Raw genomic sequence first — 67,593 nt, forward strand, 5'->3', positions numbered from 1 at the left:
TCGAGCGGGAGTATGTGTCTGACGCTCGAGCGGGGAGTTTGACGCTCGAGCGGGCATCATGTCCGTAAAAGTTCTGGGAGCGTGCATCCGCCGCTCGAGCGGGGTATTGGACGCTCGAGCGGGGATCTGTGAGTGACACTTGAGCGGGGATTTTGCCGCTCGAGCGGGGCGACTTTTATATAAAGCCGAGATCCGACCTTTTTGTTCACTTTTCAACATCTTTTCTCTCTCTTACTTTTCCAAAAAGGTATTTTGAGAGTTCCTCTCACTAAAACCCTAACTTCTCTCTTAGGATTGATCTAGTAGGAGTTGTTTTCTCACCTTGGGTCTTTACAAATGTTGTGTTGATCGTCGAGGGCTATCTTTTAATCTGAAAATTTCGGGATTTGGAGCATTTCTGTTTCTTCATCTTCTTCGTTGCGTCCCATCATTCGAGGTAGGGATAACCTACTCCATCTTATGAACTTTGTCTTTAAATTTTAGCATTTTGATATGTTGGGGGTTGTTGGGAAATTTTGAAAAAGTTTGGACCTTTGTGTAATTTTACAAGAGTTGGGGTTTTAAATATATAAACCTATATGCATGTTAGGCATAGAGAAATGAGATTAATGTTGGGACATTGATGGAAATGGAACCTTAGGGTTGTTTTGTGAATTATGGTAATTTTCCCTAATTGGTTTAATTAATTAATGCATATAATTAATTGAAGAAAGCGAGGAATTGAATTGAGAATGTTGAAATTGGGAATGTATGGGATTAAAGAGTGTAGACGAATCTTTTATTGCTCATCTAGTTGTAATGTTGATATATTATCCATTTGTGCATTTATTTCCTGCTTAGAAATAATTGCTTTGGGCTACCGGTGGAGGGTAGTGTTGATTGTTGTAGACAATGCATGTTGATTAGGCAAACTAAAACTAATCAATTGGTTGTGTCATAGAGTATGACGGTTGATAGAATACATTAACTTTATGTATTGAGTGATTGTGTATATGACCAATGTGTTTATATGCATTATGTGTAGACGGTTGATAGAATACATTAACTTTATGTATTGATCGATGTGTATATGATTCTGTGTTTATATGCATTGCTTGTGTAGAGGAGGAGATGGGGGATGTACTCCACGGTTTAGGGGAAGATAGGGGATGTACCTCTAAACCGGATAGGATTGGGAGGAGATGGGGGATGAACTCCGTAGATACAGCTCATATGCTTATCTAGAGAAGTGAAGATACAGCTCATATGCTTATCTTTGTGAAGTGTAGATACAGCTCATATGCTTGTCTAGTGAAGTGTGGATACAGCTAATATGCTTATCTGTTGATGTGTAATATGCTTATCTGTTGTGGTGTTGATATAGCTCATATGCTTATCTATTGGAATGTTGATATAGCTCATGTGCTTATCTGTTGTAGTATTGATGTAGCTTATATGCTTATCTGTCGTAGTAGTGATATAGCTCATATGCTTATCGATTGAAAAGTTTGTTTGATTTGATATAGCTCTAAAATGTATATCACCATCGTTTGTGAAGTATGGAAGTAGTTTATGTGTTATTAATACAACACCAAAATGTGTATCCACCGTGAATTTTGAAAATATTCTAGTGATGAACTATAATCTCATCAAAATGTTTTGGCCAGAGTACTGAACCCTGTTTTCAAACTCAAAGTTGAATGAGAAATGAAAAGTGAATTGTAACATAGGCTTGGTTGTCATGGAATTGAAATAAGATGTAAATGGAAGTGTAAGTATCGACCATCTATCAGTTGCTAATCTTTTAATCATTGTTCATAGTTGGTTTAGTATATCTCTGCTGGGCTGTGGCTCACCCTATATGGGAACATCATTTTCAGGTACAGGTAGCATGCCACCTCTGAGGACATAGCTTGGGAGGCTAGGGGAAAACATACTTTTGTTGCCTTATTTTCCTTTTGATGTATTACATGTAAAATTCAAGCCAAGTGCTTAATGTGTGACCGAGTCAATACTCTCTTTTGTAACCAAGTGTTAACTTGGAATGCTGTAAGCCCGTAGGGCATTTACTTTTGTTGTTAACGTGTAATACTTTTGTAATGAAGTACTCTGATGAATTGAGGAAATGTGGATCTTTTGTATATAAATGTATGTTTATATTGATGGGTTTAATGTTATTATTTTGAGGGCGTTACAGATGGTGTTCGACAATCTTCACTGTATTTAAAATAATTAAATTCTGTTGTGTACTAAGCAACAAGCAGAATATAAAGAAACAAAGGAAATTAGAGAATTTGTTTGATTACAAAAATCAAACTCGAAATAAAAATAAAAATAAATAAATAAAAACAGATTTTATTTTGTTACAAAAACAAAATTAAAATCTGATTTAAATAAATAATAAAAGACTGGAAATAAATTAAATAACTTACTTGATTTAATTTCTTCGAATTATAATCTGATCAAGTCCAGTGTTTGACACTGTGTCCTTAAAGACAGATTCGTCCTCTCCACGGTGCTTACAGAAATTGGACGTCTATCTCCCAGGATGAAATGATCTACTACAAACAATAGCAGCACTACAAATTGTTTGCCTTACGAACACACTAAGTGTTTACACTCTTTCTTTCAGAAAATAAATGCAGCAAAATGCATAGATTTATAGCAGAGGATGGAGGACGAAAATTGGAGTAAAATCCAAATGGGAGGCTAGTCTATTTATAGATGTAAAGGTGGCTATTGGTTTTGAATTGAACAGGTATGAAACCTGTTGGTTTTGAATTCAAACAGATTTGAATCTGTTGGGTTATATTTCAAACAGATAACAAAACGGGAAGGGCCCTGTTTGGGTGTGCAATAATACCAGACTGGTTTATTTCGGGAAGGGCCCTGTTTGGATGTACCGTAAAACCAAACCAGTTTAATTTTGAATAATGGATTTTATTTTACCAAAAAATAAAATTAAATTCAAATGTTTTTGGCCCAAAAAGATTAGTATTGGGCCAAACAAGCCCAACCTCACACCACTCACCCGCGCCCAGGCCCAGTTGGGCCCGCCCGACTGGCGACGGCGCGCGCGCGTATGTGGTGATTTTTGGGTCCAATGGGTCTAGCCCATTTTGCCCATAACCTCTCCCTCTAAAACACTTGGGTACCCCTTGGGGCACATCCCAAGTACCAAACCCAAGCCTTATAAACCCATTCAAAACCTCCCACCAAATCAATGTGGGACAAGCCATTTTACAACCTTAAGGAATTTCCACCAAAACTCCATTTCCATGGAGCACACTTTGGCTTCAATTTCCCATTTACTCGATAATGGTTTTGAGCAAGCAAATATACCACGTGAATCACAACGCGGCATAGACCGCGTTACCACTTTGACCCGTGAAAATCGACGCACGGGGCCCACCTAAAAAATAGACCGAACTTAGGAAAAAATTCTGGTTTTATCCAGAATTTTATAACCATTTCCAACAGATGGCAGATCCAACAATTCTAATTCCACATAACACTGTACCGGCCTCACCCGGAAGGAGGTGCTCCTCAGGTCATACTTTATCAGGCACGAACCGGAAGGGAATGAAGAACCAATCACAAGGCGCTACGCTTTGCCAGCTAAGATACGGCGGGAAATGGACCCCCTTTTCACACTTTACGGGGCACAAACCAGAAGGGACGATGAAACCTCTATCAAGGTGCCACGCTTTGCCGGCTCAACACGGCGAGAAACGTACCCTCAAACATCATCACAATAAAAGCATAATCACATTAACCAACATCAATAATACACAATGTAATATATACACCTAGTTCGATCATCACCATAACAATCACAATTAGTTAATTTCATTAACTCATTTCTTTTAAAATATACTCCGCGAACCACCGTTCCACATGGGTTTTCCTTTATTTCAAACATTCTCAAAGCACATCATGTGATACTAAACATCAAGAACATAACTATTCAACAATAGTCTCTCAACGGAAACAACACTTACAAACATTCCAATCACCTCTTTAACAACATAATTCATAACTCAACAATGGAATTGTCTATTCACAATGTCCGCTTCCAACCAACAACATATCATCTCATATCACACAGTCCATCCTACACTAGTACACATGGCATATATCTGTCAACAATCAATACCATCCTCTACCGATGGCCAAGGACAAACTCGAGCCGCTAATTACATAATCCGAAATAATAGATACACCCTTAGGTAATTCCATATCATAACCCCATTTCTTTTTAACATTAAACTTCTCTTTAATATCCCAAATCAATAAACAAAATACCAACCTTTTCCGATTTATATCCTAAACATGATTTATAACCCACAACCAATTATACACACAACCCACGAACTCACCAATCTAAACCCAAATCCACCCATATGCTTTTTAACAAAAACCAACAATAAACTATGTTTTTAAATGCCATAAAAATTATCACAAGTCAATCTATAGTGAGGTATTGAAAAGAAGCTCAAGAATCCCTATCTCTAGAAGCGAAGGGGAGAGAAGCCGAAAATCCACCGGCAACGAAAACATAATCCGCTCAGATCAAAAAGAAGCCCTCGCGAGCCTCTACATTTTGATATTTAAGACTAGGGGTGGAAAATGGGTGTAACTAGATGAAACCCATGCTTTTAGGTCCAAATAACCCTAAAATGGCAAAAAAGGGAGAGAGAGAGAAGAGAGAGAAAAGCAAAAAGTGACTTTTTTAGCGCACTACAATTTCATATCGACGCGCAGACCGCTCGAGCACAAGAAGTGACGCTCGAGCATCCAGACACAAAAAGTGTGACCGCTCGAGCACAGGAAGTGACACTTGAGTGTAAAATATAAACTCTCAGAAGTTTTACAAACAAGTGACCACCACTTGAGCACAAGAAGTACCGCTCAAGCGCAATAATGGCCGCTTGAGCAAAGAATGACAAATCCCAGTATCTCTGCAGACCTACAAAAGTGTTGAAAGTTCAAAATAACCGCTCGAGCGCAGAAGCAAAATTCTAGACAACAACAGTTTGAGAAACAAGTTACCAACTAGTTCCCAATGCAACCAAGACACTCCAATAACCAAACCCAATAAACAATGAGTAGAAGCAAGACATGAACAACTATATAAAAAAAAAAAAAAAGCAATGAAACCCGGATCCAAAACATCAACGGGTTGGATTCAAACCAGGGTCACTATATAGTCTTTCTTTTTGTTTAATAATTATATTTAGTTAATTTTAGATTAAAATCAAATATTCATCTGATTTGAATTAATTAATAATTGATTTTTTTAATTTGTAGACTTAGCCTTTTAGTCACTGTGGATCGATACCTGAACGAAACCACTATTCTATTGAATTAAGGTCGTAGTAAGGATTTATTTTTGGTGTACAAAATGACCTACCAATTGTTTATACAAAGGCCAGTTCGAGTTCGCGTCTTCAAGTTCTAGTTCTCTCTACCTCACTCTCTTTGTGTTTGTGTGCTTCTCTCTCTAACCTAGTAAAGAGATTGATTTGGGTGGGTAGGGATTTTTATAATCTAAATGGTTTGGAATTTTCAAAAAGGAATTGAAACCTTAATTTCATTCCACAATAGATAACCCCATCCACACGCAATTCTATACTGAGCCATCAAAGCCATCGTTGTGGCTACTTCCATTCAATATGCCCAGACCATTTCTCTCTCTCTCTCTCTCTCTCTCTCTCTCTCTCTCTCTAGGGTTCAAGCCAAAGCTCTTCTTCGTCGTCGCTATGCTTTGGCTATAATTAGACGATGTTCTAATTATACTATACTTGTCATCATGTCAACAAAAACACACTAATCATTACAAAATTTAGTGATGCTTAAGAGTGATGATTGACTAATAATTAAAGAAGATATAAGAGAGTTATTCTAATTGATTGTTGTATCATTAAGTTTATAAATTTAAATCTAACTTCTAATCTTGAATAGTAATGTTGTCATTCAAATATAGCAATAATTATTTATATAACTAGACAACCATTGAAGATATTCTAATTATACTATATTTGTCATCATGCTAACATATTATAAAGACTATGTACATTGTACTTTTACATTTCTTATTAATAGTGACAATTACAAAACTTAGTCAGTAAGAGCATCACCAACTCTTACTCTTTTCCTTGATCAAATTTGAGTAAAGATTTGGATTAAAAGTTTCATTTTATACCAAGCGTTCCAATACTAAATTTTAAATTTTCATCAAATAACCGGTCAACTGGGAGAACGACCGAGAGGATGTCTGGGCGGTCATCCGGCCTAGTGTAAATTTTTCCAAATTCGGTCATTCACCCGGTTGACCAGTCAGTCATCCATCCGGTACTTATAAGATAACCTCCATCTCTCTAATTACAAATTAAGTGTTTGGATCTTCAGTTATGAATAAGGATTTGAAATTTCAAATTCACCACAATGTAGAAACAGAAAGAAGTCTTAGAAAATTATAGAGAGTGAGTACATACAAAAATGTATAGTGAGTTTGTTGTATAGAGAGTTAGGCATCAAGGGCTTGAGTATATTTCTAGATGTACTAAATTTGAGGGTGTGAATGACAATTGAGTCTACTTATAAACTTATTTTCCCATGGTAAAATATTCTTACTGCATCGTTTATGGACGTAGGCTTTAAACCAAACTACGCAAGTCATTTGTCTAGATATTTTTCTTATTTTCTTTTCTTTTCTTTTCTTTTTTTTTTTTTTTTTTTTTGATATTCACATCACCACTGTTTCATAATAGCAAGGCAACACCCCATGCCTTCAAAATTTAGGAAAATTCTATACTATGCCCTTCCAACAAAAAAAAAAAATGACATAACATATGTCCAATTACTATTTCTTATGATCTTTGATTGTGACATATTATGATGTAGACTATAACTTTGTTATAATTTGTTGTGGTATTGGTTATAATTAATTATGACAAGGGTTGCAAATGAATAGAGTCGTTCTTGAGCAAGCTCAAGTTCGGCTCGATAAAGACTCATTCGAACTCAGTTCGTTAAATTTTTATTGCATCAGAGCTCGAACTCATTAAAATATTAATAAACAAGTCTAAACATACTAAAACTCAGCCAGTTAGTTGTTCATTTAACATTTATTTAAATAATAAAATAAATATATTGTTATATATTAAATAATATAAAAATATGTATAAAAAGTAAGATAAACAAATCAACCACTCAAACTCAACTCGTGTTCAACTTGTTAAAAACTGATTTAAAATAGCTCATTAAATAAACAAGTCAAATTTAAATATAATTTTAAAATCATTTAATTATCAAATCAAATTTGAACAACTTATTACTTAGTTTGATTCAACTCATTTTCTACCCAATGTCATAATAAGATATTTCTTATCTTTGCGGTGGATCTGTTTGGTTCTGGGAGAAAGTGAGCAGAAACGGAAGGATGGCAAGGAAAATGATACGGAAGAAAGAATCCAATTTGTGAAAATTTGGGGATTTCTTTTCTTTCAGGGAAATTTTGTACTATATGCATCTTGTTACATATTTTTGTGGTGAATGTTATATATTTTGTGATAAATGTTACGTAATTTTTTGAGAAAATTATTTTACTGTGAAAATTAAATTTGAGAAAACTATTTTTCAAGAATAAAATAGGAGAGACATACACACCACCAGCAAAACAAGAAAAACAATCATATCCTTCTAGCTAGAAACACATGTGCTAGGTAGTATAAAGACTATAAATAGACTGAAAATGCAGGGAAGGTAAATCACTCAAAAAGCACAGTAAAAGTTGCATTATATCTTCAATCTAATGTCTTGACATACTCTTTCTCCACATGCTGGATAGCATAATCACAAAATTTGCAATCCCAAATCTCCAATTAAGTAGATTTAGTGGTTCTTCTTCTACTTTCAGCCTTCGAAAATCCAATCGACACCTAACCCTGTGCTGCACATCGCAGAGGTAACGCACTACGGCTGTGTATCCCTCCATATCCCTTCCCTGCATCTCAAAATAGCCAAATTACACCATTACAAAGAGCATACGGTTTGAACAAAATCAAATATTATAACAAAAAGCAAAAATTCATCTATAAAAATAAAACTGCATGATATTTATGTCCTTATTGCCAATGCTCAAAATAGTTTTAAAGATTGTAGTGATCGCTTGCTACTGTCACATGATCAAACTTAATTCTTGCATGATCCATGAAAAGTTTATTTCGAAAGACTTTATACATTAAAAACTTTTAAGGGATGTCTTTTTTGTTAAAAAAAACTATGTTAAGGGACTTGTTTGACCTCATTTTTGTTATAAGAAAAAATAACCAAAGAACATTTACAAAAGGGAAACATTTTAAGATAACTATCATTGGAACAACTAGAAATTTAGAAGTAGACATTACTCTAATGAAATAAAAACTAGCACAACAGTTGAAATAAGCAGAGGTAACAAATTTATGTAATAGAAAATGACCAACAGCAACTGATGCATATATTTGGAGTGTCAGCTTTGTTCAGCTTTAACCATACAGCCCCCTATGCCCCCTATATAGTACCTCCCTTGACCAAATGAAAAATGTTATACATGAGACTTGATAACTCAATTCAGTACCTAAAAAAATTTAAGAATAATTACTAGCAGGTCTTATAAATCAAACTTATTTACACAAGTCCTGAGTGAATTTTTTTACATATTTACTTCTCATTTTGATAATGAAAACATTTTGAGACTTTTTAGATATATTTTTGTGTGTAGAATGAACATTTGGAGTAGAACTTAACCTGTAACTACCCCTAAAATTGAATGTATCAAGTGTAAATTAATTAAGTCCATTTAATAATTACAACTTGTATCACTTAAGTGACCCTCAAAATGTATAAAAGTTTACAAAATTGTAAGTAGCAAAATTTCTTCAGTTAATGTTGATTGAATTTATTATTGTTTATGCATAATCATCTCTGTGCAAGGTTATGTCCTCACCACCACTACTACAACACCACTCCCATTGGGAAAACTACTACTACCACCACCTCCACCACCATTTCCATCATCATCATTAAAACCACCTCCACCACCATTGCCATTGTCTCCATTAACAGCACCATCATTTCACTATCACCATGACAGTGGCCGCTGCCACTACCACCACTACCACCACCACTACCACTACCACTACCACTACCACTCCACCACCACTACCACAACCCTCCACCACCACCACCACCATCTCCATTGCTTCCATATCCATTACAATCATTCCAGGTCAATGAAAAAATTATGTTAATGAAGTTGAAAAGTTATACAAAAACAGAAAACAACATAGAACAACAAAGCAAACTATGGGAAAAAAACATCATTGCTATGCCAAAAATCCTGCTAGTTTTTGGCTTATATCCACTCTCAAATTAATTTAGCTTTAATATTTTATGTTTCTTATTGAGTGAGGATTTGTGGCAGGACTTATTTTGGTCAACTTAGATTTGATTTCGTATTTCCCAAAACTTTGTTTAGAAATGACTCTTCCACTATAAACATTGCTTGTTTCTCTCATATTTTGTATTGTGAATTACAACTTGAGCTTGGGGAAAATTTGAGAGAACTTATAATTGGATTTGGTGATTTTTGTTATTTGTGAGTTTTTGTTTTCTCACCGTTGTAGCTCTTCGGAGCATCCTTCTTTTTGACTTAGTAGAATTCATTTGTGAGATTTCCATGAACATAGCTTAGGCAAAACCACATAAATCTTGATTTCAGTGTGTTTTGTGATTGTCCCTCTTGCTCTTATTTACTTTGTGATAAACCAAACCAAACCAAGCCTTAAATCTTATCAAATGGGATCAGCTACATGAATCATTCTTCTCATATCGTTAATCAAATTAAGGAGATTCATATCTCTATTTACTACACTAGCCCACGTCAATCTAGGTCTGCCCCTTCCCCTAACACTTTCATCTACTGTCACTGTATCGCATCTCTTCACTACTGCCTCTATTGGTCTCCGTTGTGTATGACCAAACCATCTCAATCTATTCTCCCTCAACTTATCTTCTATCAGTACTACTCCTATCCATTCTTGAATATACTCATTCCTAACTCTGTCTTTTCTAGTCTTGCCATACATCCACCTAAGCATTTTTATCTTAGCAACCCTCATCTTATCTACATATTGTTTCTTAGTTGCCCAACATTTTGTCACATATAACATTGTTGGTCTAATAAACGTTCTATAGAACTTCCTTTTTAGTTTAGTGGGTACTCGTTTATCGCACAATACCCCAGATACACTCCTCCACTTAAGCCACCCTGCCTTAATTCTATGGATTACATCCGCTCCAATCTCCCCAACCATTGTTATAATCGATCCTAAATAATGAAAAGATTCACTCTTAGGTAGTGCTTGGTCCTCAATCTTCACTTCTCATCTGCTTCTATTGTTACTGTTACTAAAATTACACTCCATTTACTCTGTCTTAGTTCTGCTTATCCTAAATCTTTTAGATTCTAGTGCTTCTCTCCAAATCTCCAACTCAGTGTTAACTCATTTTCTAGTCTCATCCATTAACATGATATCATCTGAAAAAAAACATACACCATGGCACATCATCCTGAATATTTCTCATCAACTTATCCATAACTAAAGCAAAAATATAAGAACTTAAGATTAATCCTTAGTGTAACCCTACAGTAATTGGAAATTCACTTGTCTCTTCAACTGGCGATCTAATATTGGTCACCACACCTTCATACATATCGCTAATCACATCAATGTAATTTTTTGCCAACTCTTTTTTCTCTAACACCCACCATATTATATTTTGAGGCACTCTATCATATGCTTTCTTAAGATCGATAAAAATCATATGAATGTCTCTTTTCTTTTCTCTATACTTTTCTATTTCTCTCCTCAAAATATCGATCGTTTTTATTGTTGACCTACCAAACATAAACCCAAATTGATTCTCTGACACCTCTGTTATATCTCGCAATTGACGTTCCATAACTCTCTCCCACACTTTCACTATATGACACATTAGATTGATTCCTCTATAGTTGTTTCAGTTTTGAACATCTCCTTTATTCTTATAGATTAGCACTAGGATACTCTTTCTCCACCCTTCTAGCATTTTCCTAGTTAACGAAATTTTGCTAAATAACTTAGTCAACCAAGCCACCACCTTCTTACCCAAATATTTTCAAGTTTCAATAAGGATATCATCAGGTCCTAAAGCCTTATTCGATTTCATCTTCTTAAGTGCAATCTCCACTTCAAAGTTCCTAATCCTACGATAAAACCTGTAGTCTTGGTTTTTCTTATTACTACTTACTTCCTCCCATTATGACCTACCTCCATGTTCCTCATTTAACTTCTCAAAATATTTTTTTCACCTCTCCTTAATCTCTTCATCCTTCACCAACACCTTAGAGTCCTCACTCTTGATGCACTTAACCTGATTAAAGTCTCTTGTTTTCCTCTCCCTTATCTTAGCAAGTTTGTATATCATTTTCTCTCCCTCCTTACTATCTAGTCTAGTGTATAGGTCATCATAGGCTTTCAACTTAGTCTATCTCATTACCTTTTTGACCTCCTTATTAGCCAATCTGTAGCTCTTAAGGTTTTCCTCAGTTCTATCATTCTACCATTTTTTAAAAGCACTCTTTCTTTGACTACTGCTTGAACCTCCTCCCTTCACTGCCAAGTTTCCCTTAAGTTGGGTCCATTTCCTTTCAACTCTCCAAGAACTTCTCTTGTGATTCTCCTCATACAATTGGTCATCGAGTTTCACATAGTGTTAGCATCATCTTCCAAGTCCCAAGTACCTTCTTTATCCATTCTATTCTTAAATATTTCTAGCTTATCCCTTTTTAGGTCCTACTATTTCGTCCTATGACGCCCACTATCCTTCCTAACTTGATATTGCCCTTTAAGACATAACTCTGGTACCAAAATCCAATGTTGAGCTGTCAGGCTCTCTTCAAGAATCACATTACCGTCACTGCATGTTAGACGGTCCACTTTTCTTGCTAGAAAGTAATCTATTTGGCTCCTAATTGACTTACTCTTAAAAGTTATCAAATGTTCATCTCTCTTCTTATACATAGTATTAGCCACCACCAGGCAAGAAGCCAACACAAAATCTAAAATACCCTCTCCAGCCTCATTTCTATCACCAAAACCATACCCACCATGCACCCTCTCATATCTTGGTTTATCTATTCCTACTTGGCCATTAAAATCACCACCTATAACTAAGTTCTCTCCTACGGGCATCTCCTATAATACCTCATCCATTTGGTCCCAAAAATCTCTCTTAATCTGATCATCTAATTCTACTTGGGAAGCGTATGCACTAATAACATTCATTATATTCTCTCTAATAACTAGTTTAGCTAACATAATCATATCACCTTTCCTAAAGACCGCAACTACATTTTCTACAAGACCCGTGACAACTATTATTCCTACATCATTGCTATGTCTATCCTTGTCACTATAATATAGTTTAAAACCTGTATCTTCTATTTCCCTAGCTTTCTCACCTATCCACTTAGTTTCTTATTCTTCAATTGCCAAACCATCAATTATCTTGGTGTGGTTTACTTTTCCGGGGACTCTCCGCATAATAAACCCCAACTATGTTGTCACCCAAAGGAAAACCAATGATGTTGCTGCCATAAGAGAGCCAAAGGGTTGGCAAGATACCAAGACACCCAATAACACCAAAAAAAAAAAAAAAAAAAAAAAAAAAAAAAAAAAAAAGAAAGAAAGAAAGATGCCAGCCAAGAAATTAGCAGTCATAGATTAGTGCTTAATTGCATTGAGTCAATTCACCTTTTGGTCTAGTCTTCTCTAAAAGGATGGAGGGTACAAGATTTAGAAGAATGAAATTTGATAAAATGGCACAAATGTTGAGATATTTGATAGGGAGCAGAGCAACAAATTTTTTGAAAAATAACAAGATTTTAATTGGGTCACTTTTGATCCCATGGGAATCATCACTATAGCTTCTATTCATTTATCATATGATGGTCCTCATTAGTTTAAGGATAGGATGATGGAAGGATTTTATTAATTTGAATAACTGATACTATGAATCTCAAATCTGGCATCTATTGCAGCACCTACTTACAAAGAAAAGAGGAGAAGATAAAAAGAAGAAAGAAAATGATAACAAAATGAACATAGAAAGAAATGAACTAAAAAAAATACAATACATGTAAACAAAAAGCTTGATTTGATAGAGTTAATGCACTTACACGCACTCTCCATTGTTTGACTCAATAATCTGCTGCATTGGTTTCCCATGTTTTCTTGTTCTTCCTTAATTTCCCTTGCAGATTTGGCAATAGAAGGATTGCAACCATGTACCTCAATCATCTGTAGTGTGGGTATATTCCCAATTTCAGATGGGATCTTCTTGAGGCAATAACACTTAATCAACACTAATCCCTGAAGCTTAGGAAAATGATTACATGAAACTTTTCAATCCACAAATGGCACGGAATTTAATTTCAAGAATTTGAGTGGAAGGAATTCTCCATCACTTGTTTCACAATCTAGTTCTCTGTAGGCATCTTGAACTAATTTGAGACACTCAAGGTTGGGTAGTGACTTGCAAAGAATTGACATCTTATCCTAATTTAGACGGGTATTCTTCAAAGTCAGTTTTTTAAGATTCATGGGGAACTTAATTCTTCCAACAAGATTACCTAACCAATGCAATTGTTTGAAGCTTGTATTAAACAACTTCAACTCTTGGAGGTGGTTTAAAAAGTCTAAATGAGGAAACATCAAATATCCTTTATGTACCATATTTCTCTAGAATCCTAGATTCCTAAGATTCGGAGTAAAAAGTAAGAAATCCTAGAAAGACCATGGATTTACCAATGAGAGAGTCTCTATGCAATTCAACGGGAAGGGATAGCAAGCACGGGAACATCACTTTCTAATTTCATGCATCCCTTCTCCTGTAAAAAGGAGATGTCTCAACTTTATCACCTTCCTAATACATAAAGGTAATGTAAGATGTAAACATGCATGAAGAATAAGGGTTTCTAAATTACAGAGGCTGGATATTGATGTTGGAATGCTGGTTTCTGAGTACCGTGAAAAACAAAGTGCCAAGTACCTTAAAAGAACTAGTTGTTCTATCTCATAGGGGTACCTGAGAATCTTGATACAACTTATGTCCAACACCTTAAGAGTTTTGAAGAATAGAAAAACTAAATCACGATACTGTTGAGTGCATCCAGATTTAAAGCACAAGAAAGTTGATGTTTGGGGCTGAAGCAATTATAAAACTAACAGCACAAATAATTACTGTATCATTCATGGACAAACGACAATTACATGAAAAATGCTTCGATGAATAATAATAAGAAAGATGGAAATAACCCAAAATCTGCTGAAGAAAACACTTATCTTCTTTTTTAAGTCAAAAAACACGCAATGAATCATGGATTCACCGTCAAACTTTCTTTTGGAAATTAATATGAGATTTCTACCAATTAAATCCATCAAGTATTCCTTTGCAATATCCTCCAAGCTTTTTTCTCCCATCTTTGGAATAAATCTTTCAGTAATCCACAATCAAATCAACTTCCACACAAGAATTTGAAAGTCCTCTGGAAATGCTACAAAATAAAGAAAGAACGGTTTCAAGTGATGAGGTAAGTGGTTATAACTCAATGCTATGTTTTTGTAAATCAAAGTATAAAATGCAGTGGATAAAAAATTTCATAGTCATACCTTTTAGTAAAGCCTGAAGCGAAGAATCTCGTGGGTACATCACATGCTTCCAGGATGTGAACAACCAACCCAGCAGTGGAGTGATACTACAAATGAGTATCACCCACACAAGTCACGGTGCAGAAGCTGGATCGTTCTCATATGGGAGAGAGTTAGAGAGAGTCTGGGAAAAAAGGTTATGGGTAAAAATCACATAACGTATCTGATGTACGTATCTGATATATCAATATATTATCTAAAATATATAATCAGATATATAACCATATATATCAACCTATCCATATTAGTTGATATGATAGATATAGATATCATGAGTGGTTTCAAACTTACATGGATAAGGTTCAAAAGGTTCAGGCTCAAAAAGTTCAAAGGATCATGCCACATGGGCCCCCAATTTCTAACATCTCCCACTCGCACATGAGTTGGCATGACACTGCCACATCTCTATCTCAATCTCCCCAAAAATGAACAATCTCATACTAGCCAATTGTCAAGACCCAAACCCGCCCCTATAGGTTTAGCATCGTAATCGGCCAGTAATCCGTGATTACCAAAGGCCTGCTTAACAGTAATGACAATAGTACAGAGTAAGGGGATGGCAGAAGCCAAACAGTAATAACAAGGTATCCAATGAGCTGTGAAAACCTGAATGGGAAAAAGCTTTTATAAACTAAACACATATCAGATACATATAATATGCTAGTTAGGGATCCAATCCCTACACCATAACTGTACAACCAAGTCTTAAACATTCGATACATAACAGAGACAAAAGGGTGAATCTGAAACACCCCAAAAACAGCCTTGGCTCACGCAGACTCAGAACCTCGAAGTGAGGCACAACGGTTGGCTGGACAAAACATAAGCTTAACTCGACGCTTCTAGCTTTGGTCCGGTGCCTGGCCACCTACATACATATATAAACTGTGAGCTAAAGCCCAATGAATAACAAATGTGTAAAGGGATCAAGAATGAATGTCCTTTCAGTAATTAAAACAGTCAATTGCATCTGTAGATCAGTTATTCAATCAGTGACTAATAGTTCATGACATAACAGTCGTTCAGAAACCATAGTAGTCATATGTGGTACATCCAATAGCAGAACAGTACAGTAGGTCTTAATAGACCAAACAGTCAGTTGATGGCCATCAAAATAGTAAACAGTAGTAGTTTCAAACATTGGAACTGACAGAGATCTCTGTAACAGTAGCAGTAACAATAACAGTACAGTAATAGTAACAGTAACAATAAGTTGCTATGGATGCCACGAGTACAGTTCATAAAACAGGACAAACATTCATTCAGTAAACAATGTCACTTCAGAAAGCAGTACAGTCGATCGTTCAGAAAATAATTATAATTGAACATATCTTTACAACATTGTTACTCACAGATTACCGGGCTATAGGCAGGCTAATCAGCGTCCTCGGGAGCCAACCCTACATAGTTGCAGAATGAACACACACTAAATTATACACTTGGGATTAATAACTTAGCCCCTATCTTGACTTGGTGGGGTTCTATAACATTATCCTCATTAAAATGCCTTAAACATGGCCTAGGAATGCCTAGGATGGAATGAGAATGCAAAAATGTACTTAACAACATTTTTCAAAACTTGCTGAAAACAGAGGTCTTGCTTGAGCGTGCCTTTCTCCGCTCGAGCGTAGACTCCCTCACTCGAGCGATCTGCAAAAGTGTGAAAAGTACTGGTTGCTGAAATTCTCCACTCGATGCTCGCTCGAGTGTGAGACACAGTTCCTCGCTCGAGTGTAGATCTCGTCGCTCGAGCGTGTGTCTGCACACGCAAAGACCTGAGAGCTTGCAATTTACGCTCGAGCCAGCATTCCGTCGCTCGAGCGGAACTCTGAAAACAAAGGTGGTCGCTTAAGCGTGGAAGCCAAATTCTGGGTTTTCCAGATTTTCTCCCAAAGCTCAAACCAAGAATCAAACATTTCAAAACTCATCCTTTTAGGCCAATTTTCTGGAAAACACTTAGAAACTCATAATACAACATGTTTTGAAGATCATTTCATAAAATTAAAGCCCAAAAGTGTGCCAATTGAACACAATTCCAACCAAAACTTCATAAATAAAACAAGAACATTACATGCATGAGTTCTCATGAACTCTAAAACTCCAAAGCATGATCAAATGCAAGATTAAACTCAAAAACATAATAAATTTCTAGAGTACAACCATAATATGGGCATGCATGTGGAAATTCTCAATTCAACTCTTTAGGCTATTACTTGACTCTAATCTCCAATTTTTCCATGAACCATGCATGAAACAACTTAAATTCATAATTAAGGGATGAATTTCCTACCTTAAGTCTTGAATTCCAAGTGTGGTAGCTCAAATATGCAATTCTCCTTCAATCTCCCTTAAGTCTCAAGCAACTCTTGTTGAATTCAATTTCTTTCCTAATCTCCCTCTCTCTCACGTTTTTGTCAAGAAGATGGATGAAGAATGGTGTGTCAAATATATATGAAATGAGAATAAACAATGGCCTTGAAATAATCCACTTAATGGAAATTGTGTAATAAACTCAAGCTAATGTAATTTAACTTTATTTATTCTAATTTAATTATTCCAAATCGAATTTTAATTAAACTAAACATAAAATTCTATAAATCCTAATTAGCATATAACACAAATCAATTTTTAAATCGGTCGCCGATAAGGCCTTCAATTCGCAATTCGAAATTAAAACATGAACAGATCATTCTGTAACAAACAGATAGAAATGAAATTAAGCAACACACTCATGCAATCAGTTTAGGATTTCATCTTAATCATTTACTTATCATGCTTAATTACGAATTAACGCTAATCAAAGGTGGGGGTTGTCACACCAATGCACCGTGCGACTACTGAGAACACCTGCATGTGGGAGCTCTATACTAGAAACTCAAAATAAGCCAACATAGAGACATCAACCCAAAAAGAACAGAAATAGTGTCTCATATACCCTAGACCCATCTAATTACACCGGTCCAAAAATATATATATATATATATATATATATCTATTCCCTCAAAAAGAGCATGTTTGACCCTCTCAATTCTTGCAATATATTCACACTCAATCCGCCTCTCATACAGAGCGATGTGAGTTGCCGGCAATGAATATACAACAGTGGTGTAATACTAGATGATCTTCTCTTTGCCCTCATGCCATTTAGTTTAGGATTAACCGCTTTCCTAGTGATGTCCCTTAAGGCCGAATCATACATGACCGCAAGCAACATACCAAAGTAGTAGAACATCAGCCCCTTACCTTATGACATAGTCAAAAGTCACAAAAGGGTACATAAATGAAAGCAATATCAATAATGACACGTAAGACTCACACAGTGAGGAAACAGGGATCCAGTCTCACACCTCATTACTCGGTCGCCAAGCACATATAGTATGAATACATGTTACGGTGGAGTAACTCTTCCAAAAGAGTGGCGTCATACTCGATACACCATACAGATCTTAGTCTAGTCGCTTTCTAGTGCCTAACCCGAATTCTCTATTTGCTCGCCTTCCAGGCGCCAAATGAGATCTCGCATCTGGCTAATCATAACAGGCACAACATGGAAAGTGGGTACTAACATCCATGTTTGGTCCTTAACACGACCTCATCTTGGTTGTAACCAATGCGACATAAATAGTGGATAATTTAAGCCTCTCTTGGCTCCAAATAAAAATAAACCACTAGTCTCATCCTTGCTCACTCCCAAGCGCCAAGGGCGATTGCTCGTGTGAGTGAGCCAATCTTGCCTGCTGACATCATCATCTGCTAACCATTATGACACAAACCATAATAGTGTCAGCATCTCATCATCTCACAACAAATAAGTGATCGATTTTAAAAAAAAAAACATGACCACAACTTGCGCAATTCTAGATTCCATATATAAGCATTATCAGCACCTCTTGCGATAGGTATATACAACAGAATCTACCATGTGTGCCTCACATGAAGTGATTCAAGATCACTACCTTTTGCGCAATTACCTCTCTAAAGATATTTTGGTGACCAATTTGCGTTCATTCTGGATGCGCCCAACTAGCGCAGATGCGCCCAACTAGTGCATTGAATCTTACAAGGGGCAAATTTATATACTACTAGTAAAGCATTCTATCCACAGTCTAATGAGCAAGGTCAATGTTTAAACAACTCAGTTGACCATTTACCAAAGATAACACTTATCATGCCGAATACGCCCACATAGCGTACTTCAGGCTCCCACAACAAAAAAGATCAAGAAATATAGGTCATCTGTTTCTCCCAAAGACAATCCGAGAATTCACTCAATAGCTAAGGCTCTGGCTTTTACCGATAGGTAAGTCAATGGGTTCGCAATTTGTATCTAGAATCATTCTAGGATATTCCTTATGTAAGTCATCGAAGACAAACCGGGAATTCTCCCAAAACAATCCCTAAGGATCGTACATCCGAGCATATAAATTATATCACCCATGTCCATCATATCTAAAACAGAGGACTGTCCACCCTAGGTGGCGACAACCTTATAAATTCCTGGTTCGTAATGACTAAGTAAGGAAAAATTTCTTTTAGACCATTGATCATGCCTCAGTGGTCTTCGTCGATCATCATTGGCCTATCATGGCTTGACGAAATCTAAGAACCACTATTTGGATAATTGTTTTAGGCTGTAAATGATTTATTGGAACTAGCAACCTTTTTGCGCTCCTAACTTTTCCCCATAAAAACAGAAGCTAAATCCCTACGGATCTACTTATTCAATTCTCCAACGATAAGTTAGGTCACAACGTCCATAAATCAATGTTCCGAAATTATGTCAATCATAGCCTAAGTCGAAATAACTTCACTCCCTAGGAGGAAGTCTTCTCATGGTCTACACCTTCCTCAATGGTGCGACTTTTCGGTACCTAGCGAGCCTTATGCCTCAACAATGACTATCCAAATTACGCATAACTTTAGAACAGTTTCACGTCATAATGGAAAGTCAATCCAAATTATAGAAATGGTTAATCCTCAACGATTTTGTCTTCAACTGCGCAACATTGATCCACTTTCTAAAAAACAGGGGACTAGAGCCTTTGGCATTATCCTAGGCTCTTTATCATCTTGCGGAGCAATCATGAATGTTTCCCTCTCAATCACCTAGTGATGACGTAGAAAATTTTCACATTTGCTTCCACGCAGCTAAGAATGTAGAGTATCCTTCTCTAATGGATTAATCCATTAGTAGGCACATCGCTCCCACTGTCCCTAAGATATTGGAAATTTCTTTCCATTCTCAACTAGGCTACATAAAGCGCTATGCTCAGAAGTCTCTATCTTGTAGAGTTCCAAAACTCTATTCACGTCACATTTACTAAGAAAACTTTATGTGACTTAGTTACACTCCCACAAAGCTGCTTACCTATATACACATGACCAGGAGGGTTTACATGATAGCACACAATAATGCGTCACATAACCCCAAGTGTTTACAAGACAGCATACAATAATGCGTCATAGAACCCTAGGTCTTAACTTCACAACCTTATGAGAAGTAAAATAAGGATAAGCTGCTTTGATGGTTACAATTCGCCCACAAATGGCTCTCTGCTAACCCATTACTTAAATGGAGTGTAAAATCTGATATGGAGGGCACCTAGTTAGGGATATAGGCAACAAACTAGTGCAATTCCCAATTGGGAAACATTTTGCACCATTATCCACCTAACATTAACAATATTTAATTCCTTATCTCTACTACACCATTGTGTTGTTGAGTACTATGAATAATCAATTTTCTAAGCATCCATTTCTCTTCACAGAGCTTTCTAAAAAATAACTCAAATAGATACTCGCCACCTTGGTCAAAACCAAAAGCACAAAAGCTCTTATCTAATTGATCTCAACCTCATATGTGCAATGTCAAAAATAGGAGTGGGCGCGGGTCGGTTGCGGCCATGGAACCTTCAATCCGCTATCCGTCCGCCAGCTTGGCGGATTGGAGAAAATCAATCCGCATCCGTCCGCCAATCTGGCGGATGTGGATTAAGCGGATTGGCGGTTTGGCGGATGGATGCGAATCGGTTTGGCGGTTTAAATTTTATAAATTTTCAACATAATTCAACTTTTGCACTTCCTCAAAAAAAAAAAAAAAAGTATTACAGTTAATGACTTTAAAAAATATTACAATCATTGCATGCCTCATCCAAAGCAAGAAAGTTTAAAACTTTAGAATATCACAATCACTACATGCCTCATCCACATACTACAATCACAGCATGTCTCATCCATATTAAGTATTACAATCTGTGGTTCTTAAAATATAAAAACAATTCAGACCACCAAAGCCATGAACAGAGCAGTAGTAGAGATTGTATGTCTCTGTATTGTTGCATCTATATCTTTTTTTGAAAACAAAAACCAACCAACATATATCATATTTTCTATTTATTATTTTTAGAGATAGATTTAAAAACAAAAAAATATAGATAAATAATACGTTTATTTTTTTAATTCAAAAAAGATATTCAAGTTGAAAACTTTTTTTCAACAGAATATTTAAAAAAAAATTTAATTGAAAACACAAACAGAATATTTAAATAAACTGAAAACACAAAGTCTTATAAATTACTAGGGGTGTTTGCGGCTTGGCGATTCGGTTGTGGCCAAAGGAATCTCAAATCCGCCATCCGTCCACCAGATTGACGGATTGGAGAAAATCAATCCGCAACCGCCCGCTCGTCATCACACATCCGTCCAAAATGCGACGGATCGGTTCGGTTCGGTTCAGTTGGTTTTGGCGGATCGGTATATCCGCTGCTCACCCCTAGTCAAAAATCATCTCAAAACTTTTGACTTATGGGAGATCAAATAGTCTTGACTCAGATGCGTATCGTAATCTATAAATGTGCCGAGATTGAGGCTTAACTATCATACCCTTACACATATCTAGTCACAAATATCATTGTGGACTAAATGCGCCAATACAAATGACCTTCTACGGCTTTCCTACTTACTTGTGTGCAACCATTGCGAACAAAGTTATACATTCACATGAGAGCATGATGTCACAAGCGAGTGGGCCCGAGAGGGCCTACTCAAACCATCTTGTCATCATCTCATTAATGTGATTAAGTATAATAAGCCACCGGTTCATGACCAATGTCATAAACTAATTCCAATCATCTTAATGTGTGAGTTCTCAAAGACAAGTTTTAAAGGTTTAGGCCCAACTAGGTAATGACTCACGACTAATTCATATTCACCAGATCATAAAAGGATGTCATGGAGATATCAAGTGCTCCTAAGTCGCAAATTTAACTAGTAAGTGCTAATCCCCTGCACCTTCAAGTCAATTTTATTCTCCATACACTTTACTGCATCTAGTTGAAAGATGACGATACTGCTCTTGCCATCTCTGTTTCTCGCTTCATAGTTTCTTGCAATTAATTCTACTATCCACAAGAAGGAGAGAATAAGCTATCAATCTATGACAGCTTCTAAAGTAACTAAAGCGTGAATTAGGCTAAAGAGTCTAATTCAACACAATGATCTCACAAGCGATGCATCAAATTCCTAGAGTCATAACAACCTTGTCAGCCTGACCTTTTTCATTACTATGCTGCAACGTTTGCGCTTAGTGGTAAACGTTATTCAAAAAAACGTTAGCCTAGCTAAGGAATCATACAAAGAAGCACCTCAACATGTCTCGGACTCAAGTGTGGAAACAGTAAGTGTCCAGACTTAGACAAGTTGGCAATGTTAATAGATTTTGCAGCGACTTGGCGCTAATCTTTTCACTTAGTGTCAATAGATTTTGCTGCTACTAAGCGCTAATCTTTTAACTTCAAGTGATACTTTAATGCACACTATTATAGTGCGTGAAATTTTGCTCCATCCATTCCCAATAGTTGGATAGAGAGCAAAACACTACTCATACTGGCTACTCATCTTACACTTAATGACTAAGTCATTTAAGCTCGCATTTATTGGATGAAGTGACTCTGGAATGTTACTTCATCAAATGATACAACATCATTACAAGTCAAATTACAAAGTCAATCCGCGCAGCTCAATAGTCAAGATCATATACAGATCTATTGAGGGCTTACTAATTTCATAGCTTCAAAACTCGCCAACCAAAACTACATAGCGTGCCGCTAACCATAGTGCACACATTAGTTTTTATTGTGCCAAACAAGGCAACAAAATCACGGCGACTTTGAGTCATGTTTCCTTACTTTGGCTCAATTAAGGTCTGACCTAAAGTCTCCAAGACTTTTGCTCATATAAAGAATAAGATTACATTGTTCACATTTGAACATTTCTACTAAGTCTAGGTCAACCAATTAACTTCCATAAGCTAAGTCAATTTAGAGAGAAATTCGCATTGGGATTAATTTGATTAGCATAATATAATTTTGCCACAAAAATCTAAGTAAATAGTGACAATATTACACAAGTCGCAAGATCGAAAATCTGCTATGCTCGTAATCATCTCTTGCGCCACAGGTGACAATTATCCAAAATTTAATTTAACTTATGCGCAAAATATTGGTTTTCGGGAGTTAATCTACAAAGATTTCTCTCAACCGAATAACCTCCCACTGACTATGGCATGTCTAAAAGCATGATAAAAAATTCTAATTCCATATAATAGCATCATAATGTAGATTCACAACCAACTCATGCTATGTCACAATTAATAATGGAATTTAAACAAATAACAATTAATCATGTTATTCTAATTACAACATATTAGAAACTCTAGGAAAAAAACAACAATGTGCTATATTTAATATTCAAATTATGCCATAACAGAAAGTATATCACTTCTGAAATTTTCTAGAATTTTCTGGTATTTTCTGAAATTTTAAATAATTAATAAACACATAAAAAATCATAAATAAATATTCCAGAATCTAGGAAAATGCAACAATCATACCAGTAAATAGTAAATCATTACAGTGGTCTACAGTAAAAAATTCAGTTCCATACACTTAATCATGCAACACCAGATGCATTTTAAAGCAGAAATAATGAATTATTATTTCAAGAAAAATATTTTTTATTTTCATAAAATTTTAAAAATTTTACAGAAGATAGAAAATATAATTCTGAGTCTAACAGTACCAACCACACTTAAAACAAATCTATAATGAATTAGATATGACCATTTAACGCAATTCATAATTTAAAAAAAAAAAACAAACAGCGCCTTAGCACCAACAGCTAAGCCAGCCAAGCCGGCGGAGAAAAAACGGCACGGCTAAGTGCGCGGCTCAGCAGGCAGTTCAGCACGCAGCTCAGCACGCGGCACGCGTGCGTGGCACGGACGGCGCGCACGTGGACAGCGCCGCTGACGCGCGAGTGATGGCGCGTGGAGGCGTGTCGGAAGCGCGTCTAGCGTGTGGCAGCACGTGGAAGTCGTTCACGGCGTCAGGTGGCGCGTGCGGCTCACACGCCGCCTTCCAGGGTATTTTTTGGTCCAATTTCAGTACTGCCGGACTCCATTTTCCAAAATAAATACATTTATGGCATTAAAAATGACATTTAATGAACATAAAAATAAGGTATTTTATGCTCTTAATCTAATGAGAGTGGACATCTTCCTCCTTTATTAATATTCATGCATATATCATGTATATATATTTATATAAAAATATACACATATTTTAATGCATAAAAATAAACACGAAAATACCCATATTGGCTCTGATACCAATGTAAATCAAAGTATAAAACGCAGCGGATGAAAAATTTCATAGTCATACCTTTTAGTAGAGCCTAAAGCAAAGAATCTCGTGGATAAATCACATACTTCCAGGATTTGAACAACCAACCCAGCAGTGGAGTGATACTACAAAATGAGTATCACCCACACAAGTCACAGTGCAGAAGCTGGATCGTTCTCATATGGGAGAGAGTTAGAGAGAGAGTCTGGGAAAAAAGGTTATAGGTAAAAATCACATAACGTATCTGATATATGTATCTAATATATCAATATATTATCTAAAATATATAATCAGATATATAACCATATATATCAATCTATCCATATCAGTTGATATGATAGATATAGATATCATGAGTGGTTATCCAAATAAGTTTTGAATTCAAATTCAAACTTACATGAATAAGGTTCAAAAGGTTCAGGTTCAAAAGGTTCAAAGGGTCATGCCACATGGGCACCCAATTTCTAACAGTTTTCATCCATAGTTGTGGATCGCCAACCATTGGTGAATTTATGCTTTCCTCAACTTGATGCACCGATCTTGCCTCTTCTCTTCATCTGCAAGCATTCTAGCTACCACAACAATCGATAGTGGTAGCAGCTATTTTCTTTCCAATCTCCTCAAGCTCTCTAGAGCACATTTCTCTTCGAAATACCTTTAGTCGAAACAAATCCCAACTTCCATTATTCGTTAACAAACATAGAGAAAAAGGAGGGCTACTAGGTTTTGCTTGCAAAGTCACATTTTCGTGCCAACTAGTGAATAATACTCTACTTCCATTGTTATCATTAGGAAAATAAATTTTCAAATCAACCCATACCTTACTATCCCAAATATCATCCATCACAACAGGATATCGCTTACCCTTTAAGCATTTGTACAACAATTCACTAAACTTTCCATCACTCAATTCATGAATATCATTTCTATGTTTAATAGAGCTTAAAAGGCCAAGGTATACATTTTGGGTTTGGTAATTTTGTGAAACACAAATCCACATATGAATATAGAAATGATATGTGATAAGAGGATCATTATACACTTTTCTAGCGAGATAATATTGAGGTGTTTATGTCCTCCTGTGAGTTGTTCTTTCATTTCCATCGCCTTGTCTTCAAAACCCACCATTATTTCATCCTCAAAACCCATCATTATTCAATACAGCGGTGACTACAAGCAATTCAATCCTTGAAGAGATGAAATTTGGTTCTTCTCATTTTGATTGAAATAACTTCTTCTTTTTTTTTTGGATAAATTTTTATTGAAATAACTGTTACAGATCATTATGAGAAAATCCAGTGTTGCTTCAGTCATCTCACTCTAATGAAACTAACACCACAAACGCACGGAGAGGGGAAAGAGAGAGAGAGAGAGAGAGAGAGAGAGAGTAAAGAAGAGGACAAACTGAAATGAGTAAATAGGGGTGTTCGTGGTTCGAATTTGGACAGTTTGTGGATCGGTTTGGACCCGCCCGCATCAATGCAGTTTGGGGAAAAGACAACCTGTAACCGCCCACAGTGCGGTTTGTGGTTTGTGCGGATAGGGTTCGCGAATGTGCGGGCGGTTTGCGGATTGGACTTTATTTGGCTGTGGGACTTCATTCAAGCACACGCCCACAGAGGATAAAAACAACATTCGGGCCACTCTCGAGCCACGCTCTTTCGAGCTACGAATCGTTGTTGTAAGATAAAATAAATAAATAAATAAATAAAAATGCGGGCGGTTTCTTGCGGGTGCGGGTTAAACCTGCAACCCGCCCTCAATTCGCAAACATGTCATATTTCAAACCGCATCCGTTTACATTGTATTTGCGAAACCGCCCATTTGTATACGGGTTGGGCGGTTTTTACAGATCGGATAAATCGTTGCCCACCCCTAATAGAAAGAGATACAGAGGAGTTTTAGAGAGTCATGGAAAGAAAGAAAATATATATAATAATATATAAAGAGTTTAGGCCATGTTTTGGGGTGCACCTAACTAAAGATTAGTTAATTAGATATATGAGTGATAGATTAGTTATTTCCTTTAGAATAGTACTTCCAGAGACAGGAGTGATGGATTAATTATTTCCTTAGACTACTAATTTTAATATTGATAGAACTAACATGGGGTGTCGTAATAAAAATTGAGTGTGGGAATTAACTTTGAAAGACTATTATACTTCTTATCTTGCATCAAATAAAAAGATATTGGGATTGTTTGTTGCAGTTTTTTAGGGTGATTATAACTTATTTTGATTTAGGAGTCTATGTCAGATTGTTTGGTGCAGTTTTTGTTTATAACTTATTAGACAGAAATAGCTTAAATAAGCTAAAAAAAATGTTTGAAAGTTGGGGTAAAGGTGCTTTTAACTTCTACTTTCTGATTATCAACTTTTAACTTAAAAAAAATTCACCAAAGAAGGCCATTATTAGAATTTCATATAGTTTTTTTTTATTTTTTTTATTTTTTTTCAAAAGTTGCATTGGTTAATTTATTAAATAAGATGGATTAAAATATTTTTAATATTATTTTTTTTTTCCAAATAATTTGTTTGTGAAAGAGATATTTAAAAATTTTAATAAATACCAAGAAATGTGATTTTTTTTTTATATTTAGTGAATTTTTAAATAATTTTTACTCAAAATTCATATTTTTTAAGTGTCTCTAAATTAAGTGAATTTAAAAAATATAAAAAAAATTATATTATTAAAAAATACTAAAAATTAAAAAAAAAAATATGTGTTTGGTTTCAGTTTTTAAATTCAGTTTTCTGAAAATTGAGTTTTTTATTTTACGTATTTTTTTTTCTTTTTAGTGAATATTTTTTAAATTTAAGTAATTTTTTATTTTTTTTTATATGCACCTTACTTAGTTGTATCTAAATAGTAAAATATTTGTGAAAAAATATTTTAAAAAATTAATAAATACACAAAAATAGGGAAAATGTACTTAATTTTCATTTTTTTTTTGTATTTTTTGGTATTTAGTGTATTTTTTAAAGATTTTTTTCACAAATATTATACTTTTTAAGTGTATTTATGTTAAGTGTGCCTAAAAATTAAAAAAAAATACTTAAAATATTTAAAAAATTCATTAAAAACATTACAATATGAAAAATAAAAAAATAGATTTTTTTAAAAACTAAAACCAAACAAGCTGATTAATATTTTTTAATACTATCTTTAATATTATTAATCCGGTAACGTACAAATAAATATTATTTATCTTATATCTCTAATCTAATACTACTACACTAATAATTTTTTTATTTAATCTTTTCATTTTCTTACTCCCCTCCATGCTATGCGCCCAAATAAACGGGAACAGGGAGCTTTTGATGGCCCTTCCATGAAAGGACGGTGAAAAAAACAAAATAAAAAATAAATAAAATGATACAAACGCGTCCATCTTGTCGGAGTTAGGGATGCTTCTACGCAGCGGCAACTGTTGTGCAATAAAATAGATCTATTTTGAGTTTTATTTTGATAATTTAAATTATTCATATTTTAAAATATATTAAGTAGAATATGCCTTCAAAAAATCAAGTTAATCAGATATAGTTTACTCATTAATCCACTACATTTATATTCATTTTAATACTTTAAATCACAATTGTTTTTTATTTTTGTAGATACAAATGCGAGTGGATGAATAGGTAAACGATATTCGATTAACTTGATTTTTTGTAAGCATGATCTATTTAATGTATTCTAAAATATGAACGGTTTAGATTATCAAAATAGACCTCAAAATAGGTCCATTTTGCTGCACAACAGTTGCTGCTGCACAGCCCGCGCAGCAGCGTTTCTAATTCCGTTTCCGTCCTCTTTTTATCATTTAGATTTTTTTTTTTAACACAGAATTTTTTACATGAATTTTATAGAAATGAGAATAGTTTTGTTTTTTGAACAAATAGAAACGAGAGTATGACATTAGGTTTAGGCTTCGCTTGGAAAGTGGGTTAGTTTTTTGGCTTTTTGACTTTTTTGATTATTTTAGCCTGGGCTAAAAAGTTTGGTTTGGGAAGGATTTTTTGGCTTTTTTGACTTTTTTTTGTGAGAGAAGAGTGTAATGATTATGGATTTGATGTGATGTTTTGTTTGTTGTGCCTAAAATAGCCTATTTTGTCTTTTGTGACTATTTTAGCCAAAAAAGTCCAAAAAACCTCTTCCCAAATAGAGGCTTAATAATTTATTTTTTTATGGTAACCCATGATATTTTAGTGAGAAAGATACATTATTATTTTAAGGGTAAACTATCAATAGGTCTTAATAGTTAGACTTAATTCCCATCAAGTTCTATTGAAAATAAGTCTTGGTAAAATTGTTGCTAAAAATAATTTTTTTGTAACAATTTTTTATGTATGTCGCTAAAAATTGACAATTAGTGACTTTTTTTGTCATGATTTTTATAAATTGTCGCTAAAACTTACAATTAGTGACTTTTTTTATGAATTTTTTTTTTTATAGGACTTATTAGACAATAAGTCCACTTATTAGGACCTACGTGTAAGTATCCCTTATTTTAAAAGAATTTTTTTTATTTTTACCCCACTGTAGCCAAATTGTTGTCAACCAGTCGTCACAAAAGTCATTGGAGGTGCCTGGCGATAGCGATCGGTGATGGTGGTGATATGAAGAGATAGGCAAATTAAGTGGATAATTGCACATGGACAAATAAAGGGATGACAAGTAAACAAATAGATGACACGTGGACAAATAAATAATGTGAATAATGAATAACTAGACAAATAGATAGTTAGAAATAATATGATCTTCCAAATTATTTTATTTTTGTAACCTAAAAGAATAAAGTTTTGAGTTGTTTTTTCAAAAATAAATTAAATTAAATTAAACTAAACTAACCTTATGACCCAATTGCCCAAATTTATATTGGTCAAATTAATGTGATAATCCTATTGATGGATGGGGTAAAGAAAATGTCAAAAATAGTAATGTATGATTTCTAATGTAATTTTCACATTTTTAAAATATTTTATATATTTTTAATACATTTTAGGAGAAATTTATGGTTTTGCAGCTTTAAAAAATTGATACTTTATAATTTGTTGTAGTGAAAGTTACTAACCAATTATGGTACTTTGTGGTAAAAATTATAAATGATGAATTTATGGTGTATATTGTTAAAGTGAAAGTTATGTACGGTAGTTATGGTATGATCATTATAGTTATGTTATAAATGATATAATGTAAATATTATGAATTATTTGCGATAAAAAAAATGTTACAAATTATTTTGATAAAAATAATTAGTTGTTGCAGTGTTTATTATTAAATATTGTAATTATGTTACATATATCACTACAAGAAAACACATTTTTGCCGACTATTTTTGGCTACCAAAACAAATTTAGTCGCCAAAAGTGTGGGAATTGGCTACCAAAATTAATTTTAGTCGGCAAAAGTCAACCTTTTAGCTACTAATTTTTTTTAGTAAGGGAATGTTGATTATTGGCGACTAAAAAAAATTTAGTAGCTAAAAAAAATACAATTGGAGACTAAAAAATTTTTTAGTAGCTAAACATATCACAATTGGCGACTAAAAGAAATTTTAGTCGCCAAAGACCTACTTTTGGCTACTAAATAGTTTGGTAGCCGAATGAAAATAAAAAAATTATAAAATACCTTTAGCGACCAAAATTTTGGTCTCCAAAAACAGGGGATTCACCGACTAAATTACATTTTAGTCGCCAAAGGACTACTTTTGGCTACTAAATGGTTTGGTAGCCGAATGAAAATAAAAAAATTATAAAATACCTTTGGCGACCAAAATGTTTGTCGCCAAAAACAGGGGATTCACCGACTAAATTACTTTTTAGTCGCCAAAGACCTACTTTTGGCTACTAAATAGTTTGGTAGCCGAATGAAAATAAAAAAATTATAAAATACCTTTGGCGACCAAAATTTTGGTTGCCAAAAATAGGAGATTCACCGACTAAATTACGTTTTAGTCGCCAAAGGACTACTTTTGGCTACTAAATAGTTTGGTAGCCGATTGTTTAATAATGGTAAAGTGTTCCTTTAGGTAATGGTAATTTCTGTAGGGTTGTAATGAAAAATTAATATTATTAAAATGTAATATTATTAAAATGTAATGAATATTTTTAAAATGTAATAATTTATTATTTAAATAAATTTTTCAATTTTTCAATATCATTATCAAAACGAGGGCTAAGTGTGTAAAAAAAATTCACTCATGACTTATAAGTAAATAAATATGATTTGTAAGACTTATTGACATTATTTCAGATTTTAAAATTTTTCTTAATTTTTTAATAATTAATTTTTTCAACTTTTTTAAATATTTTAAGCAAATTTGTTTATTTTTTAGACTCACTTAATTTAGATATATTTAAAAAAGAAAATATTTGTGATTTTTTTAAAATACAAAATAAGTACTCACTTAATTCACTTAATTTAGATATATTTTTTTTAAATTTGAGGGATCTATAAAAGTGATTGGCGATTTAATGCTAATTGAACTGAAGGCCTAAACTGGGGCTGTGCGTATATACTTCCGTGGCAGTGGCAAAGTAGCAGAGATGAAGCGTGAGGCTGCAAAACGGACAATGATGGCTACGCTGCCATGATTCAGAAAGATTCTTTGGTTTGATAATGCTGAGAGAAATCGAAACATTCACAATTGTTTTGCACTTGTGCCTAGTCTAGTATTTATAAGCCTTCATATAATCTTCTTAAAATATGTATGTAAAAGACAGATTCTGACAAACAAGTTTAAGTTAGGACATGTTGTGGTACATATGTCCTTTTTGGAAATTAATTTAGTTTGTCCTGTATTATGTATTAAATGAAATTATTGACGTTGGATTAGACTTGGTTCGTATGGAATTTGTATTATATATAGAATTGGACGTTTCTTTTTAATGTTTTGGATGGTTGGAACTAGAATGTGTGCACGTTGTTGAATGCTTGATAATATATTTAGCGTTGATGGGTTATATTGGGTTATATTGAATCCTGTGTTATGTACGTACAGGTTGTATTAAACATGGATGTAGGTTGTTTAGAATTTTTTTGGAAAAATAAAAAAATAAAAAAAATAATAGAAAATATTTGGCCACCAAATATTTTGGTAGCCAAATACATAATTGGAATTATTTGGCTACTAATAATTTAGTAGCAAAAACATTTGGCGACTAAAACATTTGGTAGCAAAAAGTAATGAATAGTTGGTTAAAATTTTCATGTAGAACTTTTAGTGACTAAAAAATTAGTAGCCGAAATGTCACTATTGCCGACTAAGTATGGATTCGTAGCCAAATGTTAACTTTCGGTGACTAATTCTTTCGTAGCAAAAAGTAACACATTCGCCGACCAAATGAATGTTAGTAGCCAAAAGTCACATTCGGCGACTAATACTTTAGTGGCAGAAACATACCTTTTCCCGACTAAACTAAGATTAGTAGCCAAATATGTACACTTTCGGCGACCAAATAAATTTTAGTCGCCAATACTATCGCCTACAGGGTAAAGGCGACGAGCTTAGTGACAAGAAATTTTGGTCGCTAAATGGTTTCGGCGACCAAATTTTGGACTTTTGGCGACCAATATTTTGGTAGCCAAAAGTAACATTTCTTGTAGTATATTATGGTGGTAAGATACATGTGGAGGTGTAGCAGTAGCAACAACTCTCTACATTTTATACGTGTATCAAAATTAGTAGTCACCTATCAAACGATCATTAGAATTTGGGGTGGTTATTCATCGAGCCGTAATGGTGTGGATCGAATTGGCATTACTTAATAAGAAAATTTGTGTATGTCTAAACTCCCCATCCGAACATCGAACTCATGGAATCATCCTAAGCCAATCGTAATATAAATTATAATTTTCAAACCCGTCTATCAAGCCATATACATAAGCTATTAATAAAATTAAATATTATAGTACATATTTTGTTTTCATAAATAAACAAAGAGTTGTCGAGCAACTAACAGATAAACATTCAATACCATATTAATTAAAATATTATAAAGTTTTTTGAACAAAACACACCCACAATTCTAAAAGTTAAAAGTTTTAAAAATCAAATTTTAAGTAGTACACCAAATTAAAAAAAAAAAAAAAAAAAGCATTCATTTTTAAATTTCAAACTTCTTCCTTTATTTCATAAACATCTTCGGAAGAGTTAGAATCACCATTAACTATTGTTTTTGATGATACTAAGTTTCCTACATTATCAACAAATAAATTATTAATATGAAATAAAAATCAAATTAAAAAATTATACAATTAAAAGAGTATATATATTTTCAATATATTAAATAAATTAATAAATTTATTAAATTTAATAGGTAGCGGGCCAAGCCAAAAATACAATTCTCAAACCCAACCCATTTATTAATCGGGTTGAAAATATCAACCCAATACAACCCTATAGACTATAATTATATTTTCAAATCCTAAAAAAATAAGATTGGGTTAAACGGGTTGGATGGGCCAACGGGCCGATACCCACCCCTAATTAGCATGCATTATCAATGGCATTTTGTGATATTTTTATTTCAAATATAAAAAAAAAAAAAAAAAAAAGGTTTTTATCCATAAATTTTATAACCGGAACTTTTATCCCTTTTTTTTGGGGGGGGGTGGTCAAAGATACAGGTATGTTATTAGAGCATCTCCATTAAACTAATTAAAATTTTGTTATATTTTGACTTAAAAGTTATTTTTCTATTTTGGCTGCATACTTTTTTAAATACATTGTCTAACAAACTCTCTATTTTTTTTATTATTTAAATATTATTTTTATTCATTTTAATTATAATTATTTTTTATAAACTTAACACAATTAATTTCAAAATATGAATAAGTAATGCTTTCAACGTGGTGACAACATTTGTTAAGTAAAAACAATAAAACTAAAATCACTAACTTAATAGCTAGTTTGATTAAAATGAAATTTAGTGATTGAGAGTCACTCTTTTAATTTAATAAAAATGCTATTAGATAGTGAAACAAGCAATCAAACATAAGAATTCTCCTCTTGCACAGGACAAGGGGGGGTTAGCATTGTTAGATAATGTCTCAATGGGACCACATAATTAAATGTGGTGTTATCATTTATAAGAAGCCTACAATTTAAGTGATTCAATTTAGTTAATAGGCTTAAGGGTATATGTGTTATGGACCTAATGTGTAGATACTAGTTGTATAATTTCTATTTCTATGAGGGGCAGAAATAGAAATTAAAACATATTGGTTAAAGTTGGTTTTCATTACCTTTCAGTTTTAAAACCAATAATGGTTAACTTATTGGTTTTCATTACCTTTCAGTTTTAAAACCAATAATGGTTAACTTATTGGTTTTCATTACCTTTCAGTTTTAAAACCAATAATGGTTAATTTATTGGTTTTCATTACCTTTCAGTTTTAAACCAATAATGGTTAATTTATTGGTTTTCATTACCTTTCAGTTATGAAAACCAATTACAACCTTTAGAAGGTTATGGTCCCTATTCCTTCCCAAGGTGAAAGATAAGAACACTGTTTTGTTTTTCTAAATCCTCTCAAGGAGAAACATAAGGCACCAAAGGGGAAAGGATTAGAAGGCAATAACATAGTCAATATCAAGGTTTTATTGACAATCAGACGCTTCCGTTTAACCGTTCATCGATGGATTCAGGTATGTCGTTTTAGTCTTGTTTTCTTGATAATACACATGGTAGATGATCCGAAACATGAAGTTTCATGTTCTGAAATTTATGTTTACAAGTGGTATCAGAGCAGTTATATCATGTGTATTATCAGAATAGATATGCTTTTATTCATCCTATTTAGTTTCTTGGAATCAGATTCTGTTTTTTGTATTTCTGTTTTTCCCTCTGCTGCAAATTCTGTTTTGTTTTCTGGAAATGGAACATAATTCGGATGGGCGGTTCATTTTTCAAATGGTGAACATCATGTATTTATATATATATGTATATAATTGGGATTGCTGCAGATTATATAACATATACGGGGTAACAAATTTAGAAATCTTTAAATTTAATGTAATTTCATACAACGTCTACGGAAATTTAATTTTCTAATGTTCTAAATATAAGTCAATTCAAACAAGATGTCACAAAAGTGATCTCTCTTGTCTAGATTGTTTTATATGGAATGTTTTGAAATTCATGTCTGTGTATCTCATGCGGGTATTTATCGGTCCAAAGACATGATTAAGACTTGGCAGAATTACACACACATTTTGTGGTGATAAACATGTGCCAATTGTCAAGGAAACCTAATGTGAATAATAAATCCATCAAAGATAGATTTGTTATTTGACATAACTTATTGTCAATGTTTGATCATTACAACAAGAATACCACTTACAGTTAATATCACTACCCAAAGGTTTGGTATTAATGTTGTGCTAGGTATCTTGAGATGTTGTCATTAAATTAATTTATTTAGAGATTATCTGTTTGGTAACTTAATGTGAGTATAATTGTTTATTCCTTTTATTTTCTTTTTGATTCAGCTTTAATGTCGACTACTTCAATCTCTGCCAACATGAACAATATTCCAATGTTAAATGGAACAAACTTTAAGGACTGGAAAGAGAACATATTGATTGTTCTCGGCTGCATGGACATAGACTTGGCATTAAGGATGCCAAAACCGAATGCTCTCACTACACAAAGTACTCCTGAGGAAACTGTGTACTTTGAAAAGTGGGATCGTTCTAACAGGCTAAGTCTTATGATCATGAAGCGTGGGATTCCAGAAGTTTTTCGGGGTGCAATAACAGAGGATGTTACCGTTGCCGGTGAATTTCTTTTAGAAATTCAAAAGTGTTTTGCTAAAAACGATAAGGCTGAAACAAGCACGCTTTTAGCAAGCTTGATTTCAATAAAGTATAAAGGCAAGGGTAATGTTCGCGAGTACATCATGGAAATGTCTCATCTTGCTTCAAAACTTAAGGCACTAAAGTTCGACCTATCTGATGATTTGCTCGTGCATTTAGTTCTCATCTCTCTTCCTGCACAATTTAACCAATTTAAGGTCAGTTATAACTGTCAGAAGGAGAAATGGACTCTCAATGAGCTCATTTCATTTTGTGTGCAAGAGGAAGAAAGATTGAAGCAAGAAAGGACTGAAAGTGCTCATCTAGCAAGCACCTCCAAGCATACGGGCAAAAGAACGCATAAGGGAAAGGAAGTTGTTATTCCTCAGGGTCCGGAACCAAAGAAACAGAAAACGCAGGATGGTTGTTTCTTTTGTGGCAAGCCCGGACACAGAAAGAAGGATTGTGCCAAATACGTCGCCTGGCGTATAAAGAAAGGTCCATTTCATGTTTTGGTCTGTTCTGAAATAAATTTAGCTTCAGTACCAAGAAACACTTGGTGGGTAGATTCTGGTGCTACTACTCACATATGTGTTTCTATGCAGGGTTGCCTGAACTACCGAAAGCCAACTGATGCTGAAAGATACATCTTTGTGGGTGATGGCAAGTCAATAGAAGTGCAGGCAATAGCGCACTTTAGATTATTACTGAAAACTGGTTATTATTTGGATTTATTAGACACTTTTGTTGTACCGTCCTTTAGACGGAATTTAATTTCTGTTTCTGTATTGGACAAATTGGGATATTATTGTTCTTTTGGAAATATGAAGTTTAGTATGTCTATTAATTCCAATGTTATTGGTACCGGTTTACTTAATGTGTTTGATAATCTATATTTGCTCGAAACTATTGCATCTTATAATGCAACCTTGCACGTGGAATCACGAGGTACAAAGCGTAAATTAACTAAGGAAAATCCAGCCTCATTATGGCACAAACGCCTAGGTCACATCTCTAAATCTAGAGTTGAGCGCCTTGTGTCTGATGGAATTTTGGACTCTCTTGATTTTTCAGATTTTTGATGTCTGTGTTGAGTGTATCAAGGGAAAACAGACCAAAATAAAGAAATATGGTGCCCATAGGACTACAGATGTCTTAGAACTAATTCATACGGACATTTGTGGCCCATTCCCTATGGCGTCTTGGAATGGTCAACAATATTTTATCACATTCATAGACGATTATTCCAGATATGGGTATCTATTTCTTATCCATGAGAAATCACAGTCTTTGGACGTATTCAAAAGATTTAAGGCCGAAGTTGAGTTACAACTCAACAAACGGATTAAAAGTGTCAGGTCTGACCGTGGTGGTGAATACTATGGCAGATATGATGGATCAGGTGAACAACGTCCAGGACCGTTTGCAAAATACCTGGAGGAATGTGGAATCGTCCCACAATACACCATACCAGGATCACCTAGCATGAATGGTGTATCTGAGAGACGAAACCGGACTCTTAAGGATATGGTAAGAAGTATGATCAGTCATTCTACTTTACCAAAGTCCCTCTGGGGTGAGGCTCTAAAGACAGCAACTTATATCTTAAATCGGGTGCCAACTAAAGCAGCTGCAAAAACACCTTATGAGCTTTGGGTTGGGCGAAAGCCTAGTCTAAAACATTTGCATGTGTGGGGGTGTCCTGCTGAGGCGAGGCCTTATAAACCTCATGAACGAAAATTGGACTCTAAAACCATTAGCAGCTACTTTATTGGCTATGCCGAACGATCACGGGGTTACAAGTTTTATGATCCCACAAATAGGTCAATATTTGAGACGGGAATTGCAACATTTTTTGAGGATGTTGAGTTTGGGGGGAAAAATCCAGTTAGAGACATTGTCTTTGAGGAGGAAGCAGGAGTAATCCCACTTCCTACTACTACTTTTGACCAATCACAGGTTCCTATACCTGTCATTGCTCGAGAAGTAATTTCGAATCCTTAACCAGACAATGTTGTTCAAGATAATATAGTTCAAACCCCCATTCAAGATGAGGTAATTGTTCCTGAGGAACAAACTCTACAACCTCAACCTCAAGAATCTGTGCCATTAAGGCGATCCACCAGAGAAAGGAGATTTGCATTTTCAGATGATTATATTGTATATCTTCAGGAACATGAGGTAGAAAATGGAATGTCGAAAGATGATCCAATCAACTTTCGTCAAGCCATGGAAAGTTCCAACTCTCATAAGTGGATAGAAGCCATGAATGAAGAATATAAGTCTATGCAAGACAATAAAGTTTGGGAACTTGTCTCATTACCAGTTGGTGCGAAGCCCGTAGGTTGTAAATGGATATTTAAAACCAAAAGGGATTCAAATGGTAATGTGGAGAGGTATAAGGCACGTCTTGTAGCCAAAGGCTTTACTCAAAAAGAAGGAATTGACTTTAAAGAAACTTTCTCTCCAGTTTCTTCGAAAGATTCTTTTAGGACAATTATGGCGCTTGTTGCATATTTTGATCTTGAGTTGCATCAGATGGATGTCAAAACAGCTTTTCTTAATGGTGACATTAAAGAAACAATTTATATGGTGCAGCCAGAAAACTTTGTGTCAGGAGACCCAAAGAATATGGTTTGCAAATTGACTAAATCCATCTATGGACTCAAACAAGCTTCTCGTCAGTGGTACTTCAAATTTCATCAAATTCTCACTTCGTATGGTTTTGAAACTAATGTTGTTGATGAATGTGTGTATCACAAGTTCAGTGGGAGTAAACACATATTTTTGGTTTTATATGTTGACGACATATTGCTTGCCACAAACGATATAAACTTATTGCATGACACCAAGAGATTTCTATCTAAGAATTTTGATATGAAAGATCTTGGTGATGCTTCCTTTGTATTAGGAATCGAAATACTCCGAGATCGTTCTCGGGGTATTCTGGGATTATCACAAAGGAGCTATATCGAAAAAATACTCATTAGATTTGGCATGCAAAATTGTAAATCAGGTGAAACCCCGGTTGCTAAGGGAGACAAGTTTAGTCTCAACCAATGCCCGAAGAACAGTCTTGAAATTCAAGAAATGCAGAAGATTCCTTATGCCTCAGCTGTAGGGAGTCTAATGTATGCTCAAGTATGTACGCGCCCGGATATTGCGTTTATAGTTGGCATGTTAGGCAGATATTTAAGTAATCCTGGCATAGATCATTGGAAAGCAGTCAAACGTGTTATGCGATATTTACAGAGAACAAAGGAATATATGCTCACATATAGGAGATCGGATAAGTTAGAGGTCATTGGATATTCCGACTCCGATTTTGCTGGATGCCAAGACAGTAGGAAATCCACATCAGGCTATATTTATCTGTTAGCTGGCGGAGCAATTTCTTAGAGGTCTGCAAAGCAGACGCTCATAGCTTCATCCACCATGGCTGCAGAGTTTGTAGCATGTTATGAGGCATCAAACCAAGGGATATGGCTGCAGAATTTTGTCACTGGGTTGCGTATTTTGGAAGGCACTGAAAGACCACTTAAGATATATTGTGACAATAAGTCTGCAGTTTTATATTCCAATAACAACAGGAGCTCGACAAAATCAAAGCATATTGATATCAAGTTCCTAGTTGTAAAAGAAAGAGTACAGAATGGACAGATTTCCATAGAACACATTGGGACAAACTCCATGATAGCGGATCCACTTACGAAGAAACTACCACCCAAGGTCTTTCATGAGCACACTGCTCATATGGGTGTTGTTCTATTTGAGAACATTCTGGTTTAGTGGGAGTTTGTATTTATATTACTGCTTTATGTCAGCCTTGAGTTTTATCTATGTAATTAGATTAATTTCTGCAGAAATGAAGTATTCAGTTTATTACGCTCTGTTACGTATTGTGAAGTATTGATCTCAATAAAGTTAAGTAGGACCAGTTGGACATAGGCATGTATGGATCACATCACATGTAATTTCCATGCTACGCATCCATGATTGATCTATGTCATTTAGCTATATTTGTATACGTGACCATTGGTGGGTCGAGTTACGATTGATGTAATGAAGACCGCTTTGATCCTATATTAATATAGTTAATGGACAAGATTGTTTGGATACCCTCAAGTTATGATAACAAATTTCTGAGCTCACTAAAGTTAAGCACATTTTTCAAGATACATATGTGGTCCAGTGGGAGATTGTTAGATAATGTCTCAATGGGACCACATAATTAAATGTGGTGTTATCATTTATAAGAAGCCTACAATTTAAGTGATTCAATTTAGTTAATAGGCTTAAGGATATATGTGTTATGGACCTAATGTGTAGATACTAGTTGTATAATTTCTATTTCTATGAGGGGCAGAAATAGAAATTAAAACATATTGGTTAAAGTTGGTTTTCATTACCTTTCAGTTTTAAAACCAATAATGGTTAACTTATTGGTTTTCATTACCTTTCAGTTTTAAAACCAATAATGGTTAATTTATTGGTTTTCATTACCTTTCAGTTTTAAACCAATAATGGTTAATTTATTGGTTTTCATTACCTTTCAGTTATGAAAACCAATTACAACCTTTAAAAGGTTATGGTCCCTATTCCTTCCCAAGGTGAAAGATAAGAACACTGTTTTGTTTTTCTAAATCCTCTCAAGGAGAAACATAAGGCACCAAAGGGGAAAGGATTAGAAGGCAATAACATAGTCGCTATCAAGGTTTTATTGACAATCAGACGCTTCCGTTTAACCGTTCATCGATGGATTCAGGTATGTCGTTTTAGTCTTATTTTCTTGATGATATACATGGTAGATGATCCGAAACATGAAGTTTCATGTTCTGAAATTTATGTTTACAAGCATCCCACAAAATGCTCTCACTCCCATTAACAGCAACCTTGGCCAAAGCATTCATAATATATAATTTCATTCTCATAGCTTTTAAAAGGGTCAAAAAAAAAAAAACATTAATGTGCCTCTAAATTTGTCAATATATTCCAAATCTAATCTACAACTTTATTGTGAAAGAAATTTTGTTAGACTATTGAATCTAATTTATCTTTTGCAATGAGTTATTTTGTTATTATAGATATACTAGCCAATTATTCGTGCTTAAAGGAAATCGTAATACAATTTGACATTAATTAAAATCACTCATTCCATGTAATTGATATACTCTTCCATTTTGTCTCTCAATTTATATGTATTCACAATTTATTTTAGCTGAGTATAAAAAATATTATACATCAATGATCAAAACTGAGTTCTCGAGCTGATTAAAAAAATAGCCTTAACTTGTTCTTGAATCGAGCTCTTCAACAACAAAAAAAAAATACAAAAGTAAATTGGTTTAATAAAAAGATGTTAGAGATGAGACCTTCAAACTTATTTTAAAAAGTGTATAGTCAAAGTAATAGTTAGTCAATAACATAAGTATCACATTGCTATCATCATCAGATCTATCAGTTGAATCCACAACCATCATTGCCATGCTAAAATGAAAAAGATTCAGAAAATATAAAGCTTAAAAAAATAATAGAAAAGAAAATGATTTAATATATATATATATAAGAACTCTCCCTTCTACTATCACTTATGTTTTTAGCCAAGCCATATAGTTATTAATATTCAGTTATCTTATTTTTTTCATGAATATTTTATCCAACAAATTTTAAAAAGTAAATAGTTTGGTTCACTTAGGTTAGCCCCAAAATGAGTCCAACAAGCCCAAATTCAATTTGAGATAATCCAAACCCTTTCTCAAAATAGGGAAAAATTTTGGGTAAATTATATTGACCTATCTTGAAATTTGACAAAAATAAAATACGCCCCACAAATTTGACAAAAATAAAATAAGCCCTACAAATTTAACATAATTAAAAGCATATAAATTGACCCCCTTAACTATTAAAAAGTATCGTTTTACTCTCTAAACTATAAAAACGTACAAATGTCCTACAAATTGAACCGTTAACGGAAGGAGTCAAAGTGAAACACGCCAATAATTTATAAGGTTCATTTGTACGTTTTTATAGTTTATGGAAGTAAAGTGATATTTTCTAATAATTTAGGAAATCTATTTATACGTTTTTAAAATTTAAAAGGTCAAAATAATACTTCTCAATAATTTAAGAAGTCTCTATGTAAACAACCCCGGTTTGAATTCACATAACCATCAGCTCATTTTTCATGTGAATTTATTTAGTTATATAGATGAAAAAGCAATATTATTATCTTGTATATATTGAAATGTACTATTTGCATTGTTGATTTTTGTATTTTCATACTATTTGCATTAATTCAGTATAATATACTTTTGTCATCAAATTAACTTTAAAATTTTTTTCAAAAAACAATTTTAAAAAAAACAAACCAAATACACATTTCATTCGAAAATTTCCAAAAAAAAAAATTTAATTAATTAAATAGAATGAAAACTTCCCGCCATGTCGGAGTCAGTTACAAAAGTTTACAGACATCTCTCTCTTCCTCATTAAACGCATTCCATTTCCAGTTTCATTCTCAACCCACAATTCTCTCTCTCTCTCTCTCTCTCTCTCTCTCTCTCTCTCTCCATTGACATCAAACATATTATCGCAAATTCAAAGAATCAGCCTCCTAATTCTGCGAATTCCTTGGACAATCTTCATATGTCGGTAAATCTTCGTCTTCCCATTGTACTCTTTGTTGTTTTCTTCAATTTTCATAAATCAGATTAGATGATAGATAATTCCCTTAGATCCATTATTGTGTAAAACCCATTTCAATTTCAGCTTCGATCTATGAATATACATTTGTAAATATATATATATATATATATTATATTTATTGTTGTAGATTGGGGGAAAATGAGAATGTGAACAGCTTACAATGAAATCAATACTTGCTCTTCATTAAAAATCTAGGTACCAATGTTGGATTCTTGTACATTGTTGTCATTTTCCCTAATGGTGCATTTGCACCATCTTGTCTAGTTTTTTGGAATTTTTATTTTTCCATATTTTTTTGGGTTTATGACATGTGGGTTATATTATATCTTTGTTTTGAAACCTTTTTTTCTTTTTTATTGTTCTTCATTGTTCATTATTGTAAAAATTGAAATTATTTTTCCTTCTTCAAAATTGACAACGTCAATTAGTTTTCAATGTTGTTTTGTGAAGTGTTTTTTGGCCTCTGTCTTTTGGTGTTGTTACAATGATGCAGTCCAATTGGAGAAACCTACTTTTATGGGAAAAGAATTTTAATTCAAGGAGTTATAGTAAAAATATAAAAAATTGATTTGACTAACACAAACAAATTTGGAAATGTACTAACAATGCACATACCTCAAAAATGTTCAATTAATTTACTATTTGGTTATATATATATATAGAAATAGATGGGTTTTATTTTATGATTCCAATTGTTTTCATGCCTAGCCAAATTTTAGTGTTTCATTGTCTTACTAAAAAGTTTCCAAATTATTGCATTTCTAAGCTTAAAAAAAAAAGTACACACCAAACCAAAATTTCAATCCTTGGTATTTAGCACGTTGGCCATCCTATTCCAACTACATCTACACTTAATCAATCACAACTTTGGTTTCATTCGGCTCCTTTATGGAAGATGGATAAATTTCTAGATCTAACATATGAGTGACATTACAAAATAAAATAAACAAAATTCACTCATAACATCTATGTTAAACGCACTTTCACATCTTCTTAACTCAAAATGGCTGGGGAGAGGAAAATATCCTTTTTTTAAGGGTACTCCCGTGGACAGATCGAGTGGAGAGAGGTTGGGGCCTCTAGCTCAGAGGATTAGAGCATATGTGTCAGGAATTTGAATTCCATTTTCTCTAGGATTAAAACATTCCCTAGAAGGGAAAGAAATAGTAAAATCTCAAAATTTATGATCAATTCATTCAATATTTTCTTTTTTAGAGGACATATTTTCACATTTAAATATGTTTAGATATACATCTATACTGAATTAACTACAACTCTGGTCAATGTTACATTACCTACCTCGTGATCTTTGTTATGCTTGGTAACAGTTCGACAACATAGAATTTCTACTCTAGACTACCAGGAATACATGCTGTACTGAAGCAAAAATATACATGATACTGTTAACACTTGCAGAGAAAATTTGCAGGGTCATGCTTCCTTTAACACAGTGCAAGACGAGGTCTCTTTTACTTCATACTTGGTAGGGGCCGCAGATAAAGCATAGTGCCTTACTTCCATTTAATGACACATAGCTCCTCTATTTTAGGATTCAACTTACACCCTCACCAAATTTTTGAAGCCTTAAACACCGCCTCCAAGTTACTAGCAAAATTACTCTGCAGAACTGTCAGCAAACCAGGTCCTCTGCCTGAAATGCATGATATTTTGGATCCAAGTCCATCTTTCCATTTTCAAGAACTTGTATTTTATCCCAAATTATATGATTTTACTAATTGGTTTCCCTATCTTTCACTCCATTAGATTATGTAAAAGGACAAAATATTCGCTTTGATTTTCATAGTCTCTTCTCTTGGATTTTTTTACCCAACTCTTTGCCTTCCGAATACTATTTGTTCTTATTAATTATGGGGATAAAATTGAGTTTTCAATGCTTTGATAGTTTCAAGGATGTGTGACATTTTGCAAAAGGAGCACGAAATTTGGTTTCATTTCCCATATGCAGGATGTGGTTCAAGAATGAAGATAAAAATCATAGAACATTCAATTTACATTCAAGATCTTAATCTGGTTAACATCACTTTATTTACATCATGCGTGCTAGCTATTGCACAATTACAAAGTCAGAACTTTTCAGCTATTATGATATATACAGTTTTTGAGGGCCTGGTTATATAACACCTAGCTTGTTGATGTATTCAATTGTATATGTTACTTTATTTCCTTTGTCACTTAGATTTATCTTTCAAAATGAGGTTTCAGTTTCCCATGGCCCATCACTGCATTAAGTAGTAAGCCTTGTCTGCCCTTTCTTTTGCCTTTATTTCACAATTTAAGTAAACGATGTTCAGAGTCTTATGTTGTGTTTGGTTCATGACTTTGGGTAGGGATTTGAAAAGAGAAAGGAAAAGGTGGGTGAAATGTAAATGAAATATAGTTACATTTCACACACTTTTTCTCTTTCCTTTTTCAAATCCCTATCCAAATCTATGATCTAAACACAGCCTTAATGTAAACCATATATCCACTTCCTATCGTATCATTTACATGTAAGTTGGTGTGCTGATGTTTTATTTTTTTTCTCTGAGAAGCACCTAATTGGGTATGTGAGATGCAGGTCCTCATGGACACTACAGAGTCTAGGATTGGAGGAGATGCCCCGCCAAGCAATACTCCAAATTGGACAATTAATGTTTCAGATGTAAGAAAATACTTATTAAAAATACCACCAGTTGGTGCATATATGAACTGCATTTTTATAATTTGATTCCCATAAATGAGGTGTCAGTGGGAATGCGTACACTATTGTCTTCAAATTCCTATTGCATCTGTTCAATAACAACAGTAATAGTAATGTGGTGGTAAAAAGTTAATTAACTATACAATATTTTGCCAGTTTAAAGAGTAATAATTAAATAAAATGGCTTTTCAATTATTTGATGTCAGCAAGATGACTAAGTTGAGTGACTGAGATTCTGTAGTGTGAATTTTTTATTTGCCAGTTTAAACAGTTTTGAATGCTTTAAACTTAGTTCTTTTAAGTAGTAAGAACCATGCTACATTCAAAATTCAGTTAATGCATAATCTATTTGAAGATTTTCTTTCCATTATGGCAATTGCTTAGTTGCAGAGTAAATACATGTACTTATCTAGTCTTCTTACTCTTTTTAACAGATAAGAACAGTTAAAGTTAGTAATATCTCTCTAGCGGCCTCTGAGAAGGATATTAGGGAATTTTTCTCTTTTTCTGGTGAAATCCGATATGTTGAAATACAAAGGTCGGCCCTTGACTTAACCGGTGTTAAATTTCTTGCATAATCATTTTCAATAGTGTTATGGTGCGTTCTTCAGGGAAACTGAAACATCTCAGCTTGCATACGTCACCTTCAAGGATTCGCAGGGAGCAGATACAGCTATCCTTTTGGCAGTATGTTAATTGATTCTCTATATAAGTCGCGATCTCAAATTTTCAGTAATAATTGTTAAATTTGACTGTTTAATGTGTTTCTTTACAATGTTGTAGAAATCTAATGTGTTGGGGAAGGCATGAAACATAAGCCTTAGATTTTCTAAAATAAGGAAATTGCTGAAATGTTCAGCTTAATAATTTTGTTTCGTTTTTGGAATCAATTTTTAAATTTTTTTTCAAAAAAACTAAAAACTAGTTTGGTAAATACAAGGCACCAAACATGTAACTCAGTATTTTCATATGGTTTGTCTTTTTGGCGGTAAAAATATCTTTTTGGTGTATATTTTCATCAAACTAGTTTCTATTTTTTCTAATTTCCGATAACATATTCTAAAAACAAAACCGAACAGAAAATTTTCAAAACTCTTTTTTAAGTCAACAGGGTACCCATGTCAAAATTTCCATTAACCCTTTTTTATTGGGTCTTTTTGATTCAGGGATCGACAATAGCTGATCTTTCAGTCTCTATAACACCCATTGAGAATTACCAGCTGCCTCCTGATGCTCCTCCTTTGACCCCTGTAAGTTTCATTGCTGTTAAAATCATGCTTCTGTATCTGTTTTTGTGTTACACTTTTTATATATAGATATATATATAGGTATAGATGGTCTTCGTTTTTCCATATCGAAAATTGATAGATGATGGAAATGTAAAAGACATTGAATGAATTAATGATGGGTAAATTTGCATGGATCCACTTATCCAATCCAGAGATCCAGATTGTAGTTTTTTTAAAACATAAAATTTCTTTACTTATTCTCGAAGAATACAAAGACACTTTTAATGGAATATATATATATATATATATATTTATATGCATAGCTCGTTCAGTCTTCAGTACTTTTCTTTTAAGTGATTCATAGGAAGAATTGTGGTTCTTCGTTGATTCGGGTCTGGCTTTGACTAAATATGTTTGCTGGATTTACAAGGTAAAGTCTGAATAATTAAACAAAAATGGTGAACGGTGAAGGGAGACAACCCAAGATGACCATCTATTTTAAATGTGTACTTGTAATCATTCACTCGACACTTGAATGAAACAAATCTACAAAAATATCCCACTCTGTTTTACAAAAATATATTTTGAACCATATGTATTTTAGTTTCTAAAACAATCCAATCAAGCCTACTGTGATACACTAAATCATTAAGATAAAAGAATCAGAGATGCATATCAACATGCATGAACCATTCATCCCTCAGTGAGGAAAACTAATTGAAAACGTAGTTGGACTTTATAATGCCCATATTCTGTTAATCAATGAAATATGTTATTTATAATAAATTTTGACACAAGAGGAGCCCCTAAGCTTTCTGGCTCACTAGTAGGTGACAAGAGGATTTGTCATTAGGAAATTCTTTCTCCTAATGAGAAGCAAATGGACTTAATTCATCCATAGGACCCCCATGTGTTTGGTTACAACTCGTTAATAGAAATGTTGGGACTAACCTACTATGTCAGATTGAGCTTGGCCACCTCTGGCGAGCTGATACCGTTTTTAATAGGTCCTGGTTTGCTTGTGCACCATCTACATTTGCTTTTAAATTGCAGAAAGTTAAATAATGAGAACATAAAAAAAAATTTGTTCACATATAAGGATGCTTTTTAGGATAAAAATAATAAAAAAAAAAAAAAACAAATATGGGCAGGTTATTTTTCATGCAATAACCTCTTTGTACGATTGGATTTTTTCCTTACCTATTTATTTATTTTTTTAGAAGGAGACAAAGCCAACTGCCGCGGGTTCAGCTGTTAAAAAGGCTGAGGATGTGGTAAGCACGGTCCTTGCCAAGGGCTTCGTTTTAGGAAAGGATGCCCTCTACAAGACAAAATCTTTTGACAAGCGACACCACTTGACATCAAATGCGTCATCTACAGTTGCTTCCATTGACCGTAAGATGGGTCTTAGTCAGAAGTTAAGCATAGGGACAGCCATGGTACATGAGAAGATGAGAGAGATGGATGAGAGGTTCCAAGTATCTGAAAAGACAAAATATGCCTTTGCCGCTGCCGAGCAGAAGGCTAGCAGTGCAGGATCGGCTATCATGAGTAATCGTTACGTATCAACAGGAGCTTCATGGGTTTCGAGCGCATACAGTGCGGTCATAAAGGCGGCCGAGGATGTGAGTGCTATGACTAAGGTGAAGGTTGAAAAGGTGGAGGAAAAGAAAGAGACTCTATGCAAGGAGAGAGAGGCGGTGGTTAATGACTATGCTCGGGTTCACCTTGGCAGGGCTTCGGTTGGCGGGCTTCCGGTGGTGGCTCCTAAAACAGTTGATAACAATAAGATCACAATAATATGATGTAACAGTCCATGAATTTCATTTTTCCTTTAGAAAAAACTCGGATTCCTTTTCATTTTGATGTTTGATTTTTGGGGAGCAAAAGGGTTTGATTCACTTCCCTATGCTCTTAACATTAGGATTTGTATCTTTATGTATAGTCTTTTTGTTGTATCATTCAAGTCATTGAGCACATGACAAGATTTCCCAACTGCCATTCTTTTCCAGACAGACATATATATATATATATATATATGATTTTTTGGGTTAAATATGAAAAGAAGCTTGATCTCAAGTCAAATGCACTCTCCTTCTTGTGCTCTTTTTCAGTAATGAGTTCTATTACCCTTTTAATTATTGCATCCAAAGCTTATTTATTGAAAGATAGAGCAGAACTTGTGATGGGGATCACATGACAAGGTCCGATATTTCATCGCACTTAGTGGGGCAGGGAAGAATCACAACTGATTTATTTGAGCTCGATTTAATTAGGGAGTTAATATTGTGGTTGGGATTTTTTTTCCTCATTTATTCTTGTTGGTTGGCTTATTATAAATATTGGATTATTGATAATAGAAGATGGTTTTGGATATTGAATACAATTGATTGAGAATTTTTTACTTTATTTAACCCTACTAAGAGCTATAAAATTAAAATTCTATTGTCCTCGATGAATTGAGGTTGATAACCACTAAGTAAGTACTTACCAAGCAACACAAAAAAACCACATAGAAATGGTCAAATTCATGAAAGAAAAAGAAAATGGAAGGGATAAGTAACGAAATGGAAGGTGTTTTTTTTAACTTTTTTCTTGCCATTTCTTTTCCTTCACAAATTCAAGATCAAAACATAGCTTTAAAGTTGGGAAAAACTAGCATTTCATGGAAAGAATGTAATATTTTTTGGTACTCGTTCTTCTCAGTAATTCAGATTTCTATTTTTTGCCCTTTTTATTTTAGATGCCTCAAATTCCTATTGCTATGCAGAAACAAAATCGACCAAACTCTCCATTTCATAATTTATTTTGGGGTATCTTCTTTATTTTTTCTCCCCTGATATAACTTTTGTGCCACATATTTAATAAACTCCATGAGATTTCAATCTGATGATTAAAAAAAGTAAACGAAGCCCACATAGGATCCAAGTATATATTTTTTGAATAAAGCTTGAGACCCCCACCCCTAGTGACCCCCAGTGCCACGTGGCACCGCATGATTGGAAGGAAAGAAAAAAAAAATGTTTTTGGCCTACTAGGGGTGCTGGGGGTGCCCCCCACTGGGGGTCCCTAGCACCACTGATATTTTTTTGTCTGCCAAACTCATGTTTGTTTTTGAAAAAATGCTTCAGATTCGTAGTCCCATGGGACTACCAATCTGGCCAAATGGTTTTGTATATCGACTTAGTTTCATTTGGTTCATCCTCCATATCTTGTCTTGACCTCGTAGAACACTCAAGCCCCCAACAATGTCAGCCTATGCAGATTGTTGAGTTGGAAACTTAGGATGCTATTGTTCTAGAAAGCCTGACTGGCCTTGAGATTGTTGTTTTCATTTGGCTCCTTTATGCTGTGTTTGGTTGGGGGATTTGGGAAGGGATTTGGAAAGGAAAAGGGAAAAGGTGTGTGAAACTATGTGAAATATAGGCATGATTTATTCACATTTCACCTACCTTTTCCATTTCCCTTTCCAAATTCCTCCCTAAATCCCTCAACCAAACACAGCATTATTGTCTCTCTAGTTTATACTCATCAATCTAGTTTATGTAGATCATCTACATTTCCTGAATGTTCTCTTCTGTTAGGTCAAGGTTGTCCTTTTCTGGTTCTTGTTTACAATGCCATGAAGTTCTTACATATTTGCAAAAAAAAAAAAAAGGGGGCGAAAGGTAGCAGAAGAAGAAGAAAAAGCATATGGTATGTTTCAAGCAACACTATTCTACTTCAGAGTAACAATTGGACATGGTTTTTCAGTAGTGATAATTTTCATAGAAGTCAAGATTCCACTGTAGGATCACTGAAGTCAAGCTGATTTCGATTGCAACAGCTTCAAAGTCCTTTTTTTGAGTAACTGCTAAGTAGCTTATTACTAAAAAGGCACTACAATTACCCATGCTTCGGGCTGCTGCAAAAAGAAGGTACAAATTCTGTCTACGGAGATTGTCGTTTGTTCTATTGACAGTTTACAACAAGGGCGATCCAGTTGCAGAAAATTGCCTTCATCTACGTATCACTTGTGTCTTTACAGTGACTGAGAACTGAGAAGTAATGCTCCAAGATAACAAACAGAGATTTTTTATTTTTTACACTGCGATGCTTGTTAGTAAGCATACCTTACCAACCACTGTAGGCTCTGCCACAAATAAAAATATCAAAGATACTGTTAATTATGAAAGATAGCCAGTAGAAAAAAATTTCCACTTCGAATTTAAAAAAAAAAAAGGAACAAATTTTTAAGACGAAACCAAGAACAATAAAGGAGAGAAAATTAATAGATCGAGTAATATGAATCGAGTTGTTGCCACTTTGAATCTGAATAGCAACTTAAAGGAGAGAATATTTCAAAACAAGAACAATAAAGGATTGACAAAGTCTATGACAAGATTTTGTTTCAATACCTTTATGCATCCTGGTAGATCATCGTCTTTTGTTCTGAGATGTGTCTGTCAAAGTAAAATCAAAAAATTGCCAAATGAAAACCTGATGAAGCTTTTCATTCATCACACTCCAATATTAATTGAAAATCAATAAACAAAAGGATGCTATTGACATTTCAGCTATCTGATGGACATAGAACAGTCATCAAGTTATAAGAAGTATACATCTTTAAGACTGGCATGGGTATCATCAATTAAGCATCTAATATTTTAAAATTTTGAGTAAGATACTATCCAAACTTAGAAAGGAGTCATCTGAAATGTTGTGAGAAAACAAAAGGAACCATTTGAAATGTTTTCGGAACATATATCAATGATTTCATTTTGTGATGTCAAAATACGAATTGGGATCCTCCCCTTCATTTTGGTCCTTCATTCCCTCCTTGCAAGGCCTTCGGGCCCACTTTTTGGCCAATTTTGATAATCCGAACCGTTCATATTTTTAGATTTATTTAGTATATCATACCTGTAAAAAATCAAGTTGATCGGATATCAGAAAGTATGTGTTCGGAAAACTGTTTATTAAAAAATAGTTTGTAGTCCCAATTTTCTGATAACATACTTTCTGATATCCGATCAACTTGATTTTTTACAGGTATAATATACTGAATAAATCTAAAAATATGAACAGTTCAGATTATCAAAATTGGGCTTCAAAGTAGACCCGAAGGCCCCTGCAAGGAGGGAATGAAGGAGGGGGCTCAAGGAGGGGATCTGGACTCTCAAAATACTCCATTAGCCCATGGGCAATGGATCAAATCAGCTTTATGTCAAGTGCAGTAATCACTGAAAGTTTTTATGTAATTATGTGCTGTATGTATACCTCCATGACACGGTTGCATGATGCATCTTGATTGGCTGAGAGAGAGGCAAGCATAACGAGCCCAGCTGCAACAGTTGATGGCCAGTAGCACAGCTGTTCATGACCCAGGAGCGCTAGCACTGCTAGGTACTTGACAGTTTTTTCCACCACTTCATTTGCACTTGCAGCTTTCAGGTAAAACCTATCTCATCATTGCAAAATATCCATAATTAAGTAGGGAACAAGAGTATAGATATGTTTTCATGTAGACAATGCAACATTCACATTGCACTCGTATTAATGATACCATGGACAGAAAGGGCGTACCATAAGAAGTTGTAGATGGTTGGCAAAAAGCACTGAAAGTCGAGGACTTCCTGCACCAGCCATTCCATAGCTACCACTTCACATCTGCTGTATACATTGCTTCCTACACTGAATTTCCTTTCTCTCACACTGGAACAAACCATAAGTAAAATTACAGTAAGTTGAATTCTATCCTCATAATCTAAGCAGTGACGAACTCTAATCTACTTCAGTATTTCAATGAATTTAACGATAATAGTAATGATTATGATGCAGAAACAGAAAAATTATTGATTGAATCATCCAGTTAAGTCATTATCAGAAGCTCACATGAGCTTGAGACGATTTCCCTCTGTTTTTACCTAATTTCTCGAAGTATAATCCAAAATAAAATGTGGGAACAATAATACATCAGGACTGTTATATATCACCGGTTTTTGCCAAAAAATAATTCAAAACAAAATAAAACTGTTACCTGTTGAAGGGCTGGTTTTCCTCTATCCTGGTGGCCAATGCTAGACAGGCAATTCCAACAATTTGAAGGCTCCTCTTGTTTTTGAAAAATCCTTTACTCAAGAATCGGTCCAGAAGGCTAATGCCTAGGAACATTGTCTCCTTCTGAAGCTCTTTTGTGGTAGATTGCTGCTTATACAAAGTACCATGGACAAGTCAATTAGTAATCAATGTGAAGCAAGGAGCAGTTCGATGATGTAACTTTCTAAATGTCGCAATTATGTCAAAATTTGCCTCCTAGAAAAGAAAGAGGAGTGTAAAATAAATTGATGTATATTATTGATTGATGTGTTACAAGATTGTTGTGTATATATTTTAGACAAGAATTCCTATTATATAGGAGATGATTCTGGAGTAGGTGAGGAGTGAGTGGTGGAGGTAGGTTTGGTGGAGTGTAGTAGGTGATAGGAGTAGTAGGTGGAGGTAGGTTTGGTGGTAGGTGTAGTAGTAATTTACATTTACATTAACAGCCCCCCTCAAACTCAAGGAGGATAGGTACTAGCCAACTTGAGTTTGGAGAGAGTAACAGAATAGAAAAATAAGCTGACAAATAAAATTAAAAATGGGATAGGAGACACTGTATGGTCGTGTCGGACCGTTGTAGCAGACAGTTTACGGGGTCATGTCGGACCGTTGTAGCAGACACTGTGTGGTCGTGTCAGACCGATGTAGCAGACAGTTTATGGGGTCATGTCGGACCGGTGTAGCAGGACAGTTTACGGGGTCATGTCGGACCGTTGTAGCAGCCAGTTTACGAGGTCATGTCGGACCGATGTAGCAGGACAGTTTACGAGGTCATGCCGGACCGATGTAGCAGACACTGTGTGGTCGTGTCAGACCGATGTAGAATACAGTTTATGGGGTCATGTCGGACCGTTGTAGCAGAGGTTGTGGTGATGCACCAAGGGGGCGACTTAGGGAGTGCGCCATGAGTGACTTATACATGATACTGTGTATAACCCCCCCTCAAACTCAAATAGGTGTGAAGAGAGAAACCTATTTGAGGTTGAAACAAAGGGATTGATAAAGCTGACCGGTGTAGAAGACACTGTATGAGTGTGTAGATAGGTTGCCCAAAAAATATACATGTAGATATATATCGAGCCCTCAAAAGTCGTGCCCTCAAAAGGTGTGCCCAATCTGTCAAAAGGCGTGCCATCAAAAGGCGTGCCCGATGCATCAAAAGGCGTGCCAGATATGATGGCGAGGCACGTGAGTGCCTTGGCTGGCGTGCCCGTTTGTCTGGCGGCAAGAGGCGCGCGATGCGCGTGGCTGCCTCAGCTATTTAACCAAGACGGAGCCTGAGGCCGAGGCAGAGGCAAAAAACCTGCGAAATCCTCTGAAAAACGCTTCGTTGTGCTGAGAGAGATAGTCTGTAACACTCTGTTGCGAGAGATGGCTTCGTCGTCCCGTGGTCTGCTGACTCTCTTTCCCGACCTCAATGAGTCAACAAGAGAGAGAACTGGTGCGGTGGCCAGTGAACCTCAACCAAACACCTCTGTGTTTGCTCCGTTGAACTTTCCGATGCGGTCGGTGGAGCAAAAAATGGCGGTGCAAACTGATATTGAGGCCAATCAGTATACTCTGAAGTCATGTGTGGAGACCATGACGGCGGTCACAAACTTGTCGCACCGGCTGCAGAGTAGGACAAATGAGGTGCAGCAGTTAAACTCCCAGCTGGCGCTGCTCCAACGCATGTATAAGGATGCGCGAGCAGAGATAAGTGTGCTTAAGGCGGAAAATAAGGAGCTGAAGCGGAAGGCCACAGTGATGTTCCGATTTGGAGGTCCGCCATATGCTGCAGTGGAGGAGCAGGGAGTAGTGATCGTGCCCAGTGGAGTGGGAAACACGGAGGCAACACCGGCAAGGGCCTCGCAGGACGGAGGCAAGAAGAAGAGACCGGCGGCAGAGTAGAGAAGAAAAATCCCGCCTGTGGATGTGGTTGTTTAGGTGTTGTATGTTTGTTGTTTTTTTTTTTTTTTTTTTTTTTTTTTTTGGTGTTGCGTGTAAAATGGTGATCGGGGTTGATCCCGGAGATGAATAAAATATGAGTGTTATGCAAATTTGTAAATTTTTTTTTTTTTTTTTTTTTTTTTTTTTTTGAGGGGGAACACGCCCATGTGATAATAATAAAAATAATAACAATGAGAATGAGAATTGGCGCATTGTCCAGCAAAGGGATGGGAGATAGAAGGAGAGAGAGTGTGAGAGAGTGTGTGGGAGTAATATATTATAATAAAAAATAAAAAAATAATAAAAAAAAAAAAAAAGATATATATATATATATGGGGCAGTGGAGAAGAGGGGTGTTAAAAATAAAAAAAGGGGTATGAGTGTGCAAAAGGTGGTGTGAAGTGTGTGTCCTCTCTCTCTAAACCGGGTGTGTGTTGTGTGGATGTTGATAGATTAATAAAATATGAGAGAGTCGGTAGAATAAAGGAAGGGGAATGATGGATATGATTAAAGAGCAAGGATCCTCTAAAGTAGTTTTTTCCTAAAGTTTCCTAGAGTGCTATATTGTGTGGTTGAGATTTACTGACAAGTCACATCAGAAAAATTGATGTGACTTGCCAGTAAATCTCAACCACACAATGTAGCACTCTAGGAAACTTTAGGGAAATTTCACTCTAGAGGATCCTTGGTGATGATTAAAGTGGATCTGATGGAAAGAAAGGACCAGAGAGAGAGAGAGAGAGAGAGGGAGTGGGTTGAAAAAAATGTTGGTACAACCCATCAGTGCATGAGAGTCCATAGTAATAATGGTGGGGTTAGAAAACTTCTTAAACAGAATCGGCATACTGAATTTATCCAGAGGTGGAATTTGTTCAAGCACAAGCTGGACAAAGCGGTTTCTGCCTTGTCACATTTGGATTTTGAGATGGCTTTGTGTTTCTTGAGATCTTCAGATCATGATCTGTATGCCATCCACTCTCTTATTTACCAGGCATCCCAAGAACTTGAGGCATCACTTGTTTGTTTCAAGGACCCTCCATTTCCATGGACATCAGCTTTAATGTCCTCAGTTGTTTTCTTCGCTGTCATTTTTGCTTATGTGAAAAGAGACAAGTTATTTAGGAACAAAAGAAAGCAGTTTCGGAGATTTCGTCGCTGTCTTTCGTGCAGAAGGATGCAGCTCGTAGGAATGTCCTCCTGACGTCGTTGAATTACAGTATTACTAGTGCCATCGATGTTCTTGAATTGAACTTCATCCAATGGTGGTACATGCTGTCTAAGCTTAGAGCCATTGCTTCTCTCGCATGGGTTCTGATCACTTCATCACGTTGGGTCGCAGAACATGGGATTTCCGGCGGTTAGATCAGCCGGAGATCGATTGGGGATCCAGCTTCATCAACATGGACCAGAACCGGTCCAGCCTCTTCTGCGTCGTCGGCGGCGCTCGAGCCGACTTCAAGAACGACTTCAGAGCACTGTTACTGAACCAGTGCGGGAATGAGTCGGACTCGTGCAGACTCATCGACTGTGGGAAGACCGAGTGCGCCGTGGGCCGGACGCCGAGCCTGGAAACGTTTCTCGGCTCGGACTTCTGTTTGCAGCCGAGAGGAGACAGCTACACGAGGAGTGGTTCTTGCCGGGTGAACCGGAGAGTTACTCGGTTTTTTTTTTTTTTTTTTTTTATCGACCGTCGCCATGTGAGGAATGGGTTGTCGATAAAGAAAGTGCTGGAGCAGTACAGTAGAGAGGAGGTGAGGAAGATGAGAGAGAAGGTGATAGAGCTTATACCCAAGTTTGTGTATGCGAAGCCCAGAGAAGGGTTTGGATTGATGAGGGGAAAGATGGGATCCAACGGTTGTGATCGGATCTGGTGCTGCGGTGGTGAAGTATTGTTGAAGAATCTGCCATTGAAGAAGAAATTAGGGAAATTTGGGTTTGTCCGGCGGGCGGCCAAGGCGAGATTGCCGCCCGCCGGTGGAACGAAATTACTAGGTTCTTAACCTAGCTCTGATACCATGTAAAATAAATTGATGAATATTATTGATTGATGTGTTACAAGATTGTTGTGTATATATTTTGTACAAGAATTCCTATTATATAGGAGATGATTCTGGAGTAGGTGAGGAGTGAGTGGTGTAGGTTTGGTGGAGTGTAGTAGGTGATAGGAGTAGTAGATGGAGGTAGGTTTGGTGGTAGGTGTAGTAGTAATTTACATTTACATTAACAAGGAGAAAGAAATCATTCACATATCCTAAACAACATAATAGAAAACAAGTATGAAAATCTAAAATATCAATCAGCAATTCGCTAGTGACTTACAGTATTAGCGTATCGCTTATCCATTCAGAAGTGAAAGAAAAGAAGAAAGCGTGTGCAAAAGCTAAAATATCAATCAGCATAACATAAAACAAGTATGAAAATCTAAAACATCAATCAACATTTTCAGAGTTACGGTTAACCACATAGGCTGGATTATAGTTCAAATGAGCTGCCCCCTTCAACAAGAGGACTACCCGCAATTCGCTAGTGACTTACAGTATTAGCGTATCGCTTGTCCAATCAGAAGCGAAGGAAAAGAAGAAAGCATGCATTACATATGTCCACCACCAGTGAGTTTTTCTAAAATTAAAACAGGGTGGAACCCCATCTACTTTGAGTGATTTTCTGAGTTGTCAGCCTGTGAATTGTTGTCTGTAAACCATAGGGTTTTCACTAAATTCAATCTCTTTGTGCGAAATATGTGTGAGACCGGTCTTATTTTTCACTTGAGCGCCAATGAAGATAAATCAAACTGTCTATACCTGATATGTGACCAATGTTTTTATTAATCCAAAATTGGTGCTATCATGCGACTATTCTTATTGATTTGAAAGCAGTATATCACTAAATTTCTAAGTTTGTGCTTGAGGCAAGTAACTGTCACACATCTAATACGCAGAGATACCCTGTTTTCAATTATTAATTATTCATATTCAGGTTGACATGTGGTTTGAAGATCTCTTGATAACTAGTTTTATCATATTTGTTATTATGTCCATATAAATATTTATGATTGGATTTTTATTTCGACATAATCCTTAAAAAAAATAAATAAATAAATAAATAAAATAATAATAATAATAATAATACCGAATAATATCTTGTCATGTATCTAATAGCATAAAATGGTAATAAAAAAAATTAAAAAAATCCAAATGTTAGTATTAAGGTTATGCTAAAATTTCTCCATACACCTGCCGTATAAGAATTTATTTCATAAAGTACAACAGTCTCATAGATCGTTTAAAAATTGATTATTTTAATTAACTTGTTGGCTCTTATAAAAATTATAAAAAGATGTGCAAAAAAATAAAGAGAATAGTTACCTTTTTTGATAGTGATTTTTTGACTCTTTTTTTTATATTAGCCCTTCCCAAATAGTCTCTTAGTGCAAGTTTGGAAACTTACATTTTTAGGAAAAAAGCTACTACCAAAAAATCAACTATTTCTCTACTTTTCTATACGTCTTTTTGTAAAGAGTCATGATAGAGACCCCCTCTAATCACCACCCTCCACAGACACGTGGCGGGTGGTGATTGGAGGAGCAGGAAAAAAAAATGTAACCAATGAGAGAGAGAGGGGGTCAAAGGGGGTAGGGGAAAAGGGGGCATGAAACATTTTTGTTTTGTAAAAAGCTAAAAAGTCAATTAAAATAGCTAGTTCCTAGAAAAACTCATTTGAGTTGTTTTATTGAGTGTATATAGTGAAATATTTAGAATAGATTTAAGAGTAATTATTCAGTAGTTCAGCGTTATCATATGATATTGTCTACTTTTTGCTTCAAATTAATCACTTACAAAAAATCTTACAAAGTGACACATATTAACTCACTTTTATTGAATAGTTAAAAAGACAAATAATGACCCACTTTATATATATTGTAATTTTTCATTTGCCGAAAGTATCACATAATCAATGCCATATATGTTACTCCAGTATTGAATTTTTTTCCTAGATATAGAAGCCCCAGTTCACTACCTCAACTCAACCGCTTCTATCAAACTGACCAAAGAAAGAATTTAGGAAAAATTACAAATAAATAGGACAATCTTAAAATAATTAGGGGAATTAGTTGACAGTGGGCCATAGAAAAAAAAAAAAAGAATTATTAAAACATGAGAGATGTAAGTGAATCTATGGTGGGGTGCAAGTCTCACTTGTACCCCTTCATACTTATGTAAGTTTTTTTTATTGTCTAAGTGTTAAGTAATTCTCTCAAATAATTACACTATGATAAAAACTAATACCATACGCATAAAAGGTTTACACCACCATAAAAATATGCAATTTCTCCAAGGAACTACATCATTGTAATAAAAAAATAAAAAGAAAAGAAAGAAACTACATCACAGCACAATCCCTAACGAGGGCATTGGCCATTCAGTTTTGTTTTGGTTGGTGAACATGAGAAGTGCACCGTAAGCCAATAGAAGAGAAGTGAAACCTGTCAAGCGTGACTCTGTGAAAGAGTGCAAGTTGTCTGGTAGCGTTATGTATACGAGGAAAACACATGCATGCATGACATATCAGTTTTCACTAATAAATTGCACAAATCGTGACCGTTCAGTTCATATGAGGCTATGAGTGAAAGCTATTTTGTTACATTGGTCTGAATAAAATATAAAATTAAGACAATAAATTTTACATAATATGCGATAGATTTTATTTAAAGTAAATGACTTTTTCAACTAATAAATAAAATAAAATAAAACGCATTGATTAAACAAATCTCATTTAGATTATGATTAACTCAATTGAAAATGCAACATTACTATTTTAATTAATAAAAAAGTGTTATGAGCACAACTCTTCAGCAACCGATCTGATCTTCGGTAATTGCTTGCAACAATGGCGAGTAAAAATGCAAAAAGAAGAACTAACCTCAACGATCCAGTGGACCATATGTAGCCTCTGCTGGATGACAAGTTCGCCGTGCTCCGTCGTGGAACAGTATTCCTCCGTGTAGTCGTGTACATACACTTGTCTCCTCTCTCTGTCTCTGAACATCTGGTAGCTCCTTTCGTGCTCGTCGTCTTCAAACCTCAACGGCTAAAAATCAAAACCACAACACAAATCTATAACTCATATAAACATACACATTAGTTTGATAAAAGGTTTGAAATTCAAAAAGTTCTGGAGAAACTTACTGTGAATTCATCAGAGTGCTCTTCATCGAAAAGTGTAGAAATTTTAGAGCCTAAAGCGGAGGTTGACTTATAGAATTGTTGAGCGTACTGGAGGAATAATGAGAATGTAGGCGTTGGATTTTCGTCACCGACTGACCGCTCCGAAAACTCGCTTCCAGATTCGAACCATACGGACGGAGTGTAGTCTGAGAAATCTAGTTCTGAACTTTCCTGGAAAATCTCCGATTGGAGATCAGAAAATGCTGATGAATAGTCCGATTCAGCTTCATTACAGAGATACTCTGAGCAAGCGAGATCCAAATCGTTTGCATTGAGCTCCGATTTCTGTTCAATAGCCAATCCTGAATTCGAATCTGTGAGATTCGCCTCAGCGTAATTCCGTGAAACTTCAAACAATTCAACTCTCGGAACTCTGTTTTCACCGTCATTGTTCGCTTTATCTGAGAACAAAACTAGTTTATTCTCCTTAATTTCAAGTGAATTCTCGGTTCCTCTGGCTTTCTCTCCTCCAGCCTTCGAAATTTTCCTGGAAAATTCGCCGGAGAATTGTTGTACGCACGAGACCTCAGATTTCGTAGTAGCTCCAGACTCTTCAATTCTTCCAAATTCCTTCGCATTTCCAGCTCCTTTACCACTCGTTCTCTTCGACTTCGAATTTATCTCTCGAGCCTTCACTCCAGAACACGACTCAACGCAAGAGGACTCCGATATCTCCACCACGCCATCTCCAACACGTCTCTTTTCCACCTCCTTCCTCTCATTCTCTCTCTGCCTCAAATACGACCTTGTAACTCTCCGAAACTCTTCATTCTCTCCAAAACCACCGATCTCCTCCAAACCTCGCTTCTTCAGATGAGGTCTCGGCTTATTCACCGAAACTCTGCTCGAATCGCACGAAACTTCTCTCGTCAAGTGCGAAGAAGCACTCGAATCGACCGGAAAAGCAATTGAGCGTGGCTTTACGTTTGAACAGATAATCGGAGAGATTTGCGAACGTCGGCGACGAGGAAGTCTCGATCGAAGTTTCTTCAAGCACTGTACTGCTTGAACCTTACGCTTCATTTTGGAATCGAAATTGAATACTGGTGAGTTATATGGAAGTTGATGGTTCGCTGAAGAGATTATGAATTTTGAGAACTGTGTGTGTATGTGTGTGTTGTGAGTTGAGAGGACTGGACGTGAAGTGAAGCCGTTGAGAACGTTGGAGAAAGCTAGGCAGTTGTGCGAAATTGAGGGGTTTTATATGGTGCGGTGACATGAGACCCACGTCGAGTCACGATAAGTAATTGGCAAAATAGCAAGGGAGATTAACACTGAGTGGATGCAGGAAAATTTGGTAGTATTTGATGGAGTTTTAAAATTATAATTTGATAATAGAGTTGTATTTTGAGTTTGTAAATTTTGAAATTATTTTTTGAAAGAGAAAATTTGTTTGGTTATGAATTTTGAAAATAGTTTTGAATTTTTAACGTGACATATGAAATTAGAAAAATTGTTGATTTAAAAACTTAAAACTCATAACCAAACATACAACTCAAAATTCTATTCAAAACTCATAAAAAATTTTAAAACATTCAGAAAATATTTTTTTTAAAAATATAAAAACAACAGGTGCCAATTGCCCCCAAAAAAAAAAAAAAACAAACACTGTTCCGATCAACCGGCCAGACGTCCGAGAGTCCGGGAGAATGACCGAATAGACATGTTTTCAAAAGTAAGTGTGGAATCAATTTTTGAAAATTTAAACCAAACACAGCACTCAAACCAAAGTGTGAAATCATGTTTCCAAAACTCCACCAAACACGGCCTTAGGTAATGTTCGGTAAAGTTTTAAAATTATGATTTGAAAATAGAGTTGTATTTTAAGTTTGTGAGTTTCGGAATTATGATTCAAAAAGAAAAAATTTGTTCAGTTATGAGTTTTAAAAAGAGTTTTGAATTTTTTATGTGACATACAAAATGAGAAAAGTTGTTTAGTGATGAGTTTTGAAAAGAGTTTTCAATACTTAATTGAAAAACTTAAATTCATAACCAAACACACAACTCAATACTCTATTAAAAATTCTATTCAAAACTCATAACTAAAATCTTTTTAAAATTCAATTCAAAAAAATAATTTGTCATTTTGGTCTAAAAAAATAATTTCTATACTTAAAAAATATCAAAAACAAATATTTTTTTTTCCAAATAATAGGTGGCGGAAAAAAAAAAAAAAAGTAACTGTTCTAGTCAACCGGTCGGACGATCGGGTAGACCAAAAATTCAAAAATTGTTTGTTTTACCAAACATGTTTTCGAAATGTATTTTGAAATTGATTTGGAATTATAATTTGAAAACTCAAACCAATCATAGCATTAGAATGTAATAGTAGAATTAATTTTAGAAAATTCTACTAAACACAGCCTTATTTTTAAAAAAAAAAATTAAAAACTTATGATTTTAATTATTAATATTTATAATAATTTTCAATTTTTTGTAAAAAAAAAATTTTCCTGATATCGTGTCAGTAATTCTCCCAAATAACAAGTAGGCTTTAAAAAAAAAAATTACAAAGCGATAAAATTTAATAATTATAATGTTAGTTTTTTTTAGGGCGCTCGGGCAATAAATCTAATTTTAAATTTTCTTTATTTGTATGTTTAGGCATTGAAACACTTTGTCTATAAGGACAAGCTTTTATATAGTATACACTCATTTCAAACCCTAATTCTTAGCCCAAAAATGATCCGTAGCTCAAAAATATTTCAGCTCGAATGGCCCGACTGCCTAAAACAACGTCGTTTTAGGCAGTTTTTTTTTCCTCGTTTATATCTGAAACAGAGGGCAAGAGAGAGAGAGAGAGAGAGAGAGAGGGAGAGAGAGAGAGGAAGAAAGAAGAGAGAGGGAAACAGAGAGAGAGAGAGACGGGGAAACCGAATACAAAACCGGCCACAACTTTCGCACATCAACAGCACTGCAAATTATCTATCTTCATTATCATCTTTTGTTCTTGTTTATTGATTTTGATTTGGGTTTTTGTTTCTATTGATTGAGCTTACTGGGTTTAGATTTATTTATATATAAAATTATATAAATATATATAGATCTCTCTCTCATATATATATATATATATATAGATATGTATGTGTATAGATGATGACCTAGTGTTGGTGTTGATGATGATGATGATGATGATGAATTGGCTCATTTTTTATGTTGATGATGATGCTGATCTGGTTTGGTGTTGATGATGATGATGATGATGATGATAAAGTATAGATCTTTCATATATATATATATATATAGATATGTGTATGTATAGATGATGATTTGGTGTTGATGATGATGATGATTTGGTTTTGATTCTCTCTTTCCTCTTCATTCTTTTTTTTCTTTTTTCTTTCTTCTTTCTTATTTCTTTGTTGAAGAAGAGAAGACACAAATCATAACAGAGAAAGAAAAAAAAAATCAAAACGACGTCGTTTTGATTTTCGAGCCAGTCGAGCCACGCTGATTTCGAGCTACGTAGCAGGACTCTTCTTAGCCCCTCATCTCTCTCTATCTTACTATTTGTAGACGCGATGGCGCCGTTGCCGCCAGCAGTTTTGGATGAGCAAGAAAGCTCTACATTTCTCTAAACCAAACCCTACTCTCCTCCCTCTCTATTGACGTACTCTATTGTTGCTCGTCCTCATCGCCGTTAGGAGCTGATCTACCACCGATCCAATAATCTATCGCAGCTCTCAAATTCTGGTGGTTTATTTCACCACTTACTTTCATTTTATGGAATTTATTTTATGATTATTCTTGTTTGGTAGTTGAGTTTGAAGACCATGAAGCACAGGTCCAAGTCCACGCCATCGACGGTGATCGTCCTCGCATGGCCGCTCAAGTATTCTTCATTCTCGTATACCACCACCTCCACTTCCTACTTCGCCAACTCTGTCGCCACCACCATCCCATTGATTCCCGTCTCCACCACTGCTAGTCTCATATTTCCCTTCATTTCTCCATTTCTTTCCATTTTTTTTCAAATTCGTCCAAAATCACCTAGGCTCTGTAATTTGAACAAGCATTTACTTTCAGGAAATATAGATCCATAACTAAACAAAGTATCGTAGTACTCTTATTACAAAGAAAGATGGAAGACATTTGTAGATAGTTGAACTTGAAAGTACAGTAAGAGTGTAAATCAAAAAAAGCAATATTACACATAGTAAAAGGAATTTCATGAACAAGTTTGATTATTTTTGTTAAACAGAGTCATATTTATGTCACTTTCAGAAACAAGTTTAGATATGTTCATAGTTTTTGTTATTGTTAAACACAGATGGATTATCTCTCATCCTTTGTATATCTCTCTATCTGTATCTCTTTTATTTTTTTGGTTGTGTGTTTATCTATTCAGATGTGTTGTTGTTGTTGTTGTTATTATTGATGAAACATATTGGAACAGATAGGAATAAAGGAAGGGAGACAAATAGAAATTTGAATAGATAGGGTTTGGTTTGACTTGGTATTGTAACAAATCAATGTTAGTTTGGCTCAACAGATACAAGTTTGTTTAGCTTCATATTTCAACAAATAGAAAATAAAATAAAATAAAAATTGAACAAATAGAATTTAGACAGATTGAATTCAGAGAAACAAAATTGAATAGATAATAAAATTTGAACAAATATTTGAATAGATAAAGGGAAAATTTTGAACAAATAGCTAAAAAATTTCAACAGATATATATAAAATTTGTAACAACTGTCTCCTTGATTAACTATTAAATTATGTGATTTGCATTAATTATGTGTTTATATGCAAATTTATGTGCCATGTGTTATATGTGTCATGTGTTCTTTGTGCCATGTGTTACTTATATTGAATTAATGAGAACAGATGGATAGAAATGGGAAATAAACCTGTCTGAATCAGTAAACCATAAGATTAAAAATTAAATATTTGGAATAGGCAATTTGAGCCTGATTCACAGTGGCATGGATAAATTTAGTGTGTATTGAAGTAGTATGAGATGAGAAAGGAATTAATTAAGCGACTTTGAGACATTAATTTAAACTTAGGATTGATGAATTTATTAGTGTCTAAACCATTCTTTAGCCAAGTCAACAAATAAGAGGTGGAATTATAGAGTTAGATATTTTTGTAGAGAGACTTGAGAGAGTTGTAGAGCTTAAGGAAGAGAAAGCGAGAGAACTCTAGGGTTCAAGGTGCAGAAAGGGGAAATTGAGCAATCCTCATGAATCTAAGTTATTATCCATAAAATCATAGAAATTGAGATGAGATAAGAAGTTGAGAAGTGTAATTTGATTGTAAGAACCCTAAAGAGAAGGATTGAAAGGAAGAGCTTAATATCTTAGCATATAAACACTTGATTCCTTGCATGATTTGTGAGGAGTAGAGGAAACTGTATGAAATTTGAAGGATTGGAACCCAAACCCTTATGTTTTATGACTTTACATTTCTAATTTTGCATTTGATCTTTCCTTTAACAACTTGAGTTTGATTTGGAATTATGTTTTCTATTTGAAGTTAGATATGTTGAAATCAAGTTGTTTTTATGTGTTTTGGGCCTTGATTTTCATGAAACTGAAATTGGATTTGAAAAAGGAAAGAGCTTCACTTTCAACAGATTTTCGAATTGGTTTTTCACCCAGATCGCTCGAGCAGCCTGGGCCACCGCTCGAGAGGCCAAGCTACAATCGGCCAAAATTGTATTCTGCTTAACTACTGCACGTGCGGCGAAAGCCACCGCACGTGCAGCGAAAAGGGTAGGTTCAGTCTGTTTTCCGTCTATTTTTCTCACTTTCGAGCCTATGTTTGCATGGTTTTCAAGTGTTTTCCATATGCATATGCATTTCATGAACATAAAAGAAAGTAAAGAACGAATATGAAAGTGACTAAGTAACCAAAGAACCGAATAGGTTATGAAATGAATGAATGAATGAAATGTGTTTAGCGATGTCGTGCTTGAATGTGTTGTGCAAGACACTTGCACGAGGAGTACTAACCGACCAGGCACTATGAGTAATGTCTTTGTAAAGATATTTTTGTATATGAATTACTTTGAAAATGACCATGTTATCCAATAATTTGTGAAACCTATGTTTTGTTATGAAATGTTTGATAAAATAAGTTTTTGATTAAGAACTTTGGAACCGTTAAGATATGTTTTGAAACTCTGAATTGTGTACAATACTGTGATAACCCCGTTCCGTACTATGCTAATTGGTTCTTACTATGAATATGATTATGTGTTTGATATGTTTATGTGTACCATTTATGTGAAAATATGTGGTTTTAAATTTCTATCTGTTCACCGTAGGAATATCTGTTTGATCATCTGCTTTGGAAATTAAATTGAAGGCCTTATCGGCCATAGAACTTGAAATTGATTACGCCATTGTGATTAGCGTAATCTTTAGAGCCTACGATGAAATTTAATTGAAAATTTATTCGGGTCGAATTGAATTGATTAAATTGATGATTTAGTGCCCAATTATTTAATGTTATTAAATAATAGTTAGTGGGGCCTTATGTATGAGGCCATATACACTCTCATTAACTCTTTCGAACTCAAAAAAAAATCTGATTTTGGTGCCTTGAGAGAGAGAGGGAGCCAGCCATAGAGATAGAAGGGAGAGACTTGTGCAATTTTGACTCAAGCTTGGATATTTGAAGTCTAGTTCAAGAATTAACCATAGATTGGGCTTCTAGGTAAGCAATCGATTCTTGAATTCATGAGTTTAATGTGTAATCGTGTGTTTTCAAGGTTTGTTTGTAGCCAAGAGCATGAGTTGAGTTGGTTTTGTTGGATTGAAAGCTTGATATGTGCATGCATGTAAAGAATACCTATGGAATCACAAAATCCAGCATGTAAATTGTAAATTATGAAAGATTGGAAGTGTAATCCCACATGCAAGCTTGTTTTTGTTGAGTTTCATGGGAATGGGCACTAATTGCATCATTAGAAGTGAAAATGAAAGTCAAAATGGACATGCATGTTGTTTATTAAAAATGAGAACCTTGAATGCATGAGTTTGAGTTAATTTGGGGCATACATGTGATCAATTCGTGAAATTGAACTCCAATGTGTTGTAATTTGGTGTTGGTACCATGTTAGTATAAACATATGTGAGATTTGAGCCATCATATGCACTAAATGTGGTTGAAATGTCGAACTTGAGCTCAAGAACACATTCTGGAAAACCCAGAAATTTGATGTCCGCTCGAGCGGGGAAACCGCCACTCGAGCATAAATTTCGTGCTCCTAGTATTTTCTGCAGACCATGATGTCCGCTTGAGTGGGGAAGTCCACGCTCGAGCGGGGAGCTATGTTGGATGGACTTCCGCTCGAGCGTCCAAGTTCCACGCTCGAGCGTAAAAATGACATAACCAGTACTTTTGCAGACCTCATGGGTCCGCTCGAGCGGGGACCCTGCTTTCTGAAATTTTGAAAGTGTATTCTGTGTTTCGTTTTCCGTTCTCTTTCAGTTGCAAGCACTCTTAGGCATGCATTAAGTATTGTAATTGAGTTAAAGAGATACGAGTGGAGCCTAAAGAGGAATATGTGAATTAAAGAACGGATTAAATCGGTTATGACCCTTATTTGCTATATGATGTGTAGGATCAAGCTCCAGGGCAAACCCACAAGCCGATCACTGTGAGTAATATCTTAAAAAAGATATCTGAAGTATGTTATTTGTCCCCAATTTAAAATATCTGTTATTCTATGTATTGGGCCAAAGTTCGTCTGACACGAATAACAATCTGATACAAATGATCTGACACGAACGATAGTCTGATGATCTGACACGAATGATGATCTGACACGAATAACAATTTGGCATACACCATGAGAAACTTATGTGCATTATTATATAATGGTATACTTGGGAAACTAAGATTATTCTGTTTCTGTCTATCTGTTCCGATTATGCTATGTTATGACATGATATGGATTGTTCGGTCTTTAAGACCTAATGATTTCTGGTAAGGAACAAAGTGTTGTACGGAACTAAGTGCTACAATGTGAGTCATCTCTAGAATCCGTGCGAGACACCTCTTGAGTCCATACATACATGAACTGGGCTTAAAGCCAATCTGGGCCTATGGCCATTTTGTATGATCTGTTAGGCCTGAGGTCAATCTGTATTTTCTGGTATGAAACAAAGTGTTGTACAGAACTAAGTGCTACAATGTGAGTCACCTCTAGAGTCCGTACGAGACACCTCTTGAGTTCATATACTCTGTATAAGGGCTTAATGTCATTCTGATAAGGGCTTAATGCCATTCTGATAAGGGTTGTATGCCATTCTGATAAGGGTTGTATGCCATTCTGATAAGGGCATAATGCCATTTTGATAAGGGCTTAACGCTACACTGTTTAAGGGCTCAATGCCACTCTGTTCAAGAGCTTAAAGCCATTCTGATTAAAAACTAAGGCTATGGCCGTTCTGAAAGCAACTACAGGATAAGTTTGAAATGAAAGTTTGAAAGGTCTAAAGGCCAGTTTGACATAT

At 35.0% G+C, this 67,593-nt stretch overlaps 2 protein-coding genes across 2 annotated transcripts; one reads left to right on the top strand and one right to left on the bottom strand.

Annotated features, from left to right (window-relative positions):
- Positions 1-41,766: 41,766 nt before the first annotated feature.
- LOC114321892 (binding partner of ACD11 1) lies at positions 41,767-47,966 on the top strand. The gene is made up of 6 exons (XM_028269122.2): positions 41,767-41,903; positions 44,536-44,619; positions 45,093-45,196; positions 45,270-45,345; positions 45,825-45,908; positions 47,108-47,966. The coding sequence occupies exons 1-6, from the start codon at positions 41,898-41,900 to the stop codon at positions 47,690-47,692; spliced, it is 939 nt and encodes a 312-aa protein (XP_028124923.2). The 5' UTR covers positions 41,767-41,897; the 3' UTR covers positions 47,693-47,966.
- A 1,613-nt stretch (positions 47,967-49,579) lies between these two features.
- On the bottom strand, positions 49,580-60,290 carry SDS (Cyclin family protein). Its single transcript, XM_028222994.2, has 7 exons — positions 59,084-60,290; positions 58,818-58,985; positions 51,907-52,073; positions 51,453-51,581; positions 51,147-51,327; positions 50,285-50,329; positions 49,580-50,019 (listed from the first exon to the last, which is right to left on the bottom strand). Exons 1-7 carry the CDS (start codon positions 60,143-60,145, stop codon positions 49,987-49,989), a joined length of 1,785 nt encoding a protein of 594 aa, XP_028078795.2. The 5' UTR covers positions 60,146-60,290; the 3' UTR covers positions 49,580-49,986.
- Positions 60,291-67,593: the final 7,303 nt, after the last annotated feature.

This window comes from Camellia sinensis, chromosome 11 (genome assembly GCF_055761805.1).
Source record: "Camellia sinensis isolate YWXY chromosome 11, ASM5576180v1, whole genome shotgun sequence".
Classification (NCBI taxonomy): Eukaryota; Viridiplantae; Streptophyta; class Magnoliopsida; order Ericales; family Theaceae; genus Camellia; species Camellia sinensis.

Coding starts and splice junctions, on each gene's coding strand:
- LOC114321892 (XM_028269122.2), top strand. Junction 45,346..45,824: donor ATACAGCTATCCTTTTGGCA/GTATGTTAATTG, acceptor TTTTTGATTCAG/GGATCGACAATAGCTGATCT. Junction 45,909..47,107: donor ATGCTCCTCCTTTGACCCCT/GTAAGTTTCATT, acceptor TTATTTTTTTAG/AAGGAGACAAAGCCAACTGC.
- SDS (XM_028222994.2), bottom strand. CDS start 60,145: ATGAAGCGTAAGGTTCAAGCAGTACAGTGCTTGAAGAAACTTCGATCG. Junction 51,582..51,906: donor GAAAACCAGCCCTTCAACAG/GTAACAGTTTTA, acceptor GGTTTGTTCCAG/TGTGAGAGAAAGGAAATTCA. Junction 50,020..50,284: donor ATCTACCAGGATGCATAAAG/GTATTGAAACAA, acceptor TATTTGTGGCAG/AGCCTACAGTGGTTGGTAAG.